This window comes from Saccopteryx bilineata, chromosome 1 (assembly GCF_036850765.1).
Source record: "Saccopteryx bilineata isolate mSacBil1 chromosome 1, mSacBil1_pri_phased_curated, whole genome shotgun sequence".
NCBI classification, from domain to species: Eukaryota; Metazoa; Chordata; class Mammalia; order Chiroptera; family Emballonuridae; genus Saccopteryx; species Saccopteryx bilineata.
The window spans coordinates 365,866,085-365,927,986 of record NC_089490.1 but is presented as its reverse complement, the minus strand read 5'-3'; the positions used below and the strand labels follow the sequence as shown (position 1 = coordinate 365,927,986).

The following is a 61,902-nucleotide window of genomic DNA, read 5'->3' as shown; positions in this document are numbered from 1 at the left end:
GGAGAGCCTGCAAGTACCTCAAACAATAGGCCCCAACCACCAAACTCACCAGCTCATCTCTCCACAGTTTTCCTTACTCCTCAGATAGCATTGCCACCCTCTCATTCACCGGGTCCAACACCTCAGTCATCTTTGATCCCTCCTCCTCCTCTTCCCCAATTCCACCTGTCACCTGGTCCTGCCGCTGCACTTCTGTGCCTTTGTTACTTCTTGCCAGACCATTATTGAAAGCTTATCTCTAGCATTTTGTCAAGGTCCAGTCAGAAAAACAGAAACCACACTAGTTTTTTTTTTGACAGAGAGAAAATAATGGGATTAGCTAACCAGCTGCCATTATTTTTGGAAATGTAAGGAGGAGCACACTGACAACACAGAGACAACTGCAGGAGGTAGCCACCACTTCTCATTGTCCTGGGAGACAGGGCAAGGTGCAGCATCCCCATGTGGATGCCTCATGGAGAGCCCCGCCTGGTCACTGCTGGTGCTGCTAAGGGGGCACAATGGAGCTGCTTTGGGGAGAAAGCTAGACACCGATTCCACCTGCCACTGTCAAGGGGAAGGGCCACTGTTTGAACAATACTGAGAGGAACAGCCAGCAAGTACAATGAAGTAACTCTCTCCTCCCCTCTTTTTTTCAGTTTACTGACAGAACTTAATAGAAAGTCAGCTGGCAAGGAGATAGTTTTCAGGACTTTTGCCCCAGAACACACAACAGAGGATAGAAGGCACATATCCCTACCACAGAGCCTCTCTGTCTCTCTCTGTAGTCTACTTCCCAAAGATTTCTAAATAGCCAGCATTTATTGAGCACTTACTATGTGCCAGTTATAATTCTAAGCAGTTTTTATGAACTATTACTTTAAACCTCTTTAAAACATTCAGAGGCATATATTATTATTACCCACATACTACAAATGAGGAAACTGAGGCACTAGGAAGTTAAATCACTTGCCCAGAGGGTAAAAGTAGGTTGTGACTGGTAGATCCAGGATTCAAACCCAAGGTGTCTTCATAAAACACTGATTCTCAAACTTTTTTTTTAACTTTCACACTGTGCACCTGAAGGAAAAGCCAAAATAGAAAGGTGGAGGTAAGATTCCTTCAGTAAAAATGATTCTCAAACCATAGCATGTATACCTAAGAATCATCCAGGGAACCTGAAGAAAATATGGATCCCAGAACTCACTTCTCAGACACTAATTTGGGAAGTCTGAGATGAGGAACTTAAAACTTGGAACACATGATCCTGGATGCCACACTCCCACCCCACCCCAGCCTGGATTCTGATGTAACTTGTCCATGGACCACAAGATGAGAATACTTACCTGGCCGGGGCTGGTGAGAGTGAAGATATAACTTGAAAAAGTCCTTCTGCTCCCCAGTTGAGAGTCAGTCTTCAAATACAACTCTGATCATATCATGTCCTGTTTCAAAATCCTTCAATTCATTCCACACACAGATTAATTTAAATATTTAGCAAACACATACTACGTGCTAGGCTAGGCAATATTCTATGTCTTGGGATACATTCAGTGAACAAAATGGTGGACCTTATATGCTCAGCATTGGAGAGGGAGATGGGATAGAGTAGACATAATAAATTATATCACGTTAGGAGGTGGTAAGTGCTACAGAAAAAAATAGAGAGAGAGAAGGGTAAGGAGGAGGAAATATGCAAGAGGACACGGCAACTTACAGAATGTCGGTGAGCTGAGGCCTCACCCAGAAGCTGACATCTGAAGAAAGCTGGAAGGCCCTTCCCCGTGGATATGTGGGGAGAGGATTCTAGGCAGAGAACAGGCAGGCAAAGGCCAATGGCAAAAGCATGCCTGGCAAGCGTGTGGGATCAGCCAGGGGGAGTGCAGAAGTGGGGCCCTGCAGGCTTGGGTTCCTCTTCTGGTAAAATGAGGAGTCATTGGAGGGTTCTGCACTCGCTGAGGAGATACATGATTCAATTTGTCTTTTACAAGGGTCATTTTGGCTCCGTAGAGCCAGATGAGGGTGGAAGGGGACCAAACTAAGAGAACTGTAGTAACACAAACCAGAGGGGATGGTAACTGGAGCCTTTAGCAGCAATGGTGGCTGAAAGCATTCAGTGTTGGATGTATTTTAGAGGTAGAGCCAACAGGATTTCTTATAGAAATGAATCTGGGATATTATGAGGAAAGTTATTCAAGAAAGGATGCTATGGTTTTGGCCTGAATTATTGAAAGGACGGAGTTTCCAATCAATTGCTATGAGGAAGGCTGAGGGTAAGGAACAGGGTCAGCCACTTTTTATTTCTTTTAAAATGTACTATGTTTTGGCCCTGGCCTGTTGGCTCAGTGATAGAGCATCGGCCTGGCGTGCAGGAGTCCCGGGTTCGATTCCCGGCCAGGGCACACAGAAGCGCCCATCTGCTTCTCCACCCCTCCCCCTCTCCTTCCTCTCTCTCTCTCTTCCCCTCCCGCAGCCAAGGCTCCATTGGAGCAAAGCTGGCCCAGGTGCTAAGGATGGCTCCATGGCCTCTGCCTCAGGTGCTAGAATGGCTCTGGTTGCAACACCCCAGATGGGCAGAGCATCGCCCCCCGGTGGGCATGCTGGGTGGATCCCAGTCGGGCGCATGCGGGAGTCTGTCTGACTGCCTCCCCGTTTCCAACTTCAGAAAAATACAAAAAAATAAAATAAAAAAAAAAATAAAATGTACTATGTTTTATTCTATTTTTATCTATTTTTCATTTGTGTGGGTGAAGGTGGGGTAGAAGTCCAAAGCTCAGCTTCAATTTTGGACATGTTAAGTTTAAGATATACATTAGATATCTAAATGAGACAAGAAGAAAAAAATATATAGCTTGAAAAATTCCTGTCTCCCAGGTGAGAATCAGTTCTCAAATCTAATTCTCATCAGATCACATTCCGTATTGATTCAAAAAAATCAAATATTATTGAGCACATACATGTCAGGAAGTATTCTAGTTGATTAGGACTCTAGAGTGGCCACCCCACTTAGTATCTATGGGACCTTGGAGAAGATGCAAACTTCTTTAGATTTTCATTTCCTTATCTGCAAAGGCTCTATAGAGGAAAGAACCATTCTTTGAGGAATGTGGTTCAAGTACAAAGCTTGCTCTAGAGTGAGTCTGGTAAACAAACAAGATTCTGTTCTTCAGGGCCTCACAGGTTAACAGGAGAATTTTAGTTTTTCCCCCAAAGCAATGGGAACCAATGGAAGGGCTTCCAACAGAAAGGGACATGCCCAAGGGCATCTATATATAACACCAAGACTTCAAGTTCGATTAGCACATCCTCCAGAACAAGAGAAATTAGCAATTATACTCACACCAGTCTAATATTTTCAGGATACTAAGTAAAAATAATAGTTAATCTTTAAGACTTCGTAAGTTCAATTTTCTAAGTAAGATGGAAAATTAAATTTAATCTTATTTATTGGTATTAACAGTCATCTCAATGCACAACTGGAATTAGAAATCAGTTTATCTTATATATACCTTTCCTTAATTTAATATTCTAGAAATGTTCAGTTTCAGAAACTACAAGACAACTACAAAAAAATTTTTATTATGTGTGAAAGCAAAACAGTACATCTATTTAAATATTTTTACATATTTATAGATAAAACAAAGACAAATAATTTATCAAAAATTACAAGTTTAAAGAACAGAACTATTTTGAAACAGCCAATAAAATATCTGAAAATACATTTTATCCATAATTAGTGAGCATTATCCCCCCAAAAAGTAACTTGCATCTGTAAAAAATATAAAAGTTTTCTTTTAGAAGTCTGCCAAGATTGCTCTTGCTAAATGTATTATATAATGCCTTTATTGAGAACTTCTGTTTTCACCAAATGGCTTTAAAAACTACCCGTGTTTTCCTTTGGGCTTAGGTGAACTCTAAATCTTCACTTTTACACCACAGGGCATGAACATAAACACAAACAAATCCGAGTGAGAGCTTTGGGTTGCTCTGCTTCATACGGAGCGAAGAACTTTCTCCTTAGCTGGATGAAAGACCATGGTGTACTGTGATGTCCAGTCTACAGCACAGGGCTTCACCAAGCCGAAGCAGCCACACTGAAAGAAGTCTGCCAGGTTCTGTGTGAGCCCAAGGCTGCCAAGAAAGGAAGAGAACACGTCTTACTACATTTCCTGTGTAGCTCTTGATAAACATTTATTCATACAAACACACACTGCGATTCTACAATATACATCCTTGGAAGATCCTAATCCAGAGGTGAATCAGTTACTGAGTTTATGGGATGTTAAAACTGTAGCCCAGTTCTAGTTTTGGAACTGAATCCCTAACTTTGAGAGCCCGTGGTTTCTGCCAGAAGTGAAATAACTTCATGTTGGGTCTCCTACTCATGGGAATAGTCACAGCCAATCACTATGTTTCTTTCCGTTCCCATGGTCCTGATTCAGACTCTGATTATCTCAAAGGCCAGAAAACAATACAATTAACAAAACGTTTCTTTTTCTAAACCTTCTATGTAGCTCTCTAAATGATGTGTTTCAATTCCTTACAATTCATCTTACATACTGGAGACTGTCTAGTCTTCCAAAACTGACATGTTCATAACCCTTCGCCTCCCAATCAAAACCCTTTAAAGACACTCCTCTGCCCAGGAGCTCAAATCCAGTTCCTCATTTTTGTATTTCAGGCCCTACTCTATAAATTCCCAAGGTTCCTCAGGTGCTAGCTCCCCAAACTCTCTTTATAAACCACCTACTGCAGCTACTCTGGCTCTATTTTTCCCATAATCACAACCACGTGGGCCATTCCTCTACCCTGTTCTACCCGGAAACCCACACACCTTCACCCTCACCACAGGCAACCCCGTCACCCTTTTTTTGTTTCGTTTTTTTGTTTAAATTTTTATTGATTTTAATTTATTGTTTGTATAGATTCAAGTATCCCACCGAATATATCCCCGCCCCCGTGTTCCCCTCAACAGCTCCCTTACCCCCTCCCAACGCCTTCCCCCCTTCCCTCCAGGATTTGCTGATCTGCTTGCTCTCTATAATGCTGTTATGTATATATAATTTCACCAATCTCTTTCCCTCTGTCCACTTTCACTCTGGTCCCTTTGATCCCGCCTCTGCCTCTATTGCGCTCCTCAGTTCACATTGTTCATTACCCCCTCACCCTTTCACGCCCTACCTGTCCCCAAGGCCCGCGCCAGGCCCAGGTCCCCTCTGGAGCCTTCCTGACTACAACAGTCTTCAGCATCCCTTTTCTCCCCCAGCTCCTGAATGCTACCATGTATTCCAGTTGTGAGGAATGTGGATTTTTATGCACGTTTTACCTTTCAAGCCTAAGGTTCAAGCCTACCTTTCAACCGCCTACACACAAGGAAGCACATCTGCACAAAAGGATGAGTGCATTGCTGCTGTTTGGTGACAGTGATGAGGAAAGTCCCATCCCTAATCTAAACGCAGCTTCCCAGGAAGAGGCTAACTACATGGAATAGCTGGGGTGAAAGTGGAGACAGGCTGGGAACTCAGAGGCCCCATTAGTGAGCAAAAGGCACTTGAGGGAGGACAGGCAAGGAAAAACCTTTAGTTTGGGCAGGATTTAGAAGTGGCTTAAAGGCCTTACTGTCAGTCCTTCAGTTTGTGTTTCCATTACTCACTTTCCAGGCACACCCAGCTCTCGCCTCTGCCCTCTACAACCTTTCTCCAGGGCATGGCATGCCCTCCCTTCCATCCCCATCTGCCTGCTCCACAGCTTTCAAGGCTCAGCTTAAAATACACAAAGGCTTCCATACTTCAGGGACGTAAACACACACGGGGCCTTCGAGTTATAACACGGCTCCATTCCTATGACAGTGATATAACCCAAATTTTGGTGTAAGTCGAAACATACCCTTCTAGCCTAAGTCACTTACCTATTCTAACAGTTGTAAAAGCACAATCTAGAACATAAAAACACAACTAAGCACAGAAAAAGAAAAAGGCCGTAAATATCCTGTACTGCACACGGTACTGCGTATTCTTCCACCACACACAACCACACTAGTTCGTCCACGTGGTCCCTGAGAACGACGCTAACAGCGTAAGCTGAACCACTCATGTCTCAATTTTTTAAAACTTTTATGGGAGTGTTGTAAACTTAAAACATGGTATGTCGAGATGGTCGTAACCTGAGGACCCCCTGTATTCCTCTGGTTAAACGGCTCAGAAAGGGACTTTGTTATTACTGCTGCCAGTCCGAAACAATCATCACAAGCTTAACACTACTCTCCACTCTCCAGAACTTTAGCCACCTTTTCCCAATTAAGCATTTTCTTTCCTCTCTAAACACCCAGCAGAGTCATATCCCAGGCTCTGATGTCCTTGTCCAACAGCCTAACCGTTTCATCTTGTACCAGAAATGCACTTTAAAATAGACTGGCTGCTCATGAGATATCAGTGAGCGCTCAAATCCCTGGAGACTCTGGGTCACCTCCACAGCACTCCCAGCCCCCCAGCCCCCGATATATGCGATAGGGAGATAAGCTTCAAAGCCTGATTGTTCATATCTTATGATGATGACCTTCCTACAAACACGCATTTTTAACTGAGGACAGGTTTTATACAACCAATGCTCTAGGAGGCACACATCCCAACCCCGAAAAACTAGCTTCTCCCTGACAATACAGGTGGGTACATTAAACATACGGCTAAAATAATTACTAGTGATAGAAAGCCAGGCTGAAACCTCGGCAATGGTCACAATCCAATGCTTTCTACAGAAAACCCTGTCGCTGGCTTTCTCCGCCACATGCTTCATTATCTCGGTGACTTCATGCCAGCAGTATGCAACCTTGTGACCATGTGGCTTGACTGGAGAGATTCCCCATCTTGGCAAAACTTCAAAGTCACTTATTTTTTTGTGCTGAGTTCAGTAGACTAAATCCCAAATTCTTACCACCTTGGGGCTCATGACCTTACTGCTCACCTCTTGTCACTGAAGCTTCCAACAATGAAGAAGGGCAACTCTATCTGATAGCAAGATAGAGGATAACAGCATGGCCAAGGATGCTGGCCCTCGACTGGGCAACCAAAGGCTAAGCTAGCATTTTCCACAGGACTCAGTGGAAAAAAGATATCACTTACTTGTATGGTGTCCTCCTGAGGGACAATGGCTGTTTCATGTGTCTGCTCTGCTTCAGCAGGCTGGTTCTCTCATGGGACGTCAGGCCCAGAAAAGCAATCTGAAAAAGGGTGGAGGTACATGAAAAATACATCAAGGCTCCATCATTCCTAGCAGTGCATCATGGGTCACTAAAAGCACGTGGTATCTCCCCTGCCCCAGCATGAACAGTATCGCCTGGCCATCTAACCAAGGATCAAGGTGAAGGCTGTGTGAATCTAGTAGCTGGGCACTTTTTTTTTATATTGCTTCTTTTATTAACCTTAAAGAAAACACAGTGCATTGACTAAATAAGAGTCATGAAATAACTGCTTTAGTAATTCAAGCCATGGCTAATGGCCATGTTTAGATTCTCAATAAACTCAGCATGCAAGTTTTAAATAAGTAAAACATTATAAGGTCAATATCAGTGCAATTATTTTAACTTGTGTATTCTTAGTATGTCTCTGAAATCAGCCAAATTAAAAAGTTAATAATCTAAGGGAAGTAAAGAACACTTAAATCCACATATTTGTGGAAAGGTAAGAATTAAGGGCACTTAAAAACTCACATGTCATTAAAAACACTACTATTTATTTAGTTAGCTCGTTTAATTCTCAAAACAACTCAAAAATTAAATTCCTTATCTTTGAAACAGATTATCATCTTCTTTAGATTGTTTAAGGATTTGAGATAATATATTTAAAATACCTAGTGCAGAGGTTTACAGAGGTGGAGTAACTGGTCCAAGGCCGCGCAGTTTAGAAAGTGGCAGAAATGGGAATGACACCTCTGGATCTCGGTCATGCGAGAACAGAGCCCATGGTCCTCACCAACAGTCTATACGCTCAGCTGGACGCTACCGTCAAAACCATGCCTCACCAGAGCACCCAGGAAATCAAAAGCTCCAAACAACTGAGTGTTGTTTGTTAAGAAAACAACTCTGTTCTGAATTTCTTTATTTGAAAACTGTCTAAAAAACTGGGTCCATGTACCTGTCTTAAAAAATGTAAACAAATACATTAACTTGAGTTTTAAAAATTGAGAATATTATAGTCTCGTATACTTGTACTTGTTCTAAGAGTCCAGAAGAGAACAAAGAGAATTAGAATTGATGTCTCAAATCTCAAGTTCTTCATCTACCTTCTCTTACTAGCCCTACGGCCATGAGCAAGGCCCTCAGCACCTCTTAGGATTAGTTTCCTCATCTGTAAGGTGGAGGAGATACTACTTTGGCATAGTCTACATCTCAAATATTTGTGAGGAAACAGATGGGAAAGTGTTTTGGAATATGCAAAGCATATATAAATATTAGGTATTATAAATGAGAGTAATTAGTATTAATAACCACTGATGTTAATATCCATTCTTACTGCGGGAGTCTGTAGATATTCGAGGGATAGAAATTTAGGATAATGTTCAAAAATCTTAGTTCAGTCAGTATTATTAGCTTAATTACTTTACTTAGTTTTCCTTTATTTAAATTTCTATATTATTATTACAGAATTGATTACTTCCTCACACAAGTGGAGTACTTCCTGCTTTTGCTGAGTAATGCTCTAACTATCTGAGAGTGAGTGGTGCAGACTGGCCACGGCTGTCCTCCACATGGGCAGCCAGCACCACAGCGAGAACTAGGCTCTGCTCACAGGGGCAGGCAGGCAGCAGGAAGGGACAGGAATGTCACAGAAAGCTGAAAGTGACTACTGCCCTGGACCTTGGGCTTTCTAATGGCCACAACCTTCTCTGGAAGTGCAATCACCATGCCCACTGGTTAGTGATGTGTTTTCCATTACTTCCCCGCTTCTATACACTTAAGTACTGCATAATCATATAACAAACAGGGCTGAAAAAAGTGAGGGGGAATAATCACCTCACTCTTGCATAACAGTTTATAGTTTATACCATGCTTTCACACACCATATAAGTTAATTGTATGATGGGGAGAGCCCTTAAGTGTCAGAAGCTTTTAAACCTTCCTGTGACATTAGACAGGAATTATTATCCCCATTTTACAGACAAGGAAATTGAAATTCAAGAGTCAAATGACAGAGATGGAACTAGACACAAAGTCCTCTGTTTGGAAATTAATGCCCTTCTATGTTAGTACAGACTATTAAAGATTTTACCCAAAAACATGACAAGAAGAGAAATGAATACCTGGAAGAGTTGATTAAATAATAAAAATGTTGACCAAGAGAAATGGAAAGCTGCTAGCATGAAGATATATACAACCCAAGGGGAGCAAGCCACAATCTGATTGAGGTAGGTCCACAGTCCATCTTCTCTGAATGTTGTGGCACAATGATTTGACCAATCTGTGAATGCACAAAAAGAAACCCATTATTTTAAAAAGCAGCAAACCAGATAAATAAGATAAAATCTCTGCAGTTGTATTTGAGGAAAAGAGAAAGGAAGGGGTGATGGCATTGATCAGAACCTAATTTTAAGATTTTATCTTCCAAATACCAGCTCCACTAACAAAGATGAAAAACTAGTACCTGCTGTTACTTAAGGCTCTGATCACACTGCATTGGTAGTTGCCAGTGAAGAAACAGAAGCAAAAAAGCCCATACACCACCACTAAAATCAGTATATTCAGCATAAAATGCACTGGCTACAGAAGTTAATTGTTCAAGGACTTGACAGCTGAGATTGATTATATTTAATAAATATTTGTCCTAGAAAATTATCTTATCCATGTTACAGCAAGATATGGGCCTATCACAAAACTAAATATAAACTCTTATTAAGGGTTCAGATCAACAGGCCAGTACTGTGAGCACAAGAAACCCTAAGCACCTAGAACTCAAGCTCAGAGCAGGCAACACCGCCTGTACTCCTGCACTGGCGCCATAGTTTATCCTGCAGAGGGAAAAAGGCCAGGTGAGGGAAGTCACGAGAAAGACACCCTCAGGATAGTAACAGAGAGCTAGTCATACGATCACACTCAGATTCTCCCCAGGAGAACCTATTTATATGCCAACTGAAAGAAAGAACTTCACTATGGCCTTCGTGATAATGACCCCTAACCCATGCAGCTAAGAGCAGCAGAAAGGTGAACATAGGTAGGAAGCAGGAGAAACAAGGAAACAGACTTTCAGTGTTATATAAAGCCAATGTCTTTTATAGGTACCATGACTGTTCGTAAAGAACTATTATTATTATTATTATTATTATTATTATTTGTATTTTTCTGAAGTGAGAAGCAGGGAGGCAGAGAGACAGACTCCTGCATACACCTGACCAGGATCCACCTGGCATGTCCACCAGGGGGCGATGCTCTGCCCATCTGAGGCATTGCTTCGTTGCAACTGGAGTCATTTTAACGCACCTGCCTGCTGGGACATAAAAGAATGTCATTTCAACAGCAGGCAGAGCACGCAGCTGAGTGGGAAAGAATGTCTACTTCTTTGAGCTCAGGGATTTCTGCCGCTTTCTCCTGGGAGTTTTTTCAATAACACAGCATGACTTCAAACTGAAGTTTCCATAGACCTGATGTCAATACAGTATTAATATAAAAGATGTGGCTGTCAATGGCCATGCACATTAGTTACATGTAATATAACACTTTAACATGTACTATTGCATTCTTATCAGGTGGTCACTGGCTAACGAGAAAGAAGAAAAGGCACTCTTATTGTTCTAAATCAAGTGTTTTCATCTTTAGTCAGCACTAATAGTTACAGCGTGCTTTCCAGCGATGATCTAAGATCTTTACTCTGGAACGTGTGCAACACTGACACGTTTGAGTTACTTACTGTCCACCCTGAAAACAGACCGCACAAGATGAACAGATGGTGGCTAAGGAGGCAACTGGCTTACACGAGGGGGCGGGGCTCGGCGGGGCTCTAGCTACAGGGCTGTGAAGGGTAAACAAAGAAGGTGAAAGGACAGTGAGGGCGCATTAGGAAAATTGAACTTTTTTTTTTAAATTCACTGTCTGAAATAATGATGACACAATGTCCTCATTCGGTGTAAAAAAAAAAAAGTCAAAATATAAATGGGATGTAAGTAACAAAGTATATAAGTTCAGCTACTAGCCTCCACAGTTTTAAGTGACTGTAAAGGAGGGACTGTTCCTAAGAAACTAAAGTAACATAAAAATTGGTTCAGGGCCAGAGAATAAAGACAAAGAGCAGGGAAGAACCAATACATGTAATAAGAAAGCAACTTGGAAAGAATGAATATGATGGAAAATCACTTCTGTCCTTATCAATACAGCCTATTGCTGGACAGACACCAAACAAGGGGACTATTTTTAGTGGAGAGAGACAAGAGCGGTGCAAAATCTGGCTCCTTCTCCCTAGTACCAAGTCCAGGCGCAGGTTGGTCTCTGGGCCAGCTCAAAAAGGTTTTCCAGGAATACGCTTTAATGTCAGGCCTTCAAAGGTCAGCGCTTTCAACAGAAAGAAGCTCTGTCAAAATATCTTTTATTTCTTTCACCACAGGACATAATCTAAGAGGTTTCAAATTCCAATGCTCAGGATTGCTGATGGCTTTTGACAGGAACTGAGATAAGGATCACAACCTTCTGTTTATTAGATCCATTTGAGATGCGCACAGTTACAGTGAGCCACAAGAGCATTCCCTAGTGATCAGACACCCGCGGTGTCAGTGGGAAGGACTGGCAAGGTAACGGAAGCCCTCTCCATGCCTGCAGCAGAGCAGAAGAGAAACCATTTCACACAGATGTTAACACCAAACCAGAGCCAACTTGTAATACCAGATGTTTCTGGGGAGGGGAGCTGTGAAGCTTGGAGAGAGTGGAAAGGAATTATCTTTCATAAACAAAACAAAACGTCAAGAAAGCCAAGAAGGCAGGGCAGGTAGGGAATGACGGGGCTTGGGATGATAAAGGAAAAGGAAGAAAAGGTAGGAAACAACTGTCCTAACATCTTCCTGAATCAGTCCAGATTCTAGCTCAAGCAACAAATTAGTATTTTATACAATACTTGGGCATAAGGCTCTTTGCTTCTAGAGCCAAATTCTCCCAAAGCTTTCAAAAAAATTAAAAAATAAAAATAAACAGTTAAAGTCAAAATACACTACAAGCACTATATAGGTTTTTCCAGTTAGGTAACCTATTCCAAGGTTTGAAAAGCACAATCATACAACTCTTAGGAACTACCAAAATCCTTATTGCTTCAATTTAAACCCTGTCTTAGCTGATCATCTGGAACAGCTGGATGTTATTCCCGACATGAGACCCCTAGAGAGAGCTGCCCTGTACACTGCTACTGAAAGATCATTTTCCTTGCCCGGCCTGTGCAATGGATAGAGTGCTGATCTGGAACACTGAGGATGCCAGTTTGAGGCCCTGGGTTTGCCGGGTCAAGACACACGTGACAAGCCAACAAACAATGAACAACTAATGTGAAGAAATTATGAGTTGATGCTTCTTGCTCCCTCTGCTCTCTGTAAAATCAATAAATAAAATCTTAGGCCCTGGCTGGTTGGCTCAGCGGTAGAGCGTCGGCCTGGCGTGCAGGGGATCCGGGTTCGATTCCCGGCCAGGGCACATAGGAGAAGCGCCCATTTGCTTCTCCACCCCCCCATTCCTTCCTCTCTGTCTCTCTCTTCCCCTCCCGCAGCCAAGGCTCCATTGGAGCAAAGATGGCCCGGGTGCTGGGGATGGCTCCTTGGTCTCTGCCCCAGGCACTTGAGTGGCTCTGGTCGCAGCAGAGAGACGCCCCGGAGGGGCAGAGCATCGCCCCTTGGTGGGCAGAGCGTCGCCCCTGGTGGGTGTGCCCGGTGGATCCCGGTCGGGCGCATGCGGGAGTCTGTCTGACTGTCTCTCCCCGTTTCCAGCTTCAGAAAAATACAAAATAAATAAATAAATAAATAAATAAAATCTTAAAAAAAGGTCATTCAAGTAAGAAATAACAGAGATTTAAAACAAAGATTATTTTCCTTTCTCAGAGACGCAGAATAACTGATCAAATGTTTATTCCAACCTTTCAATGATTATTACAGCTTCCCCATCAGCTGCAAGTTGTGACCTGAGATTTATCAAAGGCGCATGCTTTCAGTTTTGTTCATAATTACTGTGACAACCTTCAAGTTCCCTGCCTCTCTCCCACCAGCCCCCCCCCTTTATTTACTTCTCACTTCCCTGGCTTTGCACCTAAGTGGCTGATTGTTCCTCCTTTCAGTGGGGGTAAATCTGCACTTGCCTAAATGCATTTGTTATTTCTGACCACTTTTCTAATTTACCAAGGTCATTTCAGAGGAAAACCTCTTCCAGGGTCTGACAACTGACCTCTTCCAGCATTGCTTGCAGCTCCCCAGTGTCGAGAGTCTCACTGGCCCCCGCATCACTTTTATAAGGGGTACAGTTTATGGTCACCCAGCCAGAAGGTGACATGCAAGAGTGTACAAGGAACAGCGTTGTTGGTGGGGGCATGCATGAGCCTGCTGTAAGAAAAATTTATACTTACACATAAAAGTTTCATATATAATCCAGTCACACACGATGGAAAGGAAAAATAAGAAGAATATGTAATAGCGATGGTTGCCGAAACCTGTATCAGAAAGTGAATCAACATATTTAATACTTTTTCTTACAATGATTTTCCAGATCAACACATTATTAACCACTTTCCTGTCCAAAGTCTTCACCAAAGTAAAGAAATAAGCTATTGCTTTGCTTTTAAATACCACTAACCCAAAGTCAGACAGCTCTGACATGTCATGTTGGTCAACTATTCATGTTAACTGAACTAATATTTATTACTTACTTAAAAGAAGTTGTTTTTTCTGTTTTTGTTTTTTTATAAGAACAAAGTTTGTTAAGCACATGCCGCTCTGGGATGGCCTATACTGTGTTGGAGGGAGAGGGGCGGGCAGGATGTGGGGGAAATCATACCTGTCCCTTCCTTCCACGTGACTCGTGGACATCAAGGACTGATTGGATCAGGGAACAGAGAAAATGAATCTGAGGAGCAGCACTAAATAGCTATGTTGCAGGAGACTGAACATAGCAGAAGAGGAGCACCCTGCAGCCTGAGAAAGGCCCACAGAAGCGAAGAAGGTGGGAGGGTGCCAGGCAGCCAACCCCACTCTTCTACTTTGATGCTGGAGATGGGAGCGTTCTGATGCCAATGACACAAAAGCTGCTCAGGTACCATCATGTTCCCCCTCTTTCTCCAGAGGCAGCAAAGCCCAGCAGAAGGAACAACAGCCATAGGAATGAGGAGACCTAGGTTTATGAATGACTACTTGTGTGACTATAGGTACAACATTTACATTCCCTGATCCATTGTTCTCACTTATAGTATGGGGATATCTCTTCCATCTCACAGGCCCGTGGCAACCAGAGAATGAGGCACGTAAAAACACCATGTTAAATGAAATGATAGAAATATATGGACTCATTGCTATTGTTTTTCCACTACCATTCAAAGCTGCCTGTTATAATGTCAATCACCTCACCTCTAAGGTGGGATAGGGTCCATAAAGTGTGGGACCCCAGAAATGATCTCTTCTAGAAAGTAAAAAACAACAAAATGCACTAAGAAAACCTGACTAAGCTGAGGCAGCCTTCTGCCCATCAAGATCGTGAAGTTTATCTTCTCCCAAAGACCCATGACCACAGTTCCTCATGATAAACCCCGGGCTTTAGTGCGATGGCTCAGAGGACGGCAGGGCTGCAGACCAGGACACGGAACACTCCCTGAGTGGGAGCCCAGCCCCAGATCTCCACCATCTCTGGGTCTAGCTCTAGCTGAATCTTGCAGAAGGCAAGTAGAGAAGGTGAACAAGAGAGACAAGACAAAACATGGAAAGAACATAGGATCTGGAGAAGACTGATACTCCTAAAGTGACTTCAAGCAAATGATGTTTCACTTTTTATATTTCTTCAACTCTAAAGTGGACATAATAACACCAACCTCGCAGGAGTGGTATATGATGATCAAAAAGGATACGATATATGAAAGTGTTTCATAAATGTTAAAACACTGTAATAATATTATCAGTATCAAAAATCAGTTTTCCAAAAGTGTTATACCATAGTGATAATACTCTGACAAGAAACAGCTACAAAATAGGTTCCCTTTCACTTTTTCTATGACTCACACACATAACTAAATATAAGCTTAGCTTCATAGGGTAACTGAAAAGTTCAACCTCTCACCTATACACCGTCCAGTCCACAGGCAGTGTTGATCATATCGAGCCACACAGGAGTTGCACACAGGGCAATGGAGTGACCTTAATGGCTTTCTTACCTAAGTAGGCAATTTGGAGAGGCCCAAGCAAAAATCAGTCTCAAAGGAGTAACAAATCACAAGCAAAAGCTTATTCCTAAATCCTAGAGAAACTGACCCAAATAATCCTAAATATTAGATCATCCATTCACGCTGAGGCTCTGGAACGTCTTATTAATATTCCCTCGTCTATATGTCGATTTCATTGAAGCCATCACTAAAGGGGATTTGGATTCCAGAGCCTACTGGCAGTGACTGGTGAGAATGAGGCAATATCATGCAGCACAAGAATCATGGACTAAAGAAACGAAGCTCAAGTCACATTTCTGGCTCTGCCAATAACGTGGGGAAAGTTATTTCTTCCTTTTAGGCCACGATTTCTCAACTGCAAAATGAGAAGTTTCACCAAGTGGTTCCTGGGGTTATCATGAGCCTGCGATCCAAGTTAGTTCTAACATATGCTTCATGGCAGGAGAAAGCAAACAAAACATAGAAAGAGATTTTTAATCATAGGCAACTCCAAGAGACTATAAACATCCTTCTCTCGTATGTTCAAGGCAGAAAATTGTTCTGACAGTAATGCAAAATTAGAACCTGGCAGAAACAAAGGTGTATAAATATACCATAACGATTTGCTAAATGCTTACATGAGCACTGTAACCAAGAATTTGCTTTTACTATGGGAAAGACAATTATAAAAAACAAAAGACTCACAAGACATGACGTACAAAATGTTCTGAAGTCCAGACAACCAGTCTCTGCGAGGCTGATGATGTTCTGAAAGACAGAGTTGGACCTTACGTTGGCGTTTTACTGGGGAATGTATAATGCATGGTCATACACCATAATCACAGCTCTCTCTCCAAACTGAGGAAGCTGGAAAAGCACCTTGGGAGACTGGTCAACAAATCATTCCATGCCTGAAATAATTACTTTTTCAAGTCTGCATTTTCAACCACAGCCAAGAAATTACAATGCACAAAAATGATACCCCTTCTCTCCATCAATGGCAATGATCTCCCACTTACAATCTGCTAGAGAAAAATAAACACAGACAATCCTAAAAAGAAACAAAAACTACCAGTAACCAACAGAACTGATGGTCATAAGCACCAATGGCTCAGTTTTTGAGGAACACTGGCTTTAGGTAACAAAGATGACAATCTCCCCAACTTCTAAACATTCAGGAGCGATGGAAGACACACCATGTCATCTGAAAACTTCATCTGAGGAGGAGACGGGGCATCTCCCCTGTCAGGAAGGAGGAGGACTCCCCCTGGCTCCTGCCTGCTCCATGTATTAAATGAGGGACTTTAAGCTATCTGATCATTATCTAAGTCAGGGGTCCCCAAACTTTTTACACAGAGGGCCAGTTCACTGTCCCTCAGACCGTTGGAGGGCCACCACATACAGTGCTCCTCTCACTGACCACCAATGAAAGAGGTGCCCCTTCCGGAAGTGCGCCAGGGGGCCGGATAAATGGCCTCAGGGGGCCTCATGCGGCCCGTGGGCCGTAGTTTGGGGATGCCTGATCTAAGTGTTACTATAAAGAATTAGAAAATTATATCTGCTAACAAAAATTACATCTGAAAAGGTCTTGGTGAAATATTATTTTAACAGGAATTAAAAATATTTAAAAAAATATATTTTTAAAATTTTTCATATAGCCTGACCAGGCAGTGGTGCAGTGGATAGGGCGACGGACTGGAACGTGGAAGACACAGGTTCAAAACCCCAAGGTCGTGAGCTTGAATGTGGGCTCATCTGGTTTGAGCAAGGCTCACCAGCTTGAGCCCAAAGTCATTGGCTTGAGCAAGGGGTTACTCGGTCTCCTATAGCCCCCCGGTCAAGGCATATATGAAAAACCAATCAATGAACAACAACTAAGGTGCTGCAATGAAGAATTGCTTTTCCTCTCCCTTCCTGTCTGTCCCTATCTGTCCCTCTCTCTGTCTCTGTCACACACACAAAAAAATTCATATAAACAAAAAAGGAATCTCACTTTGTAGAGGAATCCCATTTTGCTGATTTGTTCATTCCACGTTTATGTTACATCTATTAGGTGCCAGGCACTACAGATGCAGTCATGACAAAAACCAACACGGCTATGACCTTCTGAAATTTACATACCCTACTATTTTTAAAAAATCAGTAACATCACAAAGAAAGCTCACCATTTTCCTTTCTTCTTCAGAAGCCTTAGTGAAGCCTGGATCCGTTGCCCAGGTCTTGTAGAAAAAGTAGAGGAAGCCTATTATACTGAGAATAAAAGCAAAATAGAAAGGAGTGCCTGCAAGATGTTAAAGCAAGGTTAAGGAACATATCAGACTTCCCTTAAGAATGGCATAATTATGACATAGGCAGATTTCATCACTGGTTCCTAAGAATCTTCTCTGCATTTTATCTTCATTGTCCCTTATGCAACACATCCCTGCTCCCCAACCTGGCCCCCTCCTATGTTGTAATAGGGTGGAAATTTGGTCATAGTTGAAAAATTAATCCCTTCTCAAGAGCTGAAACTCACAAGGGGCCCTAGCTGGTGGTTCAGTGGATAGAGCATCGGCCTGTGTATGGACATCCTGGGTTTGTTTCTGAGTCAGGGCACACAAGAGAAGCAACCATCTGCTTCTCTCCCCCGCACCCTTCTTCCGCATCCAGTGGCTTGACTGGTTTGAGCATGGCCCTGGTGCTTAGGATAGCTCGGTTGGTGCCAGTGCATCTGCCTCAGGTACTAAAAATAGCCTGCTTAATTCAAGCATCGGCTCAAGACAGGGTTGCCAAGTGGATCCCGGTTGGGGTGCATGCAGGAGTCTGTCTCACTATTTCCCCTCCTCTCATTTAAAAAGGAAAAAAGGAAAAACAAATACTGATGGGGCCTGACCAGGTGGTGGTATAATGGATAGAGCATCAGACTGGGACATGGAGGACCCAGGTTCAAAACCCCGAAGTTACCGGCTTGAGCACAGGCTCACCAGCTTGAGCATGAGGTCACTGGCTTGAGCGTGGGATTATAGACATGACCCCATGGTTGCTGGCTAGAAGCCCAAAGTCGTTGGCTTGAGCACAAGGTTGCTAGCTTAAGAAAGGGGTCACTCGCTCTGCTGTAACCCTATGGTCAAGGCACATATGAGAAAGTAATCATTGAACAACTAAAGTGCCTCAAGGAAGAACTGATGCTTCTCATTTCTCTCCCTTCCTGTCTGTCTGTCCCTGTCTGTGTCTCTCTCGGACTATCTCTGTCAAAAAAAAATAAAGTACTGATGGGAAGAGTTGTAATATATAAAGAATATCCTGAAGACTTAAAAGCATTCAAGATCCAAATAAATTATTCTTATTCTTTAATGGTATAATATGGCTCTCCTGAGAGCATCCAGAAAAATATTGTCTGATCACTGTAACAAAATCGTTCAAAGAAATACGCCACTTGGTTCAGAGATTCCAACTAAAAAAACTTTCTTTATATATTAGATAAATGCTTGCAAAAATTTCCTACTGCAAAGTTTAGTACCTAATTGTAACTGATTTAGGCTGAGTTAATTTAGGAATGAAAGAAATTGCTCTCCTTGTAAAGAGCTTATAAATTAAATACTATATATTTGGGAAAGGCAGAAGTTATAAACTGAGATAAAAAGTGTTTCAAGGATAAATGGTCCCACTTGGAAATGTTTGAACTGGTACAAATTCTCTGTATCAAAAGTAAAATTTTGTGCAATAATAAACCAATACACCAGTAATAAACCAATTTTCCTTGTCCAATTTAAATCATTATTGATACAGTAACTGTATTTGTCTTTAGAGAGATTGCCAAGATGTCCTATAGAGTAGAGAGTGACCACAAAGTAAGACTCTGAGCCCTTGCTGTTAAAAGTGTGGTCCAAGCCCTGGCCGGTTGGCTCAGCGGTAGAGCGTCGGCCTAGCGTGCGGAGGACCAGGGTTCGATTCCCGGCCAGGGCACACAGGAGAAGCGCCCATTTGCTTCTCCACCCCTCCGACGTGCCTTCCTCTCTGTCTCTCTCTTCCCCTCCCGCAGCCAAGGCTCCATTGGAGCAAAGATGGCCCGGGCGCTGGGGATGGCTCTGTGGCCTCTGCCCCAGGCGCTAGAGTGGCTCTGGTCGCAACATGGCGACACCCAGGAGGGTCGCAACATGGTGACGCCCAGGATGGGCAGAGCGTCGCCCCCTGGTGGGCGTGCCGGGTGGATCCCGGTCGGGCGCATGTGGGAGTCTGTCTGACTGTCTCTCCCTGTTTCCAGCTTCAGAAAAATGCAAAAAAAAAAAAAGTGTGGTCCATAGACCACAGCAATGGCTTCACCTGGGAGCTTGTGGGACAGGCAGAACTTCAGACCTCATACCCACTCTGCAGATTCAGAACTGCTCTAACACACAAACACCAGCACCCCCCCATCTGCTCAGGTGGCAGCAATAAATCTTATTTAGTTTGCCAGTTAATCTGCAGGTGGACCTGGCTTTAAGACACAAGGTCCAGAAAAATTGTGTGAAATTGAATTTTAACAAATAATGCTTAGAATAATGAATTAAGAACACTATTAAAGAGTACATAAGTCTGACCTTTTCTTAAAGAATCACATCTTATTTTGGTTCCATAAAATCCTGATCAACATATACGAAACATTCTCAAAAATACACCAGATAAATCATATGATGATTCTATATATTGAGCTGACTGAATTCTGTTCTAATTTACAAAACAAATCTCAGGAGAATCACTGTATCCTCTCCTCCAAGTAAAGTGAACTGCATTCTAGCCCCTCCCATAAAGCCAAACATCCCTTGCTTCCATGCCCTTTCTTGCTTTGTGTTTGCTGACCTCAAATGCTCCCCCCCCATCTTTCCCACTCACCCCTTCTATTTCTAAAACCACACTGTTAAAATGTCTAAGTCCTAACTGCCTTCAAGACTCAAGTCACACACATCCTTCCTTGGTAGATCATTCCCTACAGAGAATTCTCTCTTATCTGCATCTAAGAAGGCTTACTTCTATGGCTCTTAGACCTCAAATTATAGTTACTTATAGACACCTCAGCTTGCCCAGCTAGCTTGTGATGCAATATGGAGGTAAATTTGCCTTTCAATACAACACTGTTCCTTAAACACTGTTCACTGGTCAAGTTCCTCTGTTTGTGCTCCTACTTGTCATTGTCTCTTTTAAAGAACAGAATTCAAAAGACAGCAAACATACTTCGGGTGTGTACAGACTGGAACAGAGGACAGTGACATTGCTATTGTCCTTTGCTTGGACACTCAAATCCTTGGAACACTACTGGAGAATATACCGGCACCCTCGAAGCCGCCTCACTCCCCATACAGGGCTTTAGTCCAAGCTCCTGGTTCGTTTTCCCGTGAGCTGAAGCTACGACATTTTCACCACATGTGCTTGTACATGCTCATTCTCTGAGACCCAGTATGGGACTTCGCCCGTGTCTATCCCTCTTAAACTAGTCAGCTCTAGCCAGAATCACAAACATAATGTTCAGTGACTCAGCATCTCTTTCCTAAGTACTAATCTTCCAAACTCTTAAGTATGGTCTGACCTCTTCAATTGATCCCGTGTCATAAAAGCCATTATCTGTTGAACACAGAAAAGACATGAAAAGATCATGTCTGAGGAGCTGATCTAGAGCTGCCCTCAAATTAATTTCAACATGAGGCCTTCAACACAGATTTTATTCATAAGAGTAATTGATAGTAATAATAGGTATTACTTTCAGAATTCAGATTATGCAATAAGGACTGTGGTCAGCAACTCACAGACATAACTCACAGACATCACTGCACAGTAATCCTTGCAGCCACCCCACAAACTTGGTACTGTTATCCTCTATTTACAGAAAAACTGAGACTCAGTGAAATTAAGTAACTTGCCCAATACTATAGAGTAAAAGGGGCCAAAAACTCAAATTCATCCTGATTCCAAAGATGGTCCTCTTTCCACAGTACCCCAGATCCTCTTCCCATAATGTGGCTAGAGTAGCAAAAGCCCCTATGCAACCCAGACTTGGCAACCTGAGTTGAAACTAGTATAACCTCAGGATAGGTTTGTACAGGGTAGCACCTCAGTTCATACCCCGGCAGTTAAAACAGCATTGAACATTCAGCTTGAAAAACAATGATCCAATGGTGAAGAGTGCCACCTACTGACATTCATGCACCAGTAACAGGCTCATATGGATGCCTGGATCACAGGGCTGTATGCGTACATGTCAGTAAAACAGCATCTTATCTTCAACACCTTAAGATTCTGTCTAGCTACAAAACTCAGTTCTTCTGTTGTAATGGCATCTTCACAAATACTAAAGTTTGTAATTAAATTCAGCTGAATACTAAGTTAGAGTTGAGGTTTTCAAACTATGGTGAAGTTACATTGGTAATATTGATTCTACATATTTGAAATAATTCAACATAAAAACTATATCACATTTTTGTGCAAAATTTGAAATAATGTGAGTTGACACATTTTAAAAATTCATCAAGAAACACAATTTTAGGCCCTGGCCAGTTGGCTCAATGGCAGAGTGTCAGCCTGGTGTGTGGACGTCCTAGGTTCAATTCCCAGTCAGGGCACAAAGGAGAAGTGCCCATCTGCTTCTCTACCCCTCCCCTTCTCACTTATCTTTCTCTCTCTCTCTCTCTCTCTCTCTCTTCTCCTCCTGCAGCCATGGTTTGATTGGAGCAAATTAGCCCCAGGTGCTGAGGATGGCTCCATGGCCTCTGCATCAGGTACTAAGAAGAGCTTGGCTGCTGAGCAATGGAGCATCGCCCCCTAGTGGGCATGCCAGGTGGATCCTGGTCAGGGTGCATGTGGGAATCTGTCTCTCTGCCTCCCCTACTCTTACTGAATAATAAAAAAAAAAGAAACACAATTTTAAAACTGTGTTTATTCCACTGCCACAAATATCAGTCATCATTCTCGGTATCATGTCAATTACGATAGAATTTACCAGCCTTGGGGTCTCCACAGATGATTTTGATGTATATTGTGCTGTTACTTTATGCACTCATGATTACTTAGAAATTTAATTATTTTTATATTACATAATGATTTCATCCAAGTTTTCATTAAATGGTGGCAATAAGGTCAGTGTTTAAAAAGCTGCCCCCAAATCAGTACTTATGAACCAAAGATTAAATGTAATAAAATCTTTTGAAAAAAGTCAAGTGAACTCTACGGTACCCCAGGCCATTCATTTAAAGGAATTCAAAAAATATTAGCATTAATGCTCAGAAATAAAGAGCATCATTAAAGTAAAAATGCGCTACAATGAAAGTAGAGGTCTTCATTCTAAGAAACCATACGGTCCCTCCCTCTGTTACTCCTATGAAAAACTGCACTTGGATTGAGTGCATGGATCTCTCCCATAAACACTATTCTTTCTTTTTTAAAATGCCATTACCAGAAATAGAAATAACAGAAGTTACAAGAATATGCTTAAAGGTACATTTCTACCCCCGACATCCCTCTTCTCCTACCTGTATGGAAAACAAGTTTATAACAGCTTTCTAGAGTCCTTGGAAGGGGAAAAAGAAGCCTGGAAAGAGGTAAGAAGATCAGAAATTGGAGAAAATGCTCCCTCTTTCTGGGAGAAATAAATAACTATAAACCAAGAAGTAACCTCTTTCCTTATTTCTAAGTGGCTGGACTTGATCAACCCTAAAAAGCACAGCACATCCTTAAGGGGGACTTGGTCTGCACCCTGTTCCTTAAGTAATAAACTCATTCCTTAGGTGAGTTGTTTTTTAAACCATGGCTGCCATCCATTAGCAGGCCATGAAATAATTAAGTGGGATGTGACCAGCAATTTTATAATAGAAAGAAATACAACAGGATAAGATAAAATTTTAGAATAAAGCACACATTAGAAGTATTTGCTGAAATTTTTGCTTCACAGAACACGTTTTGGGTGGCAATGTAAACTTATTTTTACTGTGGATTGAGAATCACTACCTAGGATAATAGCCCCGCATGGGCCAGCGCTGAGGAGGACTCGCTTCCGCCAGATCCCTCCCATGTAGGCCACTCGGCACCCAGATGATTTATTAATCAGCTGTAAGTGCTGACCAAGTTAATAGAACCATCCGACCTTGAAGAGAAACTCAAGGCAAGATAAGACATTTTTATGGGTCCAAGTATAATAATATTTCATTCTACTGTTTCTTGCCAATGAGTAGTAATAAATACTAGATCCCTACTGTTTCCACTGTGTGCCCTGTGATTATTCCCAAAGTTGAGTAGACATTAAACGTCTTCAACCAAAACCATTAAATGAATACAAATGTGAACTGCATTCCCTGGATGTCTACTAATATTTAAATGTCTAACAATGGCATTACTATTTTATAAAAGCAAAAAGAGGCATTTAAGCTTGAAGGATATGAGGAAAGAATAAGATGAACCAAGTAACAAACATCCAAAACATGGAGCTCAGCAGAAAGACTGCTGGAAAGTACACGAGGCTCTTATACCCGACCAAGAACCTAAAAGAAAAAAAATAAACACAGGTATTAGTGAAAACACGTATGACTCATATTAATTTTAGTTCTAAATTCCCTTAATAATAGTAATAATGATGATTCCCTCAAATACCAACAACTTTCACTTAGTGATGCTTACTGTGTGCCACTTTCCACACGGTAACGAGCCAAACATCATCACCTCGCCATTTACACGTGAGAAAACTGATACACAAGGGCTCCCAAGTGACTGTGCTAGTTCTTCCAGCTCACTTCTACATTACTTTATTCCCAATCACTTTACATTTTCAATACACCTTTTTTAATTTCTATTCAAAAATATCATGTTTGTATTTCTCTTGGGGGACACAGCATATGTTCAAATACTCCAAAAGTCAAATTTTTCAGTATTTAGAGATCCACCTTCACATCTAACAAGCTTCTTCTAGAGCAGGGGTCCCCAAACTTTTTACACAGGGGGCCAGTTCACTGTCCCTCAGACCGTTGGAGGGCCACCACATACAGTGCTCCTCTCACTGACCACCAATAAAAGAGGTGTCCCCTTCTGGAAGTGCAGCGGGGGCCGGATAAATGGTCTCAGGGGGCCGCATGTGGCCTGCGGGCTGGGCCGTAGTTTGGGGACACCTGTTCTAGAGGCTAGAAGCATAATTTAAAAACATAACCTTAAGCCCTTTCATCCCACAACCAGCTGAGATTTTTCAGTAAAAATATACTTGCAGTAATTAAATAGTACAGTGAGCTCCTTCATTTGTAAGTCTGTTTACTTCTGACAGGTGTCACATAGCAGCCTGGATCAATAAGCAACTGCCCCTGGAGCCTAATAATAGTAGAAGTTTGCAGCTGCTCACCTTCACAAAATCGGGACTCTACAGAGGACTGTGAGAAATATAAAAGCAGTATGGATAAAGTTGCCATATGCATTTGTGCCCATCTGAATTGTATCCATCTGCCAAGTCTCACATATGAAGCCCTCAACTCACTGTCATCAAAGACAAAAGCTTTCCAATACATTTTTTGTAATGTGGGTTTTTACTAAAATAGACAAAATCTCAACTGCCTGTATTCACAGTTAGTAAATGCTGCCCTTGTTTTCTCTCTAGGAAAAACAGAAGTGATGATTGTGATACCTGGTGATTTGGCTTAAAACTTATTTGGAGACTGAGTCAGTCCAATTAGTGGAAAATGAATGAATATCTCTAAGTCACAAGTTTTCTGAATAGCAGACAATTTAGGCATTTTGCTATTTTCCAGAAATTTGAGCTTTTACTTTGCATTTAAGTTCTAATTCATTTCCAGCCAACTGTTCTGCTTTTGAGTGACAAAATGGTAAGATTCCTCCAACACTTTGTTTTTTCCTCATGACAAAAGTAGCATATGCTTATTTCAGAAAATGCTGGCAAGCTGAGAAGAGCCTAGGCATCTCATAATCACAGCCTGAAGAGAGCACACTATTTCCTTCCAGGTCTTTTTCTGTGGATGACCATTACCGTTCCCTTTGACTCAGGAGAGAAGTCTCCTGCTTGCATGGGCCTTACATTCCGGGAAACGGGGACTAAGTGCTGAGAAGAAAACCAAACGGGAAGTCAGGAAAGGCCTCGTTCAGGAGGCGGTGTTGGAACTCAGGCCTGAATGAAACATCTCCAGCTTCGCAACAATCAGAACATGTCAGACAAACACACAAGCAAAAGCCAAGGCCCTCGGTAGGATGGGCTTGATGTGTTCTAGAAACAGAAAGAAGGTTGGAGAACAATGAAGGAAAGAGATGAAGTCAGAGCAAAGGGAATGAATCACATGATATCTCCCAGGCAAGAAGTTTGAGTTTTATTCTGAGTATAAGAAACACCCACTGGAGGGAAAGAAGACAGAAACTGATCTGCTGTTTTAAAAGACCACCCTGATTGCTAAGTGGGATGAACTAGCGGGGAGTTAAAAGGCGGAGACAGGAGGTCAGTTAGGTGCCAGTTGTGGAGACAGAGAGGACAGACCTGCTGCAGGCTGAGCAAGGACTTGGTGAGGAGCCGGCTGGGCGGAGGGAAGTGAAGGGAAGAGTGGAGGATGACAGTAACCCAAGGATTACTCACGTGAGGAACTGGGAGCCCTTTTACTGAGAAAGGGAAGAGGAGAGTGAGGTGTGATAAGATTATTGAGTATTATGTGTCAGTCATGATTCTAAACATTGCATGTGTATTAACCATGAAGTAGGTATTGTCAAATTAGTATCCTCATTTTATACACCAAGAAACTGAGGCCCAGAAATGTAAAGCAACTTTTGTTCAAGGTTGGCCTGCTATGGTAAAGCTTTACTTGAATCTAGGCAATCTGACTCCTAACCAGTGCCAATCAGGTATAAATATTTTCCTAAAAATAGAACCATGCCATCATTACTATTTTATAACCTCTTGTGATTTAATTAGGTGTTTCAACTAAATAACATTATGAGCAGAAATAACTAGCTTAAAATGAAGTTAGATCTAGAAAAATTTGAAAAAGCAAAATTTCTAAAAAACAGGCAAAAATGCTTCAAGATGCAAGTTAGTTACACAAATCTCTCCATTATTCACCAAATGATCATTTCAAAAAGTGAGCTAGGATATTTATTTTCCACCAATGTCAATTCAATTAAATTATTGAGGTGACCAATTAGCTTTCAGTCCAATCATAAGCTACTGAGGCCATGTGTTTAAAGTTAATGCAACTCAGTAAGTAAAAATCTGTGATTCCAGCTAATCGACAATAGAAAGAAATAAGCAATCAAATTAGAATGTAATAATCAGCCTTGCAAAGATTAATATACACACCTTGGGAACAAAGATGTCAGAAAAAACAGTGTTATTAGAAGACATCCTTTTAAAAGCCAAGAATCTGAATTGAAGTCCATTATGTATCCAACAGCCCACATGGTAATCACAGAAAGCATCAGCAGCAGGAAGAGCTATTAAGAGAGCAAGAATTTTAGAACTTTATGGATTTTACCTCCTAAGTATCTAATAATTACTTCTTTACAACTACTTCCTAAACACACAATAATAAGTAATACAACAGCAGAACACAGTTTTCTTTCCTTCAAAATTGCTGATTGATAAATTTGAAGTATAAGAAATTAAAAATCTTGAAAACAATATTTAAAAGTCTTACATTTTATAAAGTGTGGCTTACACATACTGTTTTGCTTTCCTCCCCTCAAAGAAATGCTAATCATTTAGAAAAGTGTTAATTACATTTAAAAAAATGATTTCTTTCAAACAGTATTACATACCAGAAAGCAAAAAGCAAGATAGACCACACAAAAAAATCAATACACTCAAGATTTAATGAGAACATAAGTTCCAACCTGTGCACCAGATGGTGCTATCCCCTAATAAAGAGGGTTAGAAGGAACAAGTTTATAGAGAAGATGAGTTTAATTTAGCGCATGTGGCATTTTAAATGCCTATAGACATATCTAGAGGAAACCCAAGAAGCGGTGAGAAAAGCAGGTCTACCATTCAGGAGAAAACATGGAACTCATCAGCATGTAGGTGGGAAAGCCCTGAGTGAACAACATCCCAAGGACTACATATAGGTGCAAAGAGGCAGAGGCTTGGCCAAAGCAAACATTTAAGGAGAAAGAGCTAAGTCCTCAAAGGTAATTAAGAAGGTGTGAGCGTGTGACCAGAAAGGCAGGATGAAAACCAAGAAAAAGAAAGGTCCCAGAGTGGAGGAGAGTTTTCAGAAGGGAGTTGTTCTTGGCGTCAATGTCACACAGAGGTCAAAGACTGAAAGACTGAAACATGTCCTGGCAAAGTTAAAAGAATGAGAGTCTATGAACCAACAGTGTGACTATCTGCACTGAAGCTGGGACCACATTTTTACAATGCAGCAGACACGACCCTGAAAGCAAGCAGGGTTTTTCAACAGCAAAGGGAGAAAACATATTCGGTCCTACCTCCTTCTGTTTTACTTCTCTGAACCATTTTCTAGGGATAGATCATTTCAAATGATATCAGATCTTTAAAATCCTTCCAAATTAGATTGTATATCACAAAGTGAGCAAATTTAAATATTTTCAGAACAGAAATGAGAATTAAATATGAATCTCAAAAGTTTAACTCCAGATACAACACTCATTCGACAACTATTCCAGTGCACACACACATATGTAGGTGCCTGGGACACATCAATGAATTTAAGGTCTTTCTCTCATGAAGTTTAAATTCTAGCAGGGGAAGACGGACAATTGAACTAAGTGAATTTTATAGTATATAAAAAGCTGAACCACACAGGGCGTTGGAAGCTATAGTAAGAACTTCGTCTTTTATTCTGGGAGAAAAGGGGAGACACAGGATTCTGAGCAGGTGAATGATAGGATCTAACTTACATTTCATCTGGCTGCTCTGTTGAGCGCAGACTATAAGTGAGAAGGGGCAGGAAGATGCAGACAACTGCAGTAATTCACATGAAAGATAGTAGTGGCTCCACCAAAATGCCACTGGTGGAGTGGTGAGAAGGCGTTAGTTGCTGGATATATACTGAGAGCAGAACTAGCCAATATGTTTTCCTAATGGTCTCGCTACATGGGATGACTAAGAAAAGACACAGGTGACTGGAAAGCTGGAGTGGCCTCATGCTGAGATGTGGAACACTATGGATGGAACAGTTGAGGGGGGAGATCAGGAGTTCAGATTTGGATATGCTATATTGGAGATGTCTATCAGACACTGAACTGGGTAAGCCATGCAGATAACTGGGAGATCGAGTCTGGAAGGGTCTGAACCTGCAATAACTTAGAGAGTTATCAATATATAGATGGCATTTCAAGCCACAGCAGTGAATGAAATCACTAATGGAATGAATACATATAAAAGAAGTCCAGGGACAGAATCCTGGGGCACCCTATCGTACGGGGTGGGGATGAAGCAGAGGAGTTGGCAGAGGAGACTGAGGAGTAACCTTTACTTCTTTCTTTCTCTCTCCAAACACCTAAATGCACCCTCTCAAAAGAAATCTGGTGTCTGTTAAGTTAGAATCATTCTGAAAGCATAGTTCCTAATTATTATTAGATAAGATGATAATATCTATCTTATATTCCATTAAAAATGGAATCAATTCAAAACCTCATTTTAACAATTTGAATTACATTCACTATCATGACTTGGATTTGCTAGCCATTTATAAAAACAAGTTGAACTTCATTTTTAAGTTTAAGAGAACACCACTCAGAATTGCCAAGTTAAAAAAGAGGAGTGCCTGACAGGGCAGTGGCGCAGCGGACAGAGCGTCGGACTGGGATGCAGAGGACCCAGGTTCGAGACCCCGAGGTCACCAGCTTGAGCGTGGGCTCATCTGGCTTGAGCAAAAGCCCACCAGCTTGAACCCAAAGTTGCTGGCTCCAGCAAGGGGCTACTCGGTCTGCTGAAGGCCCCTAGTCAAGGCACATATGAGAAAGCAATCAACGAACAACTAAGGTGTTGCAACACGCAATGAAAAACTCATAATTGATGCTTCTCATCTCTCTCCGTTCCTGTCTGTCTGTCCTTGTCTATCCCTCTCTCTGACTCACTCTGCCTCTGTTTAAAAAAAAAAAAAAAAGGCCCCGGCCGGTTGGCTCAGCGGTAGAGCGTCGGCCTGGCGTGCGGGGGACCCGGGTTTGATTCCTGGCCAGGGCACATAGGAGAAGCGTCCATTTGCTTCTCCACCCCCCTCCTTCCTCTCTGTCTCTCTCTTCCCCTCCCGCAGCCAAGGCTCCATTGGAGCAAAGATGGCCCGGGTGCTGGGGATGGCTCCTTGGCCTCTGCCCCAGGTGCTGGAGTGACTCTGGTCGCGGAAGAGGGACGCCCAGGGGGCGGGGGGGGGGGGGGGCAGAGCATCGCCCCCTGGTGGGCAGAGCATCGCCCCTGGTGGGCAGAGCATCGCCCCTGGTGGGCGTGCCGGGTGGATCCCAGTCGGGCGCATGCGGGAGTCTGTCTGACTGTCTCTCCTCATTTCCAGCTTCAGAAAAATACAAAAAAAAAAAAAAAAATCTTTAAAAAAGAGGAGTAAAATTAGGATTTTACCTCTTGAAATTTCAGATTATTTTTTATTTTATGAGTGACATCACATGCTTCAAGTTTGCAACCCAGTGACTTTTAAAGTCTAACTCCAGATGATTTTAACAAAACATTTTGAATATTACTATTTTCCTTTTGAAAAATAATTAATAAGGAACAAGTTCCTTAACAAAAGTTTCCATATAATTCCTCCCATAAAGTACCTTTCCTTTTGCTTAGAAAACTCTATAAACCCTTTGCATTTCAATTCATTCATTAAATAAATGTGGAAGGACACCATGATATTCACAATATAACGTGGTTTTAGAGCCATCTAGCTCAGGACAAGTAATACATTACCAAAGAAAGTGCCAAATTTCCAACTCTGGGTTATGGAATGCCTGGGAAAGATAGAATCAGCAGCAGAAAAAAATGCAGCACTCCCCAGTCTCTGGCTGCCTTACAAAACAAACACCAAGAAAACTCGTTCTTAGAGACCAGGGCCCACATGAAAATACCTCGCACTTCTGTAGCCACCTCCAAAGTCTGAACTTTTTGTTGGCTCTCATTTTGGCTTCTGTTTTTAGCATGTGAACAATGAGCTGATTTTTATTTTGGAGAGCCATATCAAGAGGTGTTTCTCCCTAAAAAAGAAAGAGAAAAAGTTCAATCCCATTTTGATGTAGTATGGGTATATTAGACATTTTTTAAAACTTACCAGAATCACAGACTCAAATATTTATTCAATAACCAGCTCTAATTGTATACATCTATCCTGTGGTAACTGAAATCATATGTGTAGCTTACCTTTACATTACCTTATCAATCCTCTAACTGAAGATATAATAAACGAAAGGAGACAAATACCTGTTCATACCTTAACATTTTGGATATCCAGGCTGGAACCAGCTTCCAAAAGTTTATCAACTGCAGTAACATTTCCTGCTGCCACTGCCCAGTGAAGTGGGGTGTTTCGGTGTACTTTATCAACCACATTGAGAGAAGGATTAAACTTTAAAAGAAACCCAGTTGGCTCTGACCTGTTTCAAAACAATAAAATACCGAGGGCTATTAGAGAAATTAATGATTTGACAGGTAAATACAAATAACCAAGCATTTAAGTTAATATATCAATTAACAAATCAGTAAGTTCTCTTTGTGTAGAGTTCTATTGTAGATGCTAACAGTAATGATGCACACTCCCTAAAAAAAAGTATCTTTTCATTAAGTAACAATCTACTACTATAGAAATAATATAATTTTCACATAAATACAATGAAGTAACTGCTTTGGTTTTTCAAACTTTACTCTCATGTTTTTGTTCTATTGGTTACCATTTTCTTTTAAATTATACATTCAACTTTGCCCAATATTAATTAGATTATGTTATTTATCTAATAAAAACTGAATGTACAAAATTATATTTGAGGAGATAAACCAAAGCTAACGTCATACTTTCCCAAATCTATTATTAAATAAAGTAAGTATAAATAATATCTTAAAATATGTTTATCTTAGAAAGTTATGGACTAGAAGGCAGAATTCAATAAAATATTTTTGTTTTATTGTTAATACCTTCTCTTCCTTCATGAGTGTTTCAGATTCTGTTAATAAAATATTCTACTTTACTCTATCAAGATTTTTAAATACTAAACCTGACTTTAGAGTTATGGGAAAGAAGACAAAATGCTTTCTAACAAAATTCTAGCCCTGGCCGGTTGGCTCAGCGGTAGAGCGTCAGCCTAGCGTGTGGAGGACCAGGGTTCAATTCCCGACCAGGGCTCATAGGAGAAGCGCCCATCTGCTTCTCCACCCCTCCCCCTCTCCTTCCTCTCTGTCTCTCTCTTCCCCTCCCGCAGCCAAGGCTCCATTGGAGCAAAGATGGCCCGGGCGCTGGGGATGGCTCTGTGGCCTCTGCCCCAGGCGCTAGAGTAGCTCTGTCGCAACATGGCGACGCCCAGGATGGTCGCAACATGGTGACACCCAGGATGGGCAGAGCATCGCCCCCTGGTGGGCAGAGCATCGCCCCATGGTGGGAGTGCCGGGTGGATCCCGGTCGGGCGCATGCGGGAGTCTGTCTGACTGTCTCTCCCTGTTTCCAGCTTCAGAAAAAAAAAAAGAAAAAAAAAAAAAGAAAGAAAAAATAAATTCTAGCCCTAGCCCCACTCCTCCATGAACGAAAAGAAAATGGCACCAGAACAAACTCAATTCCTAGAAAAGAAGTCCAAAATAAAAGCAGAATCAGAAATTGAGCATGACATGGGAAACAAACTGATAAAGGGAAAACCTATGGCATACATTTGAAGAAAAGAAAAACAGAAGTTGGACTGTATGGTGGTCATTAATCACATGTGTTTATAAAAGGAATACACAGAAAAACCTAAATATGTAAGTGCTTGATGTGAACATATAAACTATTATCATAGACTAATTATAATCAGTATTTTTAGAGCAGTCAACAATGTCAAAGAACCTCAACATTTAATGTTTTGTTTTGTTTTTTTGTATTTTTCAGAAGTTGGAAACAGGGAGGCAGTCAGACTCCCACATGCACCCGACCAGGATCCACCTGGCACGCCCACCAAGGGGCGATGCTCTGCCCATCTGGGGCATTGCTCTGTTGCAACCAGAGCCATTCTAGCGCCTGAGGCAGAGGCCACAGAGCCATCCTCAGCGCCCAGGCCAACTTTGCTCCAATGGAGCCCCGGCTGCAGGAGGGGAAGAGAGAGACAGAGAGGAAGGAGAGGGGGAGGCTTGGAGAAACAGATGGGCACTTCTCCTGTGTGCCCTGGCCAGGGATCGAACCCAGGACTCCTGTACGCCAGGCCAATGCTCTACCACTGAGCCAACCGGCCAGGGCAACATTTAATGTTTTCTAGAAAGCAAATTTATCATCTAAATTTCAAATTATAAGAACATTTAAATTTGTGGCCATTTTTAAAAAAATGCAAACTAAGAAACATAAGTCATGCTAGTTCGTATATGCTATAAAATCTCTACTTGTTTTGTAAGAAAATTATTTTCTTATAGTAGTTTTCAAACTTTTCCCCTAGGCTATCAGAAAAGAGAAAGTTTATTTCAATAGTGCTTTTCTAAATACAACTATATAGAAAAGCCATATCAGCTCTGGCCAGTTGGCTCGGTGGATAAAGCACTGGCCCAGCATGTGGACGTCCTGGGTTGGATCACCGGTCAGGGCCCACGTGAGAAGCAACCATCTGCTTCTCTTTCCCTCCCTCTCCCCCTTTTCTCTCTCCTCAGTGACCTAATTGGTTTGAGTGTCAGCCTCAGGTGCTGAGGATAGCTCAGTTGGTCTAGGCATAACCATCAGGCACTTGAGGATAGCTCAGTTAATTCAAGCATTGGCCCCAGATGGGGGCTAGCAGGTGGATCCTGGTTGAGGCACATGCAGGAGTCTGTCTCTATCTTCCGTCCTCTCACTTAAAAAAATATATATCCATATCATAGTCATAGGGTGGAAACTCATATTTTATCTTTTAGAATGTAGTATTATTTCTTATAGATTAAGACACTTAAAATTATATACACAAAAAAAGAAATTGTCAGAACCAAGAATCAGAATGAGGCAATTCAATTAAATTCACTTACCCAAGTACTTTGTGAGCTGATAACATGAGAGGTGTCTGCCCATTTAAATCTGTCATATTCACACTCTGTGCAAAAAGAAGAGTCAATCAGCTTAACTATAGACCCAGTCAAAATTCTCTTTCTTAACAGAAGTTTCTCTTTGATGCAGTAACACTACTATTATGTCTATAAGGGGGGTTCAAATATCATTTGAATAAAAGAATGCTCTGCTTCAGAGCCACAGGATAAAAACCCATTGATTTATACAGAATATATATTTTTTTAGATTTTTATTTATTTATTCATTTTTATTAGAAAGAGAGAGAAGAAAGAGATAGAGAGAACAGGGGTAGAAGCAGGAAGCATCAACTCCCATATGTGCCTTGACCAGGCAAGCCCGGGGTTTCGAACTGGCGACCTCAGCATTCCAGGTCGATGTTTTATCCACTGTGCCACTACAAGTCAGGCTATACAAAATATTTTTAAAGGAATTATCTGAATATATGATTTAAAGTGTTGTATAATGTGAATGGAAGACAGCTAAGGGTAAAAGAAAAACGATAATCACCATCAAATATAAGAGACTTTAGAAGACCTTAGATGTCATCTAGTTTAGAACTTAACTGACACATTAATTCATATTATCACCTTTTACACGAAGTCATTCAGTCTCTACTCAAACACTTCCAGTAATAGAGATCTCCCTACCTTCTGAGGCAACTCATTTTATTTTTTGGATCTATCCTATTATGTTTTAAAAGGTAACAAGTAAAAAATTCTTTTCAATTTTTTAGAATATATATAAAAAAGAGAAATCATATATCCCTTTCATAAAATGGCCCAGGTTCAAGGTATATAATTAATGATTCCAACCAACCTAAAAAAAAAAAATGAGTTTCAAGGGCCTCAGAGGAATACAACGTGGGAAGGAACCCAGAGAAGCAGAAAGGACTCCTCCTCAAACATCTTTCCAAAGTGAGCCACAGGAGGTTATAATTATTCTACTTCAATTGGCTAAGGCTGAGAGAAAGTGCTTATTTAAACATGTTTCCATACCTGTTATAGGCAAGTCTGCTAACATAAATTACTTTGCTAAGAGAAAGCATATCCCAGACAAATATAGCTGACAGTGAAACTCTGCCAATAACCTGTAATTTAACCTGCGCCATAAATAGATGCCTCTTAAGGCAAGTCATTTTTCATGGAATTACTTCAGAGAACAATAAGAAGCATACATTCAAATTGGTCTCCCATTTAGGCTCAAACAATGAGAGCAATGATGCGTTAAATCTACAGAAGAAAAATAAAGGCTTTGAAGTCATGTTTTTTAAAATCTCTCAAATTGCCAAGGTCATAAGGCAAACTATTACAGGCTTACAAGTTTCAGAAACATCTATTATATGTTACTGAGCTAAATGACCTGTCCTTTTTGCTCCAGTGAAGCTAGAAACGAGTATGAAGACTTACTGAGACTAATATTTGAATATCTGGGTACCTATAACTTCTACTTTAAAAATGAGAACAGACTACTAATCATCACCCTAATCTCTTCAGATTTGCAATAGCTGGAGTATAAGATATATTTCAAAATATACCTGTCCCTTTGAGATGAGATATGCTATAATGGGCATGTGTTGAAATAATACTGCCAGGTGGATGCTGCTGAATCCTTCTCCATCGATGAGAGTGGGGTCTGCACCACACTGTAGTAACAATATGACCATAGGGAGATGCCCTTGTCTGTAAGTAGAGTAAATACAGTAATTATACTCTATTCTGTAGCATGCAGGAAAATAAAATTCAGAGAGAAACTGATATCCCTAAGACATGAAGGGTTAGTTAGTAAAATTTTAAAACTCGGGAGATTCTCTAAATGTCTTTTACTTTGGATCTGGACCGTCCTTCTCAAGTGCAGGTAATAACCTTAATAGCCTCCCAATCTACCTTAAACCCTATGTTGCTACCATCTGTAACTAACTTTATAAGACTGATATTAAAATGTAAACTTTAAAACCACTTAGACTTCACTGTTGCTACTTTAAAATAATCATGAGCCAGATATGCTGCGATACAACATTCAGACTGCAGTTATACTGTGATAATATTATGCTTAGGAACTAGATATTTTTACACTTGAATACGGCTCATTTCCACATAAAGCACTGTACCTCAGTAGCTTAAAAGGGATGAGTTAACCCTAAATTCTTCAAAAGTCTTGGCTATGGAGACAAGACTCAATTCCTTGTCTTAAATGAACAATTATTCACGTTAGTTTCAGGTTCATGTCAATCCCACCAAGCACAGAGAATGGAGTTAAAATGAAAAATTAAGAAATTGTTAAATAGTGGCCTTGGCCGGTTGGCTCAGCGGTAGAGCGTCGGCCTGGCGTGCGGGGGACCCGGGTTCGATTCCCGGCCAGGGCACATGGGAGAAGCGCCCATTTGCTTCTCCACCTCCCCCCCTCCTTCCTCTCTGTCTCTCTCTTCCCCTTCCGCAGCCAAGGCTCCATTGGAGCAAAGATGGCCCGAGCGCTGGGGATGGCTCCTTGGCCTCTGCCCCAGGCGCTAGAGTGGCTCTGGTCGCGGCAGAGCGACGCCCCGGAGGGGCAGAGCATCGCCCCCTGGTGGGCAGAGCGTCGCCCCTGGTGGGCGCGCCGGGTGGATCCCGGTCGGGCACATGCGGGAGTCTGTCTGACTGTCTCTCCCCGTTTCCAGCTTCAGAATAAAAGCAAAATAAAAAAAATAAAAAAATAAAAAGAAAGTGTTAAATAGCAAGATAGGCACTTATTAACTTCAGCTTCACATGGCTACTACGAACCAGAGAAAAGAACTGATTGAATTTATAGTTCACTGAACTATATTTTATCCATTTGATCAAATATAAAAGATTTATTTAAAGTATAAGACATATCAGTTTGAACACCATAGTAGAGTCTTAATTTAAACACAAAACACTTGTCTTTGGAAACTCTTTAAAGCTGTATTTATTTATTTATGTATTTTAATTTTTTCCATGAAGGGGGAAGAAAACGTCTTTCAAATGGTCTGTAACTGCAGTTTCCAATATGGGGGTTATTAGCCATACGTAGCTATTTAAGTTCAAGTAAGTTAAAATTAAATACAATTTAAAATTCAAGTCCTTAGTTACATTAGTCTCATTTCACATATTGCTAGTGGCTACCACATTAAATAGCATAGAATAAAACATTTCTATCTCACAGAAAATTCTATTGGGAAATGCTAATCATTAACGTTCAAAAAATAAACAAGTCACTTGACCCTGAATAGCAATCTCAGCACTACAGGAAACCTTTACCTGATGGCCCAGTGAAGAGGAGTTGAATTTAAGTCTCCACCCAACTGATCTACCACAGCACCTTTTGAAATATAAAACCTATTTAAAAACATAGATAAAAATTAGATTTAAAACTTAAAATTCATGCTGAGAAAAAAAACACATTAACTTTTCTTAATAAATGTATTAGAAAACAGAAACTATAATAAAAACACTCCCTACAAACACTCAGATTTACAGAAGTCTGAAGATTCGTACAACACCATCGAACAGACCCCTAGTGAAATATTCATAGCATATAAGTAACAACTACTGCTATCATGAGCATTTTACTACAACTCACATACCAAGCACATGATAATTACTCTGCATATTCTAATTACCACAACACTCTTAAAATGGTTTATATTCAAAAGGTTTAGGATCACACACTCTACTTAACTTGCAAGAAAAAAGGTGAAATTATGTCCATTTATACAGTATAGTTTAAAATTAGGCTTATCATATGGGAATGAATTCTAAAAGAATTAAAAATTAATTTGAAATCCTTCCAGAAAAGCCAGATAATTTGAGTGTTTTGCTCTCTATTTTTGGCGGGGACAGATATGATACACTGTATGAATGACTTTATATAAGGCAGTGGTAGTCAACCTGGTCCCTACCACGCATTAGTGGGCGTTCCAGCTTTCATGGACGGTACCGGAGCAACCAAAGTATAAATAAAAAGATAGATTTAACTATGGTAAGTTGTTTTATAAAGATTTATTCTGCCAAACTTAGCGAAAATCCAACAGAATACTTGGTAAGTAATTATTATTATATGCTTTTAACTTGCTGTAACTCTGCTTTATAAATTTTATAAAGTAAAGTTACTTCCCTACTTTATAAATCACCATTACTGTGAAACCGATGGGCGGTTAGAAAATTTTAGTACTATCAGAGATACAAAAGTGGTAGGTATAAAAGGTTGACTACCCCTGCTAATAAGGTATTTATTTTCTTCTGTGGTTTACAATAATTAGTTTATTTCAAAGTTGTGCTTCATATATCATATAATCAAAAAGGGGTTTGCCTGTCTGAGTGTTTATTTTAAATTTTAGTATAGTTTTATTTTCTTAAACCTCAAGGACTTAAACTATGTATGATACAAATAATACATACATTCACATACATACATTTTACATGCTAAGATATAAAAGAAACAAAAAACAATGAGTGAGCACTAGAGCTTTATGAAAAAATATTCTCTACATCTGACACATGCCTACTTAAATACATATTTCATATTTAGTATTTTTAAAAAAGGTTAAATTATCCCCTACCCACCCAGTCCTCCTGGCATTACTACAATGTAAGATATTTCGATGTTTCTTCTAACCTACATGAAACTTTCTGTTCTATCCTGAGAAAGTTTATCTTAACCTTTTTCTTTTCAAAAAACATTCAATTTCATTGCCTGGACTTTATCTTTATGATGGGCCCAGAGGCTTTATCTCTTTCCTTTTGGGCCAATGACACTCCTGGGCTGGTTGATGTCCAAGGTCCTTTGTGTCGCTCTGGTAACTGATGTGTGCAGCACAAAGTTTCAGGGATTAATTTTCAATAAAGGACTACAGATAGTCCAACATTCAAACTGTATTTCCCCATGTATAAGACGCATTTTCCCCCCCGAAAAATTTGGGGCCTAAAAACTGGGTGCATCTTATAAAGTGGTTGTAGATTTTTTTACTTGCATTTCCCACTTTTTTGCGCTTGTTTTTGCACTCATTGTTGAAGACAGTGATTCGTCATCAGACACAGGTGAGGACAAGCTAATAGATGGGAGTTTTGACAGTGATGAGGAGTTGTATGAATTTTATGATGAATAGAACTTGAGTTCAATAACATTATGTAATACATTTTTTTCAAATTTCGGGCCCCTAAATTAAGGTGTGCCTTACACATGGGATTGTCTTCTACATGGGGAAACACGGTGGCTGTGGTGAGGAAAAGACAAGTGAAGGAGATCTAGAATCATAAATATACAGTTACTAAACATATACCCCATCTTACCTTACAAGATCCAGCCTGTTGTTAATGGCAGCCCAGTGAAGGAGGGACACATTTTCTTTGTCTGGTTGCCTGACATCATATCCGGCTTCCACCAACTCTTTACATCGTTCAAAAATCCCATATCTCAAATAAAAAAATAAAGGACATAATTTATACCATTAAAATTATTTCAAATATCAAATCCCTTCCTTTTGCCATGTCTTTATCCAATCTTTTAGTCAACATAGAAATATATTAACAAAGATATAGACAAAGAGGCCATATTATAAAGCCAAACAACAAAAGTAAAGCATATTTACTAACTGATCAGATTAATCCATTAGAATAGAACTTGATTTTCTAAAATAAACTTTAACATTCACATTTGCCCTCCTTCAATAAATTTCATTTAATCCTCCACTATGTGCCAGAAATGTATGGTGCTGATTCCTGACTATAATCCTATCCTGAATCAAACCAACCCCATGCAATGACCTCAAAATTAGGGAGAGACTAAAACTTGGAATGAGATAAATTCAACAATAAAATATAAACATAGTATATAAGGTATAGCAAAGGAAGAAGTGCTCAGATGTCCTCAAGGGGATGTAACAGGGTACATGAACTATGTTTGTATACTGAAGGGAGGGCATTTCAGGCAGAGGGAACAGCATGTACAAAAATCAGAGATGTGAACCTGCACAGGAGTTCAGAGAAATATAAGCAATTTAACTGAGGAAGGATAAAGCAAAAGAAAGAATCGCAAGAGATGAGGCTAGAAGAAATAGGAAAAAACTGCACGGGCCTTCTCTGCTATGCTTTGAAGTTCATACTTCATCTATCACTCAGAGAGAGGGTACCCACTGGAAGTTTTAAAGAGGGAAGCATTAAGGCTGAGCTTTAAGAAAGATCAATTAGTGGCAATGTGGAAAACTACTTTGAAGGGGGTGGGGGGGCAGACTGAGATACCAGGTTAGAAGCTCTAGCAATAAATATAGGTGAGAAGCAATGAGAGCCTAGAGGGAGAGAGGCAATAGGAAGGGAAAAGAGGGATGGAGTTGAGGAATATTTAAGAGAGTTATTTATTTAGTTAACTATCAGAATGAGAAACAGGAGAGAAATATCTTTTTAATGTTATAACCTTTAAAATAATTCATTAGCAATATTTATTTTCAATAGGAACTATTAAGTCCCAATTGACCAATTAGCACTTTCTTTGAGACTTATGCCTATTTAGAGATCTGAAAGTTTCAATAGGCCCTCAAGGGTCAAAATCAAACCAAATCATACACCTGTTTCCCATACTATAAAATCATAATCATTTCTGCCTCACCAAAATGTGTATGTGTCCCTAGCTGTCTATCTTTATGGCATTTTTAAGAAATGTATAACCATCTGACAATGCTAAATGAAAATATTAATAAGTTGTTGATAATGATATATATATTTATATTTTTCATCTTTTACATTTCAACTTTAACATTCTACTGGAAAAGAAATATTCTCTTTATGTGAGAAATATAAGAGTACACCCTAATGCAAATTTTTGTGGTTTAGAAAATATATACAAACACACATACATATCCTGGATTTTGCCTTTCCAAATCTACCTAAAGATCTTCCCATACCATTTAAGGTCTAAGACCTCAAAGGAAATTTTAGAAAAAGATATAAAATGTGAGCTTTTAATTTCCTGTGAGTGTAGCCTAATTGTTCACATTTATCTTATAGAACTTTAGCAGTAGCAGAGAAACATTTAAACATTTCCATTCTAATTAAAGCAAGTATTTACCTTAAGAACATGCTGACCTTCATATAAACATAATAATATAAACAATATCAAATAATATTCACCTAAAGTGTGGTTCCCAGGGCCTCTAGAAATCATATAAGTTAATAATCAGAATATCCAAATCACTGTCAATTATTTTTTAATTAACATAAATAATACATCAGTCTATATTAAGGTCCAACAGGCTAACTCAGGGGTCAGGAACCTATGGCTCACGAGCCAGATGTGGCTCTTTTGATGGCTGCATCTGGCTCACATACAAATCTTTAATTAAAAAAATAATGTTAAAAATATAAAACATTCTCATGTATTACAATCCATTCATTTCCTACCGCTCATGTTCATGGTTGCGGGTAGCTGGAGCCAATCACAGCTATCCTCCAAGCCAACAACAAATTTTTATTGGATAATGCATAACATACACAGGTTGTTGTATGGCTCTCACAGAATTACATTTTAAAATATGTGGCATTCATGGCTCTCTCAGCCAAAAAAGTTCCTGACCCCTTGCTTTTGACAAAAATAGTATCAAATTAGTGTGGTAACAGTTCCTTTCACACTGATTAGAAGCTCTGATGATCAGATTTATATTTGATTATTAAGAAAATGAATTACAAATCAATAAAACTCAATAGTTAAAATATTTCAAAATATATTCAATGGCAAGAGGTGGGTGGATGTTAATAATCAATGAGACTCACGAGGGTAAGAATATTGGAAATGATTTAACACAAATACCCACATTTGGAGATCCTGAGGGAAAATTTTCAAAACTTATTTTCACTTTGGTGCAAGCAGAACAATCCACTATATGTTTCAAGGGGTCAGAAAACCTATTTCTACTTCACTTACTTTTTTCTAGAGCACTCAGCACAATAGGTACATAGAACTCAATAAATAGTATTTAAAATATTCATAAATGTGTGAATTGAGATTTTTCCATCCCACCTACATATTTAGGTTGTAGTATAAAAGACTCAGATTTGTGTTTCAAACTCAAAATCTAGTTTTAGTGTCACTTAAAATCATTCATTGACTCAAGAAGTATTTCCTGGGCACCTAATATAAGAGGGAACTGTGCAAAAGCAGAGGGGCTACAAAGATGAAAGAGATATGCTTTTCTAAGCAGCTGCTCACAATTTCATGAGACTGGCGACAAACAGCTATGGTGCTCTGTGGTAAGTGCTCTAATGCTGGTATGACGGACATCCTGGCACTAGACTAGGAAGTGAGTTGGGTTTACACTGGAGAGGCATGAATGCACTTGCATTATTATAATTCAACAGAACATAAGGCTAAAACAAAAAACTGAGAAGACTTACTGAGTAGCTTTTACAATGTCACAGTTACTAGAGTCCTCTATAAGAGGAAGAGCTTCTTTTGCCTTGGCAAGTTCTTTGTTTTCATGTGCACAGACTCCATGTCGACAAAGTCCTGGAGGGTGGGGGCCATGGCTGTCATTCCTGCACTGGAGAGTGGGAGTGATTTGAAAAAGCACAGTAAGAGAATTAATGTCACATTCAACCACTTAACAAAAAAGTGCTACTACCAACAATGGCTATGTTATTAAGTTAGAAATTTTTTGAGTCTTAGAGTTGTATCGAAGGAAAGATTTCCAACTTAATTCTCTTCACTAGGACTAGATGCTTAATATCAGAAAACTCCAAATTATATGTATGTTTTATCATAAAAAAGGTCATCTACAAAGGCACAGATAAATCTTCATATATGAAGCGATTTTCATATGAAGCGATAAAATATCCCCTAATTTTTGTGAGCAGTGTACTTATAGTAGGTGGAAGGGCATGGCTATTGATATAAAGGTTGCCAGGACTCTACTTTGATTTTTTTTTTTTTGAGAGAGAGAGAGAGAGGAAGGGTGAAAGACACAGGAAAGGAGAGAGAGAGGGAGTGAAAGAGAGAAGCATCAACTCATTGTTCCACTTAGTTGTGCATTGATTGCTTCTCTTACGCGCCTTGTCCGGGGATCAGACCAGTGACCTTGGGATCATGTTGATGACCCCATGCTCAAGCCTGCCACCCTGCACTCAAGCTGGCAACCCAATCTCAAGCCAGAGACCTCAGGTTTTGAACAGGGCACTTTGGGTTTTTCATCAGCAACCTCAGCTCTCAGGGTCAACTCTCTATCTACTGCAAGGTCACCAGTCATCCAGGCCTCTGCTTTGGTAGCTGTGGCAGACACGGCCTAAAGATAACCCTCAGTGAATCAAGTTCTTGAATATGTATAACTTGAGTCCCAGGAGACAAGGAAGTGACTGATTAAACAATAGCCAAAAATCTTACAAATTTGATGAAAACTATAAACTCGTAACTCCTAGAAATTAAAAATACCAAGCAGGATAAACCTCAAATTCTTATACCAAAGCATATCATGATCACATAACTTAAAAACAAAAATACAGAGATAATAGCAGTCTAAGGAAAAACACATATTATGTTCAAGGAACAAAGATTAGGACAGACTTCTCGATAGGAAGAGTAAAGCCAGAAGACGGAAATACAATAATTTCAAAGAACTTAACAAATTTATACTACAAGGAATGATAAAAGAAGTCAGTCCTTCGAGGTAAAGGAAAGTAACAGCATACAGAAATCTGAATCAAAACAAAGGAATAAAGAGTGCCAGACTACATGGATAAATATGCATAATTATGTGGGTAAACATAACAGACTTTTTCTCATTTTCAAATTTCCTGATGATAGTAGAGAAAATGAAGCATACTGTTGTAAGAGATGCTATAATAGTATTTGCAGATAGACAGTGCTAAGCTAAAGCATATAATGTTAACCCAACAGCAACTTCTAAATAAATAAAGAAGCATAAGCAATAGGCTAATAGCAGAGATAAAATAGGCATATAAAAAGAAAAAGTAGGAAAAATGAACAAAGAACAGAAAAGAAAAAGAAAAACATACAAGATGATATCTTTATACCTGTACATGGTCTTTAAAAAAATGAAAGACAAAGATTGTTAGATTCGTTTAAAAACTACATGCTGTCTATAATAAACTCACTTTAAATATAAATATCATATGTTAAAAGTAAAAGGATAGAAAAAAGTATTCTATGTAAAAATTTTGAGCATAAGGAATGTAGTAGCTATAATTTCACTCATATGTGGAATCTAATAAACAAAATGATCTAACAAGCAAAATAGAGACAGACTCATAGAGAGCACGCTGACGCCTGTTAGGGAGGAGGGTGAGTAAGGGGTATAACAGGATTGAGCAAAAAAGGAGAAAAAAAACTGATGAACATGGACAATAGTATGGTGATGGGGGAATGGAGGACAGTAGGGGGAATAAATGGTGATGGATGAAGACTCAGTTGGAGGGTGAACACACAATACAGTGTGCAGATGAGGTGTTGTTGAATTGGGCACCTGAAACTTGTATAATTTTGTTAACCAGTGCTACCCCAATAAATTCAATTAAAAAAAATTCAAGAAGCAAAAACTGATGGACCTAAAAAGAAAAACAGAAAGATTCACAATTATAGCTGTATATTTCAACACTTCTTTCATTAACTGATAGAACAAGCAAAGAGGAAACCATATTGGATAGAGAAAATGGTAGGAATCAGAAAAGGAGAGACTTAAAGAACACCATCTATCAACTTGATATAACTGACATTTTTATAAGACTCCACCAACAAAAGATTTTTTCATATACAGACGACATATTGGGCCATAAAACAAACTTAAATAGATTGAATTCACACAGAGTATGTTCTCTGACCACATTGTAATTAAATCAGAAAGCAATAACCAAAGGATATGTAAGAAATTCCCAAATATTTGGAAACTAAGCAACACAATTCTAAATAACACAGGTCATAGGAGAAAAGAAAACAAAAAAAAAAAATTAAAGGGAGGGACATAAAGAAAACCAAATGAAGGGTGACAGAGGACGATTTGATTTTGGGTGATGGGTATACAACATAATCAAATGTCAAAATGATCTAGAGATGTTTTCTCTAAATCTATGTGCTCTAGTTAACCAATGTCACCCCGTTAAAATTGTCTAAATAAAACTATAAAAAAAACTAGAAAATATTTTAAACTGAATGAACATTAAACATGTCTAAATGTGCAGGATGCTGCCTAAGCAGTGTTTAGAGTGAATTTTTAGCTTTAAATGCTTACAACACGAAAAAAAAAAAAAGAGTTTAAAATAAATTATCTAAGCTTTCACTTTAAGAATCCAGAGAAAGAAAACTAAACCCAAAGTGACAAAATGAAGGAAACAATAATGCTAGTGGCCCTGGCCGGTTGGCTCAGTGGTAGAGCGTCAGCCTGGTGTGCGGGGGACCTGGGTTCGATTCCCGGCCAGGGCACATGGGAGAAGCGCCCATTTGCTTCTCCACTCCCACCCCCCTCCTTCCTCTCTGTCTCTCTCTTCCCCTCCCACAGCCAAGGCTCCATTGGAGCAAAGATGGCCCGGGCGCTGGGGATGGCTCCTTGGCCTCTGCCCCAGGCGCTAGAGTGGCTCTGGTCGCGGCAGAGCGACGCCCCGGAGGGGCAGAGCATCGCCCCCTGGTGGGCAGAGCATCGCCCCTGGTGGGCATGCCGGGTGGATCCCGGTCGGGCGCATGCGGGAGTCTGTCTGACTGTCTCTTCCCATTTCCAGCTTCAGAAGATTAAAAAAAAAAAAAAAGTGAAAAAAAAAATAATGCTAGAAAAAATTACATGAACTACAAAAGAAAAACAATGCAGAAAAATCACTGAAACCAAAAGCTGTTTTTGGAGAAAGAATAAATCAATAAAATTGGTAAAACTCTAGACAGAATGACCAAGAAAAAAGAAGACATCAATGATAAATACCAGGTTTAAAAAAGGCAACATCAATCTATAAGATTCTAGACACTTATTAAAGAATGTGTATAAAAATAATGCAATACTGTGAAATCTTTATATCAATAAATTCAACAACTTTTTTTTCTTTTTGAGAGAGAGAGAAAGAGAAAGGGGCAGGGGGAGGGGGAGGAGAAGGAGGCATCAACAATTCCCGTATGTGCCTTGATCAGGCAAGCCCGTGGTTTTGAACTGGCGACCTCAGCACCCCAGGTCAATGTTCTATCCACTGTGCCACCTCAGGTTAGGCTAAATTCAACAACTTATATGAAATGCACAAATACCTCAAAAGACATATAAGCAGCACTCCATTAAAAAAATGGAATTTTACAACTTCCCATTAAAAACACAAAAAAGCTCCAGGCCCACATAAATTTTAACTGGCAAACTTGGTAACAACACTTAAGGAAGAAATGATACCAACTCCTTCGGAAATCGAAGGAATACCTTCCAGCTCATTTTAGGAGGCAGCATTATTCCAATACTAAAACCAACACATATTACGGGTAAAGAAAACTATAGACCTAATAGCCCTCATAAACATATGTAAAGAGCCTAAACAAAATAATAGCAAATCATATTCAGTAATAGATAAAAGGATAATATATATTGATAGTAAAATCAAGCAATGTTTCAAAATAAATAAATGCAATTTATCATAGTAACAGAATAAAGGGAAAAAATTCTTACTTCATAAATCTGAGACAGCTAAGAACTGTATGATTCCATACATAGGTGAGACACAAAATTGAGTCTCATGGACAAAGACAGGGGTGCAGTGGTTACCAGGGGGAAGGGAAGGGTGGAGAGGGAGGAGGGTAGGGGGAAGAGGAGGGGCTTAAAGAGAAACAAAATACAGGGTGACAGAAGATGATTTGACTTTGGGTGATGGGTATACAACATCATCAACTGTCCAAAGGATGTGGAGATGTTTTCTCTAAATCTATGTACTCTGATTGACCAATATCACCCTGTTAAATTTAATTGTTTAAATTAAAAAAAAAAATCTTACTTCAGTAGAATAAGTCATTTAACAAAATTCAATACTCATCTATGATAAAAATTCTTGGCACACAAGGAAAAGAAGGGCACTTTTTCAACTTGATGAAGAGAATTTATAAGGCATCTACATCTACCACACATTTAATAGTAAAAGAATGAATACTTTAAAGATTGAAAAAAAGCAGTGATGCTCACTGCCACCACTTCTAATCAACAATGTACTAAAGTCCTAGACAGAGTAGTAAAGTAAGGAAAAGAAATAAAATGCATACAGATTAGAAATGAAGCAAATCAATTTTTATTTGCTGTCAAATAAGTATATACATAGAACCTAAGGAATTTTTTGAAAAATTTACAGTGACATCAAAAATTATTTTGAAGCCCTGGCCGGTTGGCTCAGCGGTAGAGCGTCGGCCTAGCGTGCAGAGGACCCGGGTTCGATTCCCGGCCAGGGCACACAGGAGAAGCGCCCATTTGCTTCTCCACCCCTCCGCCACGCTTTCCTCTCTGTCTCTCTCTTCCCCTCCCGCAGCCAAGGCTCCATTGGAGCAAAGATGGCCCGGGCGCTGGGGATGGCTCTGTGGCCTCTGCCTCAGGCGCTAGAGTGGCTCTGGTCGCAACATGGCGATGCCCAGGATGGGCAGAGCATCGCCCCCTGGTGGGCAGAGCAGTTGCCCCTGGTGGGCGTGCCGGGTGGATCCCAGTCGGGCGCATGCGGGAGTCTGTCGGACTGTCTCTCCCTGTTTCCAGCTTCAGAAAAATGAAAAAAAAAAAATTATTTTGAAATATTTAAAATTATTTTATACTGTATCCTGCATTTTCAGTTGCATTCAGGGGGAAAGTCACATTAACTATCAAGCAAACCATTCCTAGAAATCAAAACTGGCTTATTTTATAATCTGGTCTTGCTTTTTATCATAAAGTTGTTAACTAGCTTTCACCCATCTCATGCACCAGACCTATATCTCTGAACTTCCACTGTTTAATTTTAAAAAAAAATCTCAAAGGATGCAAACACATTAAGAATAGAAAACTGAAAATATCTGATGTAATGTGCTTAAGTCAATTCTGCAGGAGCTCAAAAAAAAAGGGGGGGGGAGTTTAAGAAATGATAGTTTTAGCCCTGGCTGGTTGGCTCACTGGTGGTAGAGCATCAGCCCGGCCTGCGGAAGTCCTGGGTTCGATTATTTCCAGCCAGGGCACAGAGAAGCGACCATCTGCTTCTTCACCTTTCCCCCTCTCCTTCCTCTCTGTCTCTCTCTTCCCCTCCTACAGCCACAGCTCCACTGGAACAAAGTTGGCCCAGGTGCTGAGAATGGCTCCATGGCCTCTGCCTCAGGTGCTAGAATGGCTCCAGTTGCAACGGAGCAACACCCCAGATGGGCAGAGCATCACCTCCTAGTGGGCTTGCCGGGTGGATCCCGGCTGGGCGCATGCGGGAGTCTGTCTCTGTGCCTCTCTGCTTCTCACCTCAGAAAAATATCAAAAAGAAAAAGAAGAAATGATAATTTTACCAAAATAAGCTCACTACTCCTCAACAGGTTATTAGAAAACACAAATGCTTTTTCTTTTAAAGTTACCTTACAGTAAAAAACTTTTTGGTATATAGTTCTAGAAATTTTAACACATGTACAGAGTTGTGCAACCACCACCAGACAGGATAAAAACCAGTTCCAAAACCTCAAAAAACTCTCTTGTGATACTCCTTTATAGTCACAGCCTCCTCCATACCTCCTGGCAACCACTGACAGTCATTCATCACTAGGTGTATCTTTCCCAGAACGTCATCCAATGGAATTATAAAGAACACAATCTTCTAAGACTGGCTTCTTTCACTCAGCATAATGCTTCTGAAACTCAATCAAGTTGCTGCATATTATTAATAGTTCCTTCCCTACTGTATAGTACTCCATGGCAAGATTGTATCACAGTTTATCCATTCAAACAACCAACTGGGTTGCTTCCAGCTTTCAGCAATCATAAACAGACCTGCTATAAACATTCATGTACAAGCTTTTGTGTGAATATGTTTTTGTTTCTCTAAGAGGGAGATTGCTTGGCCATCTGGTAAGTATACGTTAAGTTTATAAAAAATTGCCAAACTATTTTCCAGAGTGGCTGTACCACTTGGCATTGCCACTAGCAACAGGAGAGTTTACTGCTCTGCATCCTCTCAGGCACTTAGTATGGTAGGTAGTACAGATATGTAGCAGTATCTCATCATGGTCTTCATTTGCATTGCATACCTCCAGAGGCTAATGAGGTTGAGCATCTTTTCCTGTACCTATTTGCCATCTGTATATCTTTCTGGTGAATTTTTAAAGTCTCTTACTCATTTTTTAATTGGGCTATTTGTTTTCTTAAAGTTTTTAAGAGTTCTTCACAGTATATATTCTAGACAACAGTTTTATGTCAGTATGTGGTTTGCAAATATTATCTCCAGCAGCTTATCTTCCAATTTCTTAAAAGTCTTTTTTATAGAGCAAAACATTTTAATTTTGATGAAGTCCAATTTATCAATTTTTTTTCCTTTTATTGATCATGCTTTTGATGTTACTTCTAAGAACAACTGTCTTGGAACTACAACTCCTCTGTTCAGAGAGGAAGTTCTCCCTCTGAGTTTCAGGTGCTTGGGCTGCAAGGCCTTTCCTGCTCTTTGAACTTGACCTAGAGAGCTTCTCCTGGAGCGCTCTCGTTATGCACTGCTGCTCATTCCAGGGACCAAGTCCAGGGTCCAAGTCAAGGGAGAAGAGGAAAGAAGGGGAAGGAAGGGGATACAGATGGGAAAAAAAGGTAAATTAGCTTCTGATTCAGTGGGGTTTTGAATTCTGGTCTTTTCTCTGAATTTACCTGCTACAATTTACTTTTCAGAATTTTTACATAGCTGCTACTTGCATTCAGTGCAATAAACAGGGTGGAGTGCGCTGCTAACTCCATTTTACCCAGAATCAGAACTGCAACTGCTCTTTTGAAAAGGCATCCTGACTTACCTGGTAAATTCAACCTTAGCACTTGACACTCTAATTTTACACACATACACACAAAACACACTCACACATAGCGAAAACTAAACATATAGGTTGTTAAATTAAAACTTAAATAAGGCCTGACCAGGCAGTGGCGCAGTGGATAGAGCGTCAAACTGGGATGAGGAAGGACCCAGGTTCAAAACCCCGGGGTTGTCAGCTTGAGCGCGGGCTCATCTGGCTTGAGCAAAAAGCTCACTAGCATGGACCCAGGGTCACTGGCTCGAGCTGGGGGCTACTCGGTCTGCTGAAGGCCCGCGGTCATGGCACATATGAGAAGGCAATCAATGAGCAACTACAGTGTCGCAACGAAAAACTGATGATTGATGCTTCTCATCTCTCTCTGTTCCTGTCTGTCTGTCCCTTTCTATCCCTCTGTCTGGCTCTCTGTCCCTGTTAAAAAAAACACACACACATAAATAAGAATATTACTTTAGGATTCTTTTCATCATGATAGTAATTATAATAATATCCAATTGGAAAATGACAAGGGGTAAAAAATAAGAGTTGAACTATACTCAGAATTTCTGGAGTATCAATAAATAGCAGATGTAGCTAAAATTGACAGAGAAATCAGTCTACTTTTCATATAACCTCATTTTAAACAGCATAATATGATTAACAGTCATTTTAAAATCTATCAATACAAAAGTGAATAAAAGGTTAAAAAAGACTTTCCATTTCAATCTTACATCGCCAGACATACTATTATTAACAGTTTGGTGTATCCTGCCTCATTATGTATGTACTCTAACATATATAACATTATATAGTATATAAACACCTAGGTTTTTATCATTTTCTTCTTATATTTATTTTAAAAAGAAAAACAATGGAATCGTGTACATCAACTTGCTCATCTCACCTAATAATGTACCATGTACAGTTTTGCTGGTCAGTAAAAGTTGACTATTATCCCATTGCACAGATTTAGCATAATTTATTCAACCATTTCTCTGTTTTTAAGAAAGAGATGTAGGTTGATTTTAGTCTTCACTTCTAGAAAAAATTCTATAATTAACATATTGTATAATAGAATTGATTTCCCAAAGTAGGACTGTTGGGTCAAAAAATATATTCATTTTACATATAAATAGATACTGACCAATTACCTTCCCCAATTCACACTCCCAAAAGCACATACACGTGGTCCTTTTCCTTATAAATCTCCCCATAACTGAATATTATCAGTCTTTTTTATAATCTTGTCAATCCGATGGTCAAAAATATCTTGTTTTTCATTTGCATGACCCTACTTGCTAAATCTAAGTTTGTTTGTTATGTTGACTGGCTCTCATATTTTCTCTTTGGTGAACTGCCTTTTCAGTCTACTGTTCTTCTAGTGGATTATGTATCTGTTTCCATTTTGTAGGAAAGGGTTAGGAAAATTAACCCCTTTTTTTTTTAAGTGAGAGAGGGACAGAGAGGGACAGGCAGGCAGGAAGGGATGGAGATGAGAAGCATCAATTCTTCGGTGTGGTATCTTAGTTGTTCATTGATTGCTTTCTCATGTGCCTTGACCAGGGGCTCCAGCCAAGCCAGTAACCTTGGGCTCAAGCCAGAGACCTCAGGGTTTCGAACCTGGGTCCTCAATGTCCCAGGCCAACACTCTATCCAATGAGTGACCACCTGGTCAGGCTAAGCCATTTAAAAAAATATATTTATTGATTTGGAGAGGGCAGGAAGAGCAGGAAGAATCAACTCCTAGTAGTTGCTTCTCCTATGTGCCTTGACTTGGCAAACCCGGGGTTTCAAACTGGCAACCTCAGCATTCCAGGTCAACACTTTATACACTGCGCCACCACAGTTCAGGTAACCCTTTGTTTATATATATATACACACAGCTTTTTCATCACAGAAAATTGATTCTTTCCATAGGTGCAAATTTGTTCCCTCTAATAATGCCTTAAGGCAATAAGGTCATCAGCTTCATTTTCATGTAGAAAGTTAGGGAGGATTACACATTTCAATGTAAAGAATACGCACAATTAAGAGTATTTATTTATTCAGCTATTAATTACTATGTATTTATGATGCACAAAGCGTCATGCTAAGGGCACAAAAGACATGAGTATCTATCCTCCAAGAGTTTAAGTCTGACAGGGCAGCTACGTCAGAGACAGTCAAGTGACAGCAGAAGGCAATATGCAATTAAATGGCAAAAATGGGCGGTAAAGACTAGAGAACAGGAGGTACCTTCTGTTCAGGTCATTTATTTAAGCTTAAATCCAGATCAGAATAAAACTTAAAATAATTATATAAACTCAAAGCCTACTTTCAGAGTCCATGTTCTCCAAAGTGAGGCAAGTGCTCTCGAGGCTGTATGAGCAGTGACCCATTAGATGATGAGAAATAATGTTAAACTTCTATTCTATTACAATGCCTTTGGCTTTTTCTTTTTTTATGGAAAAGCCACACAAAAAATTATAAATTTGGCTTTTTTAAGCTTTCCTAATTTTAGCACTGACAGCCTCACTTTATCAAGCAGTCTGTACGCACGGTAACCTGGGGAAGCGTAAAAGGCCCACACCCAGAGGGGCTGACAGCAGGGCGCGCCTTCAGCATCTTGCAGTATACATCAGATTAAGTAATTTTCAAGTTCTATCATCTAATTTTAACTAAGTTACCCTCCCCCAAACGAGCAAGTGAGTTAAACCACAAAGAAGCCGTGGACTGAGACAATAATAACAGCATGAGTACACACAAACAAGAATATGGCAAACTGACACTTCTCATAGCAGATGCTCTTCATTAGTCGCCCGAAGTGAAAACAAAGACAATCTAATCTACTCTAACAAAAAGCCAGCTCCTCTCTAAAAACACTCAAAATTATCAAAGAGGTTGATTTGAAGCAAATTTATACAACAGGGGATCCTCGGGTTATGAGTCTCAACATACGACATTTCAAGTTCATGATGCTCATTCCCATAAAAACTTAAAAATATTGAGACAGGAGTGTTTCAGCTTATGCCATTAGTGTCATACTTAAGGACTATGTGGGTGAACTATTGTACAATAGTTTGGTTGCACATGGCAGAAGAATATACAGTAACGCTGCCTATGAGTGAAGATTAAAAGCCCCAGAACCCAAAAGATTTACTACTGCCAAGGGTTTGGCAGAAGGTTTTTCTTTGGTAGAGGATGGGGACCCCACCGATGACAGATTCAGTAAGGTCTACAGAGCTGTTATGGATGCCTTGCAATGCTATAGAAAGACTTTGGAAGAGAAGAAGTCATCAGCCTTCCAACAGGTCACTCTCTCCCGCCTTGCAAAGCCCCTTCCAGTGTGCAAGCCAATCACAGGAAAAGATGTAAGGAATTTCTTTTTACACTCACTTTTTGTCTTTTTTTCTGTTACTACAGTACAGTATACAGTAAAGTATATTTATGTCCTTTTCCTTTTTCTGTGGCTTAGGTGTGTTTTTTATGTTCTAGATGATGATTTTACAACTGTGTTAGGATAGGTAAGTGACTTAGGCTAGGGTGTGTTTCGACTTACTCCGAAATTTGGGTTGTCACTGTCATGGAACGGAACTGTGTTGTAACCTGAGGACCCCCTGTATTTACTATTTTAATTCAAAACCTTACCATGAGTATATATTGAGCTATTAATTAATGAATATATTGTCAAACTTTACATTAACATGCCCCATGACAATATGAACTTGGTGAATGACCCCTGTCCCCAGTCCTCACATACATCAAACAGAGGGGTGCTTAAGGTCCAGCCAACCACACAACAGAGAATCATCCTCAACAATGCATAAGTCAGCGTTAGCTGTTGCTCAAAAGTGACAATAAACTGCAGTTAGTACCTGGACTGCTTGGACTGCCACCAGAGCCCTGAGCTCCCAGCCAGTTGACACTGCAGGCTCCATTCATCATTCCACTCCGCTCATAATGCGTGATAGTATACAAAGATGAAAATTTTGGATCCTACTTTTCACATTATAGTAGGGTTTTACACTAAGGGTGCAAGTTCAAAATTGCTTTATTGATAGGAGTGCATAATCAAAAAAGTTTAGAGACTATAGCTCTAAGTTATCTCCTTTGCTCCAGATTTACTCCTTCCCAAAATTTTCCATAAGAGCTACATACAAGTGAGAAAGGAGATGACCTGCGTGCGGGGAAGTTAGCTTTGACTGGGGACAGTCCCATACAGATGTTTAAGAAAAACAACCATACATTCCCATCACAAAGATTAAAGCAATGTTTATGTCATGATACTATATCCTTAGAAATTACTCTCTAGTTATCAAAAAAATACTGTTATGGCATTCTATAGTTGTTTCATTTTTACCACATTGAAATGTAAACTCCTTGAGAGCAAGACCAACGTCTTAGATTTCATGTTGGCTGTATGATGGTGGCTAATTACATGCCCTATTTTTGGCTTCAGTTTCTATATTTGTAAAATGGAAGGAACAGGTCAATATAGCTATAAATTTCCTTCCACCTCCATGCTGCATGGTTCTAAGAGGAATTGCTACAACAATCACTAATGACATGTGCAGTGGTAGAGACTTCACGCACAAACATCCTTTTTTGGAGGCTTAACTGCTACATGGCGGACTACAGTATTAAGGTCAAAGAATAGACTAAGCAAGTTCTCAGGATGCCAGCAAACTCCAGAGTTTTCATTAATCACTCATTCAGGGAAATGTAAAGAATGCCTACTACAAACCAATCACAGTACTAAGTAACTAGGGATAACAGATGAATATGACATAATTCCTACTAAAATCCATTCATGCATTCAGCAGGGATTGACTGAATGCCTATTAAGTACCAGGCACTGCTCTAGACAAAGGGATATGGCAGTGAACACAACAGACAAGATAAAAATAAAAGGATACCAAGAAAGAGACATGTAGCTAGCTGAATACTCCACAGGGGATAACAAGATATTATAAAAAATTATACACGAAAGCTACGAATATATCTGTGGTGATTTTTTTATAACAAAGCCCTGAACTTCTTTAATACTTCTCCATCAAGAGGAGAGGGTCTATATCTTTCCTCTCAAATTGGAGCTCTGTGATGCTTCACTACTAAATGCTACAGAAGTGATGCTCTGCTGGTTTGCAGGCCCAGTCCCTAGAAACTGGCAGCTTCCTCCTATCTCGAGATGCACACTCTTGGAACCCAGCCAGCATGCTGTGCAGAGGCCCAGGCCACATGTAGGTGTCCCTGCTGTGTCAGCATCAACTGCCAGACATGTGATTGAAGACAACACCAGGTGATACCAGCCCCAGGTATGGAGTCATCCCAGTTTACGAGTCTTTCTATAGCAGAGGCCCCAGATACAGTGGAGCAAAAACAAACCATCCCTGCTATGCCCTGTCCAAATTCCTGAGCCTGGCAATAGCTGGTTTACACCACTATGTTTTAGGGTGACTTGTTACATAGCAATAGACAACAGGAGCATCTTTACACATAAGAGATCATATATTTCTCATGATATCATGAACCACATTATTTTTCTAAATTATAAATAAATACTTTTAAAGTTACAATGGGCATTAATTTAAAGAGAAAACCAAAATCTACAAAACCATATTTAAACTCTGATGAGGGTCACTGTTCTGTAAGGTTATCAAATAAAACAAAAAGAGAGACAGATCTGACAGATAACCTTTAAATTTTTCTCAAGAAATTAACAGAAGTACCAGAGTTCAGTTTCATTGGACAATTATTTACAGAGTATCCACCAGTGCTAGGCACACAGCACAGAACACAACAGATAAACATCACCGTCCCCATAGCACTCAATTCAGTGGAGGAAAGAGACAACAAACAAGACAAAGAAGTATGTTAAATGGAATTAAATGCTGAGAATATAAAACAGAGAGGGAAAACAGGGACTGTTGCTGGTAATTCTGATAATAGGGAGGGCTTGCCACAGTAAATTGACATTTCTGTCATGACCTTAAAGAGGTGGGGAAATAAGCCATATGGGTATGTATATAAGGAAAGAATATTCCAGAAAGAGCAAACAGTAAGTACAAAGGCCTTGAGGCCAGTATGGCTGGCATTGATTGAGCAAGCAAGAAAGTAATAAAAAATGAGGTCAGAGAGGAAACTGAGGGCCCCATGGTACAGGTATACCTTAGAGATTCTGGGGGTTCAAGTCCAGTCCACCACAATAAACTAAGCAGTACCTCAGTAAAGCGAGTCACACAAACTTTTTGGTTTCCAGTGCATATAAAAAGTTATGTTTACACTATACTGTAGTCTGTTAAGTGTGCGATAGCATTATGTCTAAAAAAGACAATGTACATGCCTTAATTTAAAAATTCTTTATTGCTAACAAATGCTAACCATCATCTGAGCCTTCAATCAATCATAATCTTTTTGTTGGTGGAGAGTCCTACCTTCAATTTGTATGTATTCAGTATATCTGCGAAGCACAACAAGGCAAGGTATGCCTGTATTGGCAAATTCTGGCAAAAACCCATCAGCTCTGAATTTGGAACCAAGAGAACCAAATTCAAACAGAGCAGGAATGCTTTCGTCTGCTTTGTTCACTGATTTACCTCCAATACCTCTGACAATGCCTAATACGTAGTAGGCTCTGTTACTTAGCAGTTATTAGACTTTTTAACAAGTGACTTTAATTTTTGAGCCACAGGTCTAATTTCTGAAAACAAAATAATAATTCCTCCCCACCTCACAAGGTTGCAGTGGGGATCAAGAATGGGGAAATATTTTGCAAACTGTAGAGCACCACATATAAGTAAAATCTTTACACTATTATTGAAAAACTTCACGGCAATTATTATTAACAACAATGATGTCTCTACCTTGCCCCATTAATTTCAACCTCTGAATCACTCTCCGTCTCCTTCTGCCATGGAACTGGGGGGTTGGGTTCACTTCCCTTCAGCTTCAGGGAGTGACCTTGAAGCACTTAAAGGCTTTTGTAACCAAGTGGCAGTAATTAAGACAGGAGAGTTCCTCTTAGCAACTTTTTCTTGAAACACTGAGGGAAAAAATGAGACACAGTTCCCATGTGAAGATTCTACACCCTTTTGTAAAATCCAGTCAGCTTGCAAACTTCTTTTCCCCGTCCAAATCCAAGAACACCTAATAAGAATACCTTGACAACTCCCCACATGTCTGGTTCCCACTTAAAGCTACATCAGGCCGTTGAAAGAAGGAAGGGAAGAGGGGAGCCTGAGAAACACTCTCAAGATTGGAAAGACTTCTTTTATTTATTTATATTTTTTGGCCAAGTGTTCCAATTGTCTCAAACTGCTTGAATCCCACTAGTGACAGAAAATCCACTACGAAAACCACTCCAGTGGAGACAAGCTTCAGTTTTCTCATCTGTAGAAATAATGTCATCTTAAGGCTGTTCCAAACCTGGAATAATGGATATAAGCACCTGGCACATACTAAACACTTATTGGCTGAATCTGGAGAGTCTTCATTTCGTCAACAAATATTAAATGAACAGCTACAACGTGCCACCCTAGGCATTAGGAAGGGGCCATTAAAAACAAATAAAAAGGACAAAATCGTGTTCTCTTGGAGCTAACATGTAACTTCCCCCACCAGCGTGTCCTGTTCTCTGGAACTACATCAGGCTTCTGGTAATACCTCCCCCACAGAACAGAGTCCTTTGGGATTTAGCTGTCACCGTACCTCCTTTCCCTCCCCCGTTTCTCCAGCCTGAACATCCTGAATTCTCTCAAGGAGTGAGCAAGGATGTGGGCACAAGAGCTAAAACAGGGCAGGGTGGGGCGAAGGCGGGTGCCCAGGCGTCACGGCCAAAAAAGAGATCATCAGACCCGCAGACTCCAGGCCAAGGTCAAAACGGGCTGGTCCAACTCAGGTGTGTCACCTGACACCACTCCCAGGAACCGCCATCCTCCCCTCCCAGGACCCACAGCGGTCCTCGCCCGGCACAGGGGTGCCGGTCCCAGGGGTGCCGGTCCCAGGGGTGCCGGTCCCAGGGGTGCCGGTCCCAGGGGTGGCCCTGGCCCGCAGAAGGAGGCTGGAGGGTTGGCGAAGGCACCCGATCCTCTGTCCAGGCCTCCTCTTCCCGGTCGCCTCAGAGAGAACTCCCAGCATCATTCTCGGCGTTTCCAGGCCTCCCCCTGCCCGGGCCAGGCCCCTCCGCCCCCGGAGGTCCCTCTGGGAGTGTCCTCAACCCACGCTCTCGTCTCCCCGCAGCCGCCGCCTCTGTCCAGGCCCGCAGGCCAGGCAGCGCCGGCCGCACTCACCTGCGAGCCCAGACCCGGCCCCTCCATCTGCCCAGTGGCGGCGGCGGCGACTCCACCGAGGGGTGAGTGCGGTCCGCTCGCCAGCCCGCCTCCAGCCGCCTGTATCCCACTTCCTGCTCGCGGCCCCGCCTCCGCCACAGCCGCGGCTCGCGCCGGTGCCATCAGTCGGCCCTGGGAGAGCCAATCCCTGATCAGTCCCCGACTGAGGGGCAGGACTTTCTTGCCACCCGTGGGGCTGGTGGGGAACTTCAAGCTGGAGGCCCCGCCCTCAGCCTGCTACCGCGTGAAGTTTAAGCTGTAGGTCAAGACATTGGTCGCCCAGGTTAGGTGTCCTCCTCACCTTCATGCCCTAACCTGTCAAGTTCTCCCACCCCCAGCTAATGTTTGACATCTAAGAAGGAATCAACAAATGTTAACTATTAAATCATTTGCTCCTCTCCACTTCTGCGATCGTCGGCAAGTCACTTCCACCATCGGGTTCTGTTTTCTTCATGCAAAATAAAATAGATGAGTTCCATACAGCTTAGGCCAGAGGAGGACTGAGCAAGAGAACCCCACCTGCACTCCCCATGTCCCTTTAAGGTCTATACTGAAGGAGCTGGCATCTAAGTTCAGTTCAGCTCCACGGACAGCTATGAAGATAGGATCCCTGCCTTGGTCCCTGCCCTCGGGGAGCTCCAGTGGTGCGGTGGCGCTCTCCTACTCAGTCTCCGGAAGACGGCAGTTTTTCTAGCCCAGCACTAACACGGTCTTTGTGATTATTCCTTATGTACCTGATGCCAAGCTGAACCAGATTAAGACCTTTACAAGTTAAATTGGAAAAGAACTGAAAAAATTATGACTCTTTTATTCTCTAAAAGTAATACCAAATCATAATGTGTCTAGAAATCTAACAAAGTGCTGACTTTTCTCATGATAAATACTATAATACAATAAAATTGTTAAATTTATTATTATCATTATTCTTATTATTAATTATTTTACCCTTGCCTTTTGGTCACACCAGCCATAAGTTACCCCCAAAACCCATTATGCCCTTTGAGCATGGAAACCATGTCTTATTTGTCTCTGAACTCCCAGTGCCCAGCACAGCACAGGGACATGGAAGATGCTCAGTACAATTTTGAGTGGATAGGTGTCATCAACTTCTATGATACAAGGAAGAACAAATTAAGTGACAAATGGAAGTGCAAGCAACTTTCTTGGTGAGCCAGAGGAGCAAGCAGTGAAGTTGGACAGGCTAGGATGAGGCATAGGGCAAGGCTTCTCAGAGGAGAGAACCTTTGGGTATGGCCATTTTGCTTCGCTAATAAGAACTCTGTTTATTGATTTCTTCCTATGCATTGACACTTATGATAGTGTTTTTACATACATATGTCTAATCTGTAAGATGAGTCTTATCTTTCCCACCTCCCAAAAGAAAAAAAAATGAGGTTCAGACTGATACCATAAATCCTAAATCACTCAGCTGGTAAGTGATGGAGAGAAGATTCAAACCCAGTTATCTACTGCGAAGTGCTTTGACTGAAGTGGTTTGATTGTTTCACTTTCAAGGACTAAATTAGAAGATGTATTTAACTTCAATGAGGCTTTAAATCTGTTATTTCAATGGTGCTGCTTGATATCCTAAAACATAAGAAGATTCTGGAACAAATAAATCCTAAACTTCCCTCTGTTTGTTTTATAACTCCACTGAGCTAATTCCGATTGAGATAAGTATATGCATAACTAATGGCTATATGAAAGCAAAACCAGTGAGGCCGGAAGTGCCATCATTACCTGTCATCTTTAAAAATGCCTTTGGCTTGTAGACATATCACAGTAAATAGCATGGTACAGAGTAGCATATTCCTGGAGAAGACTGTGTGAGCATGAATCCCAGCTCCAGTACTGAGTAGCTGTATGTCTTAGGCAAGCTGCTCAATCTTTTTATGCTTCAGCTTCCTCATCTGTACTTAAAAGAGTAACTGATATATGATAAGCATTATATACGGGGTAGCTCTTACCATCATCATCATTATCCCCATGAAGAGTGTTTGTTGGGGAGAACACTGAATGGACCAGCTGAGTGGTGTCACGCAAAGAGTGTAGGCTAGAGATTCAGCACACCTGGCTTCTTGTCCTAACTTTGCCTTCACTTACTGCGTGTATAGCCAGCTAGGGCTGCATAACAAAGTACCACAGACTGGGGGGCTCATAACAGAAATTTATTCTCGTAATTCTGGAATAGAGAAGTACAAGGTCATGGTGTCCACAGGATGGTTTCTTCAGAGCCCTCGCTCCTTGGCTTGAAGATGTCCGTCCATCTTTTCTCTGTGTCTTGACATGGTCTTCCCTCTATGAGTGGTGTCTGTGCCCTAATCTTTCCTTGTAAGGACACAAATCATAATGGATTAGGGCCCAACCTAATAATCTCATTTTAACTTAACTCTTTAAAGAGCTTACTTTCAAATATAGTCATATTCTGAGGTAGTGAGTGTTAAGGTTCAAAATAAGAATGGGGGTATGGGATAAATTTTAGCCCATAACACGGTATGACCATGGGAAAGTAACTTTCCCTCTCTGTGACAGTTTCCTGATTTGTAAAATGGGCTGAGAGTAACAGCAAAACCACTAATGTGGATGGTCCCTCTCAGCTTCCATCCCATCATTTCCCCAGCTGAGACTAAGCCCTACCTCTGTAGTCCCCGTGACACTATTTTTTAAAATCTCTTTCCAGTGACACTATTTCCTCATTCTGAAAATGTATAGTATTGAGTTCTACTATACACCAGGCACCAGTCAGCACTGGGGATTCAATACTGAGCAAGACAAAAACACCTATTCCCTGGCTTCCTGAGACTTACTGTCTAGCAGCAAGTGCTAGACTTGAATCAAACAGGCTCACAACTACTGACCTCTTAGAGAGCCTTATTGTTCTTGGGTAGATCCTCTTCCCTCTACTGGGCTGTGGGCTCCTGAGGCACGTCTATCTTGAGGCCCCTCAACATACTTTGCACATGATCTGGCATGTGCTAAAGTCTAAAAGAAGTACTGTCCAAACAAACGAACAAATGAATGAGCACAGCGAATGTAATGGTTTACAAAAGGACATGAAAGGCAGTTCAGCTCCATCAATTACTCTAAGAAGTTCTGATTTCACAATGTTTAGCATTCCTGGCTTTGAATAAAAATTCCACATTAAGACTTGCTAATCCCTACTGTCACACTATGGGCAGCAAATGACTTTTTTCGAACTAGAGTTTTGTTTCTGGTCTTGTTTCTCCCATGGCCCTGGAAAGGTTTTTTTTTTTAAAAAAAACAACAACAAAAAACAAGGGCTTTGGTTATAATTGTTTCAACGTTGGCATCAATGTGACCGTTTGAAATGTAAAAAACAACAACAAAGCAAACAAACAAAAACACACAATCTGTCAGCACAGAGCTTCTCAGAGACACCAGTTAGAAAACCCCAGTGCTCACTGGTGCCAAGGCAGCAAGGATGGGGTGGGGGGTGAGTGCTCACTGGGAACACTTTAGGCAACAAATGTTTATTGAGCTCCTACTATGTGCCAGGCACATAAATTTTAACCACTGAAACATGTAAGCACAGTCTCTGTTTTTCTGCAGTTCAAGTCTTTTTGGGAGGCAGATACTGAAAGAGATAGATAAATAGATTTTTAGGAGGAGGAGGAGAGAAGGAGGAGGGGAAGAAAGAAGAGGAAGAAGAAGAAGAAGAAGAAAGAGGAGGAGAAGGAGGAGGAGGAGGAGAAGGTGAAGGAGGAGGAGGAGGAGGAGGAGGGGAAGGAGAAGGAGAAGAAGAAGGCCAGGTAGCTTGGTTGGTTAGAGCGTTGTTCTCATACACCAAGGTTGTGGGTTTGATCTTCGGTCAGGGTACATACAACAATCAACAAATGAATGCACAAATAAGTGGAGCAACAAATTGATGTTTTTTTTCTTTCTCTCTCTTCCTTCTACCCTCTCTAAAATCAATTTTTTTTTAAAAAAAGAGAAAATAATAATTGCTAACAGGGAAAAGTGTCAAGAATGTAACATAGAGACTACATTAGCCTGGGAGGGATATGATAGGGTAGAGGGTCCTTTTCAAAATTCGTAATACTAGCTCAAAAGGATTTTTCCACTTTCTTCTATTTTTATTTTATTTTTTTATTTATTTTTTTTCTGAAGCTGGAAACGGGGAGAGACAATCAGACACACTCCCGCATGCGCCCAACCGGGATCCACCCGGCACGCCCACCAGGGGGCGATGCT

At 40.6% G+C, this 61,902-nt stretch overlaps 1 protein-coding gene across 2 annotated transcripts; it reads right to left on the bottom strand.

Moving 5' to 3' along the window:
* Nucleotides 1-3,587: 3,587 nt before the first annotated feature.
* Nucleotides 3,588-57,793, bottom strand: ZDHHC13 (zinc finger DHHC-type palmitoyltransferase 13). 2 transcript variants are annotated; one of them, XM_066251112.1, is made up of 17 exons: nucleotides 57,652-57,793; nucleotides 41,845-41,990; nucleotides 38,752-38,874; nucleotides 36,721-36,798; nucleotides 35,001-35,145; nucleotides 33,427-33,491; nucleotides 30,695-30,857; nucleotides 30,336-30,461; nucleotides 26,611-26,744; nucleotides 23,716-23,815; nucleotides 17,498-17,623; nucleotides 16,038-16,100; nucleotides 15,251-15,344; nucleotides 13,554-13,637; nucleotides 9,274-9,431; nucleotides 7,098-7,195; nucleotides 3,588-4,110 (listed from the first exon to the last, which is right to left on the bottom strand). In XM_066251112.1, the coding sequence occupies exons 1-17, from the start codon at nucleotides 57,676-57,678 to the stop codon at nucleotides 3,972-3,974; spliced, it is 1,869 nt and encodes a 622-aa protein (XP_066107209.1). In that variant the 5' UTR covers nucleotides 57,679-57,793; the 3' UTR covers nucleotides 3,588-3,971. The 2 variants fall into 2 exon arrangements, with proteins under 2 accessions (XP_066107209.1, XP_066107210.1); XM_066251113.1 differs by having other exon boundaries at nucleotides 41,845-41,985; nucleotides 57,652-57,781.
* Between the last annotated feature and the right edge of the window lie 4,109 nt (nucleotides 57,794-61,902).

Excerpts from the sequence above, each read along its gene's own strand:
- ZDHHC13 (XM_066251112.1), bottom strand. The coding sequence starts at position 57,678 with ATGGAGGGGCCGGGTCTGGGCTCGCAG. Across the intron at positions 13,638-15,250 it reads GTGGACTGGACGGTGTATAG|GTTTCGGCAACCATCGCTAT; the intron begins GTGAGAGGTTGA and ends TTTCTGATACAG. Across the intron at positions 9,432-13,553 it reads TATATATGAAACTTTTATGT|ATTGGTCAAATCATTGTGCC; the intron begins GTAAGTATAAAT and ends GTGCATTCACAG.